The sequence below is a fragment of the Anser cygnoides genome, chromosome 3, assembly GCF_040182565.1.
Source record: "Anser cygnoides isolate HZ-2024a breed goose chromosome 3, Taihu_goose_T2T_genome, whole genome shotgun sequence".
Classification (NCBI taxonomy): domain Eukaryota; kingdom Metazoa; phylum Chordata; class Aves; order Anseriformes; family Anatidae; genus Anser; species Anser cygnoides.
This window is the reverse complement of record NC_089875.1, coordinates 46263618-46334252: the sequence shown is the minus strand read 5'-3', so window position 1 is coordinate 46334252 and position 70635 is coordinate 46263618. Positions and strand designations below refer to the sequence as shown.

At 42.3% G+C, this 70635-nt stretch overlaps 4 protein-coding genes across 4 annotated transcripts in view; 2 read left to right on the top strand and 2 right to left on the bottom strand.

The window, feature by feature from the left end:
* DACT2 (dishevelled binding antagonist of beta catenin 2) overlaps positions 1–7372 on the bottom strand; it is a 13361-nt gene extending 5989 nt beyond the window's left edge. Inside the window, exons 1-3 of the mRNA XM_048045905.2 lie at positions 6990–7372; positions 1897–2029; positions 23–310 (exon numbers count right to left, since the gene is read on the bottom strand). Of these exons, the coding sequence (XP_047901862.2) occupies positions 23–310; positions 1897–2029; positions 6990–7238 (670 nt within the window). The 5' untranslated portion in view covers positions 7239–7372. The remainder of the gene's footprint in view (positions 1–22; positions 311–1896; positions 2030–6989) is intronic.
* Positions 7373–18738: 11366 nt separating this feature from the next.
* Positions 18739–50236, top strand: LOC106044595 (sulfotransferase 6B1-like). The gene is made up of 10 exons (XM_013194697.3): positions 18739–19005; positions 32142–32681; positions 36754–36924; positions 43936–44179; positions 45594–45730; positions 46400–46489; positions 47135–47261; positions 48088–48182; positions 48711–48867; positions 49808–50236. The coding sequence occupies exons 4-10, from the start codon at positions 43978–43980 to the stop codon at positions 49936–49938; spliced, it is 939 nt and encodes a 312-aa protein (XP_013050151.3). The 5' UTR covers positions 18739–19005; positions 32142–32681; positions 36754–36924; positions 43936–43977; the 3' UTR covers positions 49939–50236.
* A 3021-nt stretch (positions 50237–53257) lies between these two features.
* Positions 53258–58769, top strand: LOC106044594 (sulfotransferase 6B1-like). The gene is made up of 7 exons (XM_013194696.3): positions 53258–53544; positions 54634–54779; positions 55231–55320; positions 56022–56148; positions 56578–56672; positions 57062–57218; positions 58443–58769. Exons 1-7 carry the CDS (start codon positions 53343–53345, stop codon positions 58571–58573), a joined length of 948 nt encoding a protein of 315 aa, XP_013050150.3. The 5' UTR covers positions 53258–53342; the 3' UTR covers positions 58574–58769.
* A 3140-nt stretch (positions 58770–61909) lies between these two features.
* On the bottom strand, positions 61910–67786 carry LOC106044592 (ankyrin repeat domain-containing protein 26-like). Its single transcript, XM_013194694.3, has 5 exons — positions 67445–67786; positions 64863–65015; positions 63417–63626; positions 62695–62919; positions 61910–62047 (listed from the first exon to the last, which is right to left on the bottom strand). The coding sequence occupies exons 1-4, from the start codon at positions 67763–67765 to the stop codon at positions 62722–62724; spliced, it is 882 nt and encodes a 293-aa protein (XP_013050148.2). The 5' UTR covers positions 67766–67786; the 3' UTR covers positions 61910–62047; positions 62695–62721.
* Positions 67787–70635: the final 2849 nt, after the last annotated feature.

Sequence of the window (70635 nt, the reverse complement as noted above, 5' to 3'; positions counted from 1 at the left end):
ACCCAGCTCTGCAATCAATTACCTGTGGAAACTGGCCTCGGTCTGGACCTGGCAGGAGTCCCAGAAACATCTGTGCTCGTTGTAGTCCGACATCCATCGCTGACATAGGTGCCCTGCTGTTGGAAGCTGGTGGTATGCACAGTAGTTTCATCTGCAGACTTGGGTCGGTAATCAAACACACTGAGCCTTGCCTTAGGGTGTTGAGAGCTGGGCAAGAGACTGGTGTGGGAGGAGGAGATGGACTCACTGTACACAGAGGTACAAGAATTGGAGAGCGAGCAAGAACCACCATCACTCAGGTCGTAGAAGCCTGCCGAGTTGAAATAAATAGGAAGATATTTCCAATTTACAGTTACTAAATATGCTCTGTAGAAGAAACATGCAGAGAATAAGATAAATCTCCATTTGCTATTTGCCCTAGGTCTAAATTTGTCACTATTTTCGGGGGCAACTTTTGCAAAGGCATACTCTGATTCAACTACCTTTTATTGGGCTTCTGTATATTTCCTTAGGCCCTAAGCCAGCTCAGCACAGACACATGCACTTAGTTCTGAGCATGAGGTGGGGAGAAGTGCAGCACCATCATACTCAGTTCTTTATTGAAGAACATCTTTGGGGACTATTATGCAACTGGTGTAAAACAGCCATCATATGCTGTTGTAACTTGTGCTAGGTGCATACAAGCACAGCTCATTTGGGACAGTAGAGCAAAACTAGCCTGTGATCAGAGCTGCCAAGTCTATGATAGCTGGAATATCTGAGGGCTCAGAGTGGAGGTTATCTTCTCTCTCCAGGTCCTGTGATCATCGCTAATTAATTATGGAACTATTAAATAAGGCTCTGTGTAAGTTCAAGATGGGAATTTTTATAATTCTTCTCTATATAAGGCAAATTGAAAAGGATGCTGTTTCCTTTTGAACTGTGTGTGCCTAAGTGAATAACTCCTGAACTTAAACACTCATGCAAACTTGAACTTTTATACACACTGTAAGTATCATCCTGCAAATTCATATGTATATCCACATAAACTGCACGTGGAACAAAACTGTTGGAAGAAGTAGTTGGTGGAAAGATGCTTTATTCCTGCTCAGCTATTTGTAATGCTTCAGGAAATTACTACTATTCAATGTATAGATATAGATAAGACATAAGAAGATTTTCTCATATCGTACAAGTTTTCAAGATTCAAAGAAAAAAAAAAATCTTTCCTTGTATCAAGGAAGACTTAAGGCTTTTCAGAATTGTGTTTAAAAAGAGGTGTTGCCATTGTCCCAGACTAGATAACAGAAACCGGTTTTAACAGACATCCCAGTTATAAAAGACTTCAGTTCAGCTCTCCCTGTGAATCACAACAGAAACCTGAAACTGTCTGTCTCTTGTCTATGAGAATGTTACTCAGCAGACTGCTGTGGTGTTGTTTTTCAGTGTCTTTTAATAGAGCTGTTTCATTTTTATATAAATGATCAAACATTCATTAGGTCAGAGCACTGCAGTGGTTGTGATCTTTAAGGCTTTACACTTTGCAGATTTAAGATATCGGTCTCCTCTGCTTCTAGTAAGTACTTTAGACACTTTGCCAATGGCCATTTTGCACTGAACATGGTAATTAATTAATAAATTTGTCTTCTCCTTCTGTTAGTGGCTAAAATGTCTATTTTTTAACCAAAAATTTCCAGAAAAAATACTGTTGAGTGAAACAGCATTTTCCAATTAAATCCACTTTGCAGGAGAATTCTCACCAGCTCTGCGTGCGCTCAATGCCACATCACTACTCTCCACCTCAGCCCTGGGGCACTCTTTCTGACCAAACATCACACGGGGTTTTGCTCAGTGGTTGACATCCTTCAGCGCTACTGGCACCACACCCCTGGGAATAAATGACCGCGTGCCCGTTACCTGAGCTGGGGCGGCTGTCGCTGTCCAGGTATTCACTGGAGGTCTTGCTGACATCCAGTTTCAGCTCGCTTATTCGCTGGTCAAGCTGGTCCAGGTGGCTTTTCAAACCGACATCCTGTCTCCTCAAACGAGACTGATTCACAAGTCAAGGAAAGAAGGGGAAAATAAAGAATAATTGCGGTTAGAATCTCAGCAGCAACATGTGAATTCAGGCCATCTGTGCCAGACAGATTCTGCACTCGTGAAATGTTTTGCTTAGCTAGGGACTGTTGCAAATGGATCTCTGTAATGAGCCTGACATAACGGGCAAGTACAAAACATTTTGTTTCTCAGCATATATTGCCTTCTGCCCAGCTGAATGTTTTCTCAGAACTTCTCATACTGAATATGCTACTTCAACTTCCCTTGTTTTGTTACACCTATGGCAGGGGCTGTCTCACTAAAGAGGACGGCAATCTTCTGACTAATTATCACACTAATATATGTACTGCATTTTGCCATACACTGCCTCTGGGCAGAGGATGAGAGAAACATTATGGATTGCCTGAATGAACCTGAAGATACTTTCTGGTGAAAGGGAACGTTTGTGCGTAGAAGTATCTTATCACTACACGAAGAACAGGTAGCATACTGCATTCTGCAAAGCCCTTAGCTCTGATAGCATCTCTTCACAGTAGAAAGGGTACGCTACATGAAATGTGCCTTCTCTGCTGCTGAAAATTTCCCCTTCATGTCTCATGGATAGCTATTTCCACACATTATATGTAAGAAGAATGCGGCACTTGAATTCTCCTGTGAAAATGTCTGTATTTAAAATAAACGGTGTCTTCAGGCTTGCAAATAATCCCTCAGAAGCCAGCAACAAGGGCCTTTGCCCACTGCAATCACTGACCAGGCTGATCTGCGGTAACAGCTCCTGCAGTTGCTCTGCCAGTACTTACATGGCCAGTTTAGGGGGACAGATGGCCAGGAATTAGGGTACCAGCCAAAGAACCACGGTTGGTTTCTGTCACCAACTTCTCACGTGGCACTTGGCAAATTATCTAAGCCCAGCCGCTATTTAGGCAGCTTCTAATTATATCACGCCTAACCATGCATCCTGCAGTACTCCACAGAAAGGTATTCTCTTCAAGCTGGTTGTAAAGTTGTGCTCACAGCCCTTGTGAGGCCGGGTTTCTGTTCAGTAACGGCGAGAAAGGCATTCTTCTTAAAAAAGGCTCTTTGTGCCTACATTTCACGTATAAAAGTGCAGCTCTAGCAGCATTTCCAACCTCAAATAAATAATATTTAGGACCCCTGAACTAATTAAAGTATATACAATATTAAGCAACATGTACAAAATTAAAATCAGTATGTATGTATTTTCAGCTTCACTTTCCTTGTGCTATCATTATTCCGCTTTTAAGATCTGCATTTTTAGGTTTCTCCGCAGCTACAAATACAAAATGCAAGGAAAGCTAAGATCCTGAGCTAATCAGTAAGTGATTAGAAAGTGAAAATCAAAGAAAAGAGAAAAGGCAGATGTCCTGAGTCTCACAAGGCAACTGTTATGGTGGTTGATGCTGTTGGGAAGACTAAAGTGTATTTCTAGCACACTGTTTTACGGAACCGGAGGGACATATAACACACAAGAAGTAAAACCCCATTTTATTAGTGTCTCGCGTCTAGAAATGTTTAAGCTCAACAAGCTCATTACTGCTCCCTAGGAATATAGGTGGTGATTTTCACTCTTCCAGTTTCACATAAACAAAAGGAAGACCTGGATAATAAAGGAGATTTTCTATCCCATCTGAATGACGAATGCATGACCTCCTCAGCACTTCTTTATTTCCTTTATGGTGGAAAAGCAAAAACATGCCATGCTTCCTTCAATCTCACCTACTCAGGAAATCACAAAGTTTTGTTTTCACGGCTGGAATTAATTGCTTAATGATTAATGTTTTGCCAGCCAATCCCTCAGTCTGTGGTTTCTGATTAATGACAGAGAGGCCACAAGGCTCTCAGGTATTCAAAGATTATTTATTATACCTCCAGGTTCTGTCTGCGCTTTCACAGCATTTTAACCAACACACATGATTTACATCATCATTTTAACCCTTTTATGGTGCCTCACACCACTGGGTTTTCATGTTTCTGGCAGACTTCATAGCTTTGATCTTTCAGTTAACTCCTTCTGCTCTCCAAGACAACAAGCACGTCTCACGCTGGTTGGATAAGGATGGCTTTTCCAGCGTGCTGCTTGAGGTTGTTATTGTTCCAATAACCACACCGAGCGGCACCCAGAACAACAAACCCCAAACGCGCTCTTTCTCAATTCACTACATGAATTTTACATGAGACAAAACCTTGCAGGTGAAGCCATCTGTTTGCTTTGGGCAATGCAGCTGTGAAGACTTCTGCACAACGCAAAGTAGGACCAGACTTTCCAAATCAACTCGTGCTATTGATGGACGACGATTTCTGGGAGCCAAATCGGTGATATTGTCATACCACCCATTTTTCAGAAGAACATTCTCCGAAAAGAAGGTTCCTTTGAATCTACACAAACTGGCACCCCAAACCAAGGTACCAAAAAGCACCGGTCATGTTTAACTACTCTGCTCTGCTATTAATCAGCTCCCTTCAGCTAAAGGGGGTTTTGATGTTTCTTGCTGTGGTTGTAGATTGGCACCTGATAATTTTATTAATCCAACTGCATTTTGGAATGGACAAAAGATAGCACTAATCTTACCTAGGTCTGTACATCTAAAATCCATTCACTCTTGGGTCTTTTTGTAACTGATTCTGCAAAGCAGCCAGTTTCAGAGGAAGGTCAATTTCACCTCTCAGACCCTTATTCTGGTGTGAGATGAATCCCTTCTGGAAGCACGTTTTTCTCAGCTGAGAAAAAAAGTAGCTCAGAAAAATTTTAAGTTATTTTAATAATTAAAAAAAAATCCAGGATGTAAAAGATGTTTTATTCTTTATAAAAATATTTAAAGGGGAAAAAAAATCTACACAAAATGTAGGGTACCAATTGCTTTTTTTTTCGTCTTCAGTATAATTTCTGTCCCTTCTCCACATTTTTACAACATTGTAAGCCACCCGAAAGATTGCAGAATAAGATCACTGGACTCAAATCAGTGAGGTTTTATAAATATGTTCCCTGAGAAAAGATGAGCAATGATGTATGCTGCTGCCTTAGATATCTACCCACTTAGTGAAAGTGTCATAGATTACTTCCTTTGCCTTAGCCTGAATTTGCATCTCTTCTTTCTCCTCTAGGTCACCACAAAGAAGTTTGGCCAAGAGACCTGTTTAGCACCTTTGGGATCACTGAGGGTAGATAGCATCACTTAGCTCCGCTTTTCTTCCCAGTCTCTGCTACAGGCTTGCTGCCTGTGCCGTGGCAACTTGCAGCTCTGACAGAAGAGCCCCTGGACACCAAAAAGAGCCACTGACTAAGAACAAAAAAGGACATGACTGCTAGGGGCATCAGAAAGCCTGTGGCCTTGCTGCCTACAGCAGGAAGGTCAGCTGCTGGCTGTTGCTAGCACCCACTGCTGGGGAAGAGATTGGGAGGCTGAAGTGGCATCTGCAAGTGGTCCCTAAAAGATTTGATGGCTCTGCTCCATCCATTCCTGCTAGTGGCATTTGACACCTCAGGAAGCCTCCGTGCTTGTTTCTCACCCTCCCAGCACAGGAGAAGCCTGGTGTGACACTTATCTATCTTGCTTCCACTGCTGAGAAGCCTCGAGCCAGCTCTGGCTGATACAATTTCCCCGTTTTATGTGACAAGGACCAAACATTTTATGAATGCAGCTATGACCACACAAAAGCCCAGGGCTATAGCCCTACGTGAAACTTGGATCAAGACGCACTCCAAGGCAAAGCCACGTTTACATTGTTAATGAGTTTCTCCATCTGAAAGCTGTGATCACAGACTCTACCGTCCCTGGGCCAAGAACAACACTGGTGAAGACATAACACTCCCCGAGCAACGCCATGCTTTGCATTCTCTATTGCTTTTAGCTTTAACTTAACTTCCTGTGATCGTGAACAAAATTTTCAAGGGGTTTGACTGCAATACGCTGTCCACAAGGCACCAGGAAACTTTTTTTCAGCCTGTGGTCTCCGAGTTCCTAGGACGTGTGGACTCCTTTGCAAAGCCTCCTTTCTCTCGGGTTTATTTTAGTCTTATGCAAAGCCGAGGTCTGCACCTCTGGTTAAATACACGTCTGCAATTTGCAGGGAAGAGAACAACAGTAGGAAGCTACCAGGTATGCCACGCTGGAAGGCTTCCAGCAGCCGCAGGTCAGTCGGAAGCGCTTTGTACCGCAGCTCCAGGCGCTCGCACAACCGCAGCGTGGCTGAGCAGCCCGACCCTTGGTTTTACACACTGCGGGGCCGTCCCTCGCAAGCTGCCGGCACGCTTCCCTCCCAGGCACCCCCAGACGATGCTTCCCAAACCTGCACTGGCACCTACTGGTGAAACCTGTCCCTCTCCGGTGCGGAGCTGAGTTACTGTCGCCCTCCCAGCTCCCGCACGTCCAGGGGAATAAATTTAATCCCGGCCCCTTCCATTTTATCCGCTGGTTTCTCCCGTGTCCTTGAAAGCCTTCCGAGGTGCCAGCGAAGTCCTAACGAGATAATCTTCTATTTTCAGGTCTTATTTGAGATGTATATAAACAAATCGGCAACCAAAGCACGCCAGCTGACATGAAGAAGAAATGGATAGCCGCTGCGGCCAGAGGTCACTGGGTGCTGCTGTTAACCCAGTGGCCCCGGACAGGCAATGAGCGCTTTCAGTTCTTTTTTTCTTTTCTTATGTATACACGAAGTGGAGCCATTAGCTAAAATTATTACTGACAGGCAACCAAGCGGCCGGCAGTCCGCTCGCCAGCATCTTTTATGTGTGACTTTAATCGCGCCATGCCCGCCGCTGCGTTTTCGCACCTGGTGGCTGGGCTTCCCGCAGGTTGCCGGCACTTTCTGTCGGGGATGCCGCCCGGCCAAGCCCCGCAGGGACCGAGGAGCCCTGCTCTCCCCCACCTGGGCGCTAAGGCTCCCCTCCGCACCCCGGGGGGCCACCAGGACCCCGTCCCGTCCCTTACCAGCTGCTCCTTGAGGGCGCTGAGGGTGGCCTCCAGCCGGCGCTCCTTGCTGCGGGCGCACAGGGGCTGCTCGCCGCCGGCGGCCGGGCCCCGCTGCGGCATAGCCAGGGCGGCCCGCACCAGGTCCCGCTGCTGCTCCCGCAGCACCTGGAGCTCCCGCAGGCCGGCCAGGGCCGCCTGCAGCCTCTCGCCCACCCGGCCGCGATCCCAGCCGCCGCCCCCTCCCGGCCGCGGGGCGCCCAGCAGCATCCTCAGCGCTGGGCCGCGGGCCCGGCCATGGCAGTGAGGCGGCGGGGAGGCGGCGGGGCTGCGGCCGGCCCCGGGCGGCGCGGAGACTGGAGCCGGGCCGCGGCGGCTCCGGAGGTTTTGGAGGAGAGGTGGGGAGCGGGGAGGGAGCAGGAGGAGGAGGAGGAGAGGAGGAGGGAGGAGGGCTGCGGCTCCGGGCAGCGCCGGGGCCACCTCTCGGGGCGGTGCGCTGCCTCCTCCCCGCGAGGGGGAGGCTCCTGCCTGCCCCTACCCCTGTCCCTGCCCCATGGGGGTGCTTTCTGCCCGGAGCATCTCTGAAAACGCTGTTGGTTTCCGACTCTCTTCAGGCTGCTCAGATCCCTGCGGGCTAAAGACGGATCTGATCTACCCCTCTGCGATACCCAAAGAGTGCCCGAGCCCGTCATCGTGCTGAAGCCTCATGCATATGAAGATATTGCGAGGATATCGGTGCAGTGAGCGCGCTCAGGTAGAACATTTCCCTCACAAAAAATGCGGTACTCGTAACGCAGTCCCTTCCCCTGTTTGCTAGTGTTTCATGTCAGAAATACACACAGGGCTGGCACTCTTCACCTTACCCTCTGGAAACCAACCCAAGTGTGTTATCTAATCATAGCCATTCACTTTCTAGTACTAAATTGTTTGTTGTTGTTTTAAAAGCATGGCGGAGAGTCATTTTGTGAGATCGAGGTGTGTCTCAGCCTCCCAAAGTCACTTGAAGGGCTTAGGATTTATTTTAAATGGGCTCTGGAAATGGTTGGTCACAGAAATCCAAGGTCATGTTGCTGTTGCTACCCAGAAAATGCCATTTAAAGCTTCCAAAACAGCTTCTTAGGAGGTACTCAGCAGGCAGAAAAGCAAAGTGAATACTACTAATATGTGAAAGTAAATATCCTAATATAATAAATACACTAATAAAGTGTATACTACTAATATGTAGTCTATAGTGATGCAGAGAGTGAGAAGCCCTGATACCAAGACTCTGGTGAACACAGTGGAGACCATACAACACAAAACTAATATTCTGCTGCCTACACTGAAATAGGAAGCATTTGAATCCCACAGATCCTCAGATCACTTTGTCACATTCAAGGAGATTCTAATAGTTTCAGGAGTGTGTATGATTCTCTGCGAGGCAATGTACACAATGCATATAGCCCATCTGTCTGTGGTCACCTCCTTTTGCCCGTTTGGCATATCCTTAAAAGCTAGCATACCTCAATTTGAATGCCACTTGACTTTGTGCTGGAATACACAAGTTGGGTGAGTGGGAACAAGTTGCTCTGTCATCTGTTCACCAAGTGCCTTCTTTCAACACCATGTGTGGGTGGCTGTTTCTGCCTCCAAGCTTGCAGCCAGCCTAGTTTTCCCGGCTGCAGCCCCTGTAGGAGTACCAGAAGCACTAGTGTAATGTCAAAAACAGCTCCTGCTGGGAGGCCAAGTTATTCATGTCCACCATGTCCACCAAGTTATTCATGTACACCACGTCCGGTACAACACATTATTTAAGAGTAGGACCAAGCCTTACTTTCACCATGTCACTTTTCACAGACTTCATGTAGTTTAATGGTTTCAGAACTGTATTTACTCTGAAAAAAAATGAACTACATCAGAAGGGGTCTAGAGAGGTCCTGTTCTGGTAAGTTGTATGCAAATATTCACGGTTCTAATATTCACATATAAGATGGAACTGCAGGAACAGTATGACTGATGATCACAGTGCTTGGTTAAGGTGTGTAAGGGGTACAGTATGACCAATATTATCTAAGGCTTTTTTTTTTTTTTATGAATATACTTCTGCTGTTGCTTTCCCCATCCATCCCACTAAAATTCCCTGTGCAGAGCAATGCCTCAGAGCCAAGATGACTGGACTCATCTACGAAGTGGAAAGAAAAACTGCCTTCAAAACTAAGATGCTCCTGAAGGTGCTGACAAAAGACAGCATGAAATACTGTCACCTCTTGGGTGGAGTGCGGCAAACAACCAGTAGTGTGCAGCATGTGGCAAGAATCTTGCAAAATGCCATGGCAGGTATGAGGAGCTGAAGCATTTTTGTAAATCACTTGTCTTGGCACTTGTTAAAACAGACAATACAACACTGCTCCTTATTTTATTCAAACCATGTTCTAACATGACCAAATACAAGTCACGGAAACAAATACCAGTTAGTATATACTTGCTAGGAGAATTAGTTAATCTAAGGTCATATATCTTTCTTTTCCTCCTTCTCTTGCAAGGAACAGTTATCCCTTGCACTTTGTTCTTCCTTTTCTTTCATCTTTTTATCTTTTTGTACATTAAATCCCAAATGGGCTATATCACAGCAGTATCTTTATTCTAATCAGCTTCCTGATTATCCCCTGTGTTGTACTGATTAGCTTCTTCCCCGGAACCCATGTGATGTCACTTAATCTTTTCAGATAACTCCACAAATAGCTTGTGCTATCTGATTTGTTGGGAAAGAGTAAAAGGTATGAATTGCCCCCAGTTTTAGAGCTATGGTATTATATAGGGGCAGTAGTAGTGATAAAGGTGAAAGATTCATAGTAGGAAATAATCAAACTTCCACAATTCTTGATGACTGACAGAGAAGAATGTTCAATGCTGATGCTCTGTGAAGTTTCACTAGACTTTTGGAATGACTTGAAAGAAAGGGAGAAGAGTACAGGTAACACCTCATTTTACTGCCTAGCTTTAGTACACTGAATCCAAATGCTGAAATGTAACTTGCACTTTTCAGGAGCCAAAGGTTTTGACTTTTCACTTATGTTGCTTAAATTCCACTGATTTCAAAGACATTATTCTCAATTTATGCAAGAGTCAAATTGACACTTCTGTTTTCCATCAATGGATTCTGAGGTCATACATAAATTACATTTGAAGAGAAACCTGTAGTAAGGGAATTATATGGTTGCAAAATCAGACAACAAAACAGTAAGAAATAACAATTATTCTACATAATATTACTTTGGGCCCTGTTTTTTAAGATATGATTGCACAATGTTGTTCCCCTGGTCTATTTCTCATTCAGTGTGAAAGATGTGTACAATGAAAGATGCGTACTCAATGGATGACTACTCTACACCCTCTTTCCTCATGCTCCAACCCCTTGCTTTATTTACTGCAGATTATTGAAGCTGTGCACTAATGACAGAATTTCTTTCTTTCTTTTTTTTTTTTTTTTTGTAATGGTACTTAGCATTCTAGCTTGTAAGTACCTTACAGTTGGAACTCATAATGTCTTTATGACGTCCCAAAAGCTGTAAAGTTGTTTTTGTTTTCTAGGAGGGGACTTGAGGCACTGAGTTTCATTTCAGAGATGCTCACTCATTTTAGGTGCCCATTGGAGATGCCTTTGGTTCAAATTTTCCAGAGTACTTAGTATCATATTGTCAATATATTTATGTATATATAAATTGCAGAGTTCCCTTTGACTTCAGCTGCAGTTCTGAGCACTCAGCACTTTAGTAAATTGAATACTGAGTATTTTAATTTGAATTTGAATCCCTAGAAAAGTGAGGAACAGAGTTAGTGCTCCTCATATGGAACCAGCTTGGGTGTGCCTTGCACCTGTGGTATAGAAATGCCCTCAGAGCCTCATAAAATACCAGAAAGGAGGCAGGTGTTATTTACCCTGTTTTGCAGATGGAGATATACAAAGAGGTTAACCCTTTAACCGGGGATCAAACAGGAAATCTGTGGTAGGACTTGAAAGTGAAGCTGCATCGTTAATTTGACCACAAAAATGACTTCACTCCTTGTTTTGTGGATGCATATTAGCCAGTTTGTGTGGGACTAATGTTAATGGTAAGACAATTTGTATTGACCTCCAGATGTGTTTAAAAGTAAAATAGTTGAATATTTACTTTGGATGAAGTCCAGAGTACACAAAATACAGTGGTAATAACAGGCAGCTTCAAGAGTGAAACTACAGTTTGTTTCCCACGTTTGCTTATGTTTTGTTGGGAAAAATCATTCAGCATCTTTTTGGCAATATTACCATGTGAAGAGACAGAATCTCTCTGTATAAGGTTCAGCCTGTGTATATTTTAACTGTGGCTTTAGCTTGAGTTGGCACTAGCATGTGTAGCATTAGTTGAGGAAGAAATTCATCCAATGCTGTTTAGGACTATCTCTTGGCATGATGGAAACTCAGTGGGTGCACCAGCACACTCACATTGCCAGCCTACCTTTCTGTTCCCTTTTCTGTCCTGTTGTTCCTAGATGCTCTGCAGACCTCTTGCCATTGATCCAGCCAAAGGTCTAATGGAGAGATACTGCCTAAAGGAATCTTCTGAGCTGTTAACATCTGGCAGATATTGAAGAGGTTATTTGGAGGATGCAGAGCAGTCAGACATGGATTGAGCCAAACCTAACAGAAGCCATTATCCTACTCATGATATGTGGAAGTGTAATTCTTGTACCTGTCACCATTGCTCATTGCATGCCCAAGAAGGCGTGAGCTGAGCATATCCTTCAGTGGAGAAGGACTGAGGCACCACACAGAGGTATGGGGTTCAGCTGTGAAGTGGGATGGAGCCTTTTGCCATTTTTTGGAAATGTTAACTTCAGCATTAAGAGCATTCTGAAAGTTGATTAAGCCCTCATGTTGCCCGCACTGGGCAGTGTTAGTTCCATGCTAGCACTGCTTGCCAGAGAATGCATAGTATTGTGTGTCCCTCTATGAGGTGACTGTAAGTAAATTGCATTCATCCGGGCATTTTGCCTAATTAGCAGAGCAGCTGCTTTTGAAAACATTCTTCTTAAAGGCTGATGTCTCAAGGATTACTTTATTTAATTAGAAAGAAACAAATCACTGGTGAGATGGTCTCTTTCTAGAGAGTTCAGAGAATTTGATTTGAATTGAAAAAATGACTTTTTGAACTATAGCTTACAGAGTAATGGATGGGAAAGAGGAAGCAAGAGTGCAGCTGACATACAGCTCCTGCTACGAAAACAGATTTGAGTTGATGGTGGTCTTTAGAGAGAGGAATCTTCTGAAAACATGAGTAAAATCCTGCCTTCAGCTACTGGGGATTAGGAGATGTCCATCTGTTTTTGTGATTATTTCTGTTTATTTTTTGTGAGGCTGCAGATTGAGTCTCTCTTGTGATGCTCCCAGCACGATAGTGGGGGTTGTAGGGATGGGTGGAGGTTTCCCTCAGGAAACCATGAAAGCATTCAGTCTTGCCTCTTTCCAGTTTATGCCTTCCAACTTCAATATTCATGTCTAAAAGGCCTTGTTTTGGACCATGTGAAAATGTTTGTTTGTTCATAAATTTGTGGACAGATGGGCAAACTAGGGGAAAACATGAGCAACTGTTGCGTAGATGCAGACTCAGGAAGCACAGAGCATGCAGGAGAATGGAGAAAATGGTGGGGACCAGAAATCCAGGAGTGACACAGAGTAGCTAGGATGAGTCTGGGGCCAGATGCTTGAGAGTAAAGCCAGAAAACAGTTAAGGGCATCAGTATTCAGAAAGAATGGGAGGTATAGGAGTGTAATAGAGAATGGAAACCAGGAAAAAAGTGATACGATTTTTGTGTGGCTATAATGGTTTCTTGGCAGGGATCTTGAAAGCATTGCCATCGTTTAACTGAGAAGAAGCTGAAGCACAAGGAAATCGTTTGAACTGCCAAGGTTTAAGTTTATAACAGATTGTAACCAGAGGTGCCCGGGGGCATGTGGTGAGTACAGTTGGCCTGGAGCCAGCGCTCAGTCACTGCACCTCCACCTACCTGCTCATGGGACTGGGCACAAAATGGGTATTAAGGCTCTTTGGAAGTAAGTAAAGATTTTAATCTGGCCTCTTTAAGAATGAGATACTAAAAGTAGATGCTGAGTGCTTCTGCTGTGGGCTGGAGAGCTGGGTCAGAAGGCTGTCCCACAGAGCTGGGGTAGGGCAGTTCTTGAAGAGGGGCTATCAGTAAGTTGCTGCTGAGAGGGGCAGTGACCCTTCCCCATCACTTCAAAACCTCATCTGTGGTCTGGTGTAAGGGGTCAGGCTAGCTGAGGAGAATAATGATTATTTCTCCACATCTTTTGGTGTGGAGAAATTTATAGCTTTTACTTTTTTTCCCAGCAGAACCTCATTTTCTTCCTGTCCTCCTGATTTCTGTAGGCCCTACAGCATTTTTTTTTCTGCCCTCTTTAGCATTCATAATGCTTAGCAATTTCATATCAACTGGAGATTTCGTTAAAATATTGTTAAAATCTCTTTTCCTGATCATTAATATTAAATGAGAATTCCATTCATTTGCTCTTCATTTTTACTTTCCCTTTACTTCATTTCCCTTCAACGGTTTTTCAATATAGGTGACCATGTTTGTATATCCAAGCTGCCATCTTTTCTGTTTGTATGCCTGGTTATTCCAAGTTACACGTGATTCATCATTTGAGGGTCTGCTCTCATTCTTATAAGCTTAATTTATTCTTAAGTATGGGTCTTTCTGCTAATATTTGAAGTACTTCTGGATTGCAAAGCTGCCTTCTAAAAATATTTTGAATCTATGCTGTTATGTTGATTTAATCATTTGTCATTCTCATTTTCTTCTAGTCCGAGGGATCCCAGTTTTCTCCTTTCACTTGTCCAGCATTCAGAATAAATGGAACCATCAAAGCCTTTAAAGTTACACCAACACAAGATTTGTGTTCCATTGCTTCGTATTTCACACTGGACATATCACATCAGACTTTTACGTAGCATTTGCATATGGATTTATCTTTTCACCATTTGGTTTGTGTGTGTGTGTGATCTATGATCTTGCTGTTTTCAAAGTTCCATACTTTTCTGAAAAACAAAGCAAAACCAGCTGTGTGCAAGGCCTTAGCCTACTTCTTAGTCTACTTCTCTGAAAAGGAATATATCTCCAACAGGAAAAACTAAACATCAATGTGCAGTTCTGCAGTGTAAATATTCCTTCTGCCCTACTGAAGAATTCTATTCTGAAGTCCTATAAATGAAGGGCACTACCTTTTCTTCAGGGCAGATGAAAATTTAAAGTTTGTTTTTTGCAAAAAATAATTTTTTTTTTTTTTTTCACCAGCATGAATAAAGCTCAATGCCGGGGGGGGAAAAAAAAGGAAAAAAAATATCTGGGTCCTTTCACAGTAATGTATTGACAAGCATACTTAAGGATGGCAAAAATTTTCAAGACGTATGGTTAGAAAACCCCAAGGCACTGATTCAGCAGGATGCTTAAACACTCATCTACCTCAAAATAGGTGAGTTGTCCCACTGAAGTCAATAGTGCTACTTCTGTGCTTAAAGTCAGGCACACACTTTAATATCTTGCTAAACTGAAGCCTAAGACTCACTACATTTAATCTTGCCAAATGCTTCTGCACATTCTGGATCACAGCATTCAGAATGAAATGGCTTTTGTTAAAAATAGATCCGCTACCTTAAAGATATCCAGGAGGAACAAAGAAAGAAAGAAAGAAAGAAAAAGGAATTCATCTTAGAGTTTTACAGCATGCTGATATAGCTGATGTTTCTATTTATTTGCATTGGAGATCTGTGCAGGTAATGGGGGTTAGACTGCAATGCAGAAGATGGCATGGTAATGTACTTTTATTGACTAACAGGAATTGAATGCATTCAGATAATGCACTCTTAGCTTGCTGGATGCTAAAAGGTCTGCTCCTTTTGGATTCTTTCAATAATAAAAAAATACAATAAAACAACAACAACGAAAAAAGCCAACAACCTGCTGACTTTTGAGGGCTGCAAATTTCATTGGGCATCCTTTGAAATGCCTTCTCTTTTCTAGTAAAGAGCAAATTGGACAGATCCAGTTTGCTTCACTGACATGCATAGTTAGTGGGAATATGTTTGTGAGTTTTGTGAGCTAACGAGATTTATATGGTGGTGTGTAAGAGTCATACCGAGCATTGTGGCAACTGGGAAATGTTTTCATCTAAATGACTTCTATTAAAAATGCAGCTCCGTATATCCCCATAGAAGCAAGTCAATGAGATGGGAGAAAAAGCCTTATCAAATTCCTTGCTTCATTCCAATAATGTTAAATCCTAATTCCACTAGGATGGAACTGTATGGAAACCCACATACTGAATCCTGTGTTTCAGCCATTACTTGGCCTCTGTTTATAAGAAGGAGACCCACTGTGCAAAACATGCCTTGGGGAGCGTGCTTTCCTGCTGAGTCTACCCCGAAAGAATCATTCACAGAGCTCCAATTGCATCTCCATTTTCTGGTAGGTAGGTCAGTGATAAAACCACAGCAGAAATTGCTTGAGCATTGTAAATGGGCAAAAGTTACTGGTGTACATCACATCACTGCAGTATTGCTGAATGCATCTGGGGAGCAATATTACGGAAACTTTTTTCATCAACAAAGCTTCACTTTTCATGACTAAATAGAGCAGTGGCAAACTAAAAAATTATATTTATGGTTCATTCACATTTTTATTTCCTATAAAGGTTAACTAAACCTAGCTACTGAATAAAATTGAGTTATTTTACAGACAATGGTTCTTTGCTCATAGGATATTTCAGCTCCTGTCATTTGAAGAAGAGGTGTGCTGGCAGGAAGATGGTGCTTATTGTGTGTAACTATTTTTTCAGCATACCGTGCAACACCAGCAGGTTTGTGAAACTCTGGTCGCATACCAGTACTGACATCGTCTCTCATGCTTTGCCGTTTGCATGTGGGGTCTGCTAAATTCATCATTTGCAGCAGCGTGGTGATCAGGGGCAGTTATAAGTCATTAGTGAACTGTGAAAAACAAATGGAAAACTTACAAGCATGCTGAGATAGCGGCTGTGTGCTCAGCAATGGGATGGGCTAAAGCACATATTGCACATTCCAGGACAGAAAAGAAGAATGGGAGACACATAGCTGATCTCTAATTCCTCTGCTACTGAGGCTGTGGCGTTTGTGCTTTGTTTAACATTGCTGTTCACAAATTTTTCTGTGAACAGGATGTGAAAAAGCACACACATGCACATGTGTTGTCTACGCCCTCTGACTTTGCCATGTCATCCTCACTTCAACTTACTGCTCTTCAGCAAATTTGTATTTATTGTCAGGTGCCCAAGAAGATTCCTTGTTTATGTTCTTAATTGCATTTTTCTTAGACTAGTTTGATTGCAAAGTACTTTGCCATATGTACACCTGGGAAAGACAGAAGACAGGAATTTGTAACCAGAGCATTTTATAAAATACTAGGTTCTTAAAATCACTCAAAGTAGCACATGTCAATATCAGCAATCCATGTCCAAGTAGCCCTTAATCGAATCATTTGCTTACAAAGAGACAAATAACACAGTACCGGTTAATTGTGCGTGAGATGATCTGACGTGTGAAATACATACTACAGTACATGACTTGTTCTCCCTTACCACAGCAGACTCATATGACCTTTCCACATACCTTTCTGATGTAAGAACATGAGCTTACAAGGCATCTCTTGCTTGCCTTACTGTCCTTTTGGCTGCAGTGGTACAAGGTATTCCGTCTGCCCACCTGTGCCAGGCTAGGAAATAAGCACCTTGAGTCTCACCTCCTGCTGAATGTTCTTATACTCAGCTTCAGAGGTGTTGTGCAGGACTTGCTTGAGTGGACAGGTGTTGAGAAGCTTACAAAACTGAGGAGGGATTATGTGAAGTGAATGCCAATTTAAATCTGCATCAAAACTGAGAAAGCAGAGAAGTTCTCCTAAAGGATGCCCCTCTCTAAATCCTGGAGAAGCACAAATAACACTAGAGTGCATTTCCAGTCATGGCACTGCTGGAAAATTTTGTGTGGTAGTGACTCAATACTTCCTACATATTAGTTATCTTGTCTATTAAAGCTTCAAGCCAGGTTCACTTTGAGTACACCTGAATCCAGCTTGAAAAATGTCCAGGCAAATAAGTTTGGTCTGAGCTTGACCTATTACCTGTAAAACAGTCTCCTCTGACTGGTAACAGGTTTTCTGGACATCAGACATGGTTCCATTAGGAGCGGGAGCAGCCCAGTTGCAGTTCCAACTGCTCTTCTTCCCCTGACCAAGTAATTGTGCTTTGGTGCAATGGGCACATTTCTGGTCTTACTGACCGTGGGATTACTGTGCCATTTTGGAGAGGTGGAATGAGCTGCTACGTCAGTGCCATAACACGTGCAGAGATGCTCCTTCAGGTTCTGGCAGGACTGTGTGAGTGTCATCGGGATGGTGTCCCTGAGCCTGTTTGTGCCGCAGCACCATTCTAGCCCAGCCACGTTGTTTGGTATTGTGGTGCTAGCTCATGGCCCTGCACCATAGCCTGGGCATCCCCTGAGTTCATGGTGCAAGCCTGCCTGAGGGACGCTCTAGCTTTCTTACCTCTATACATTCTGCAGCAGCTTTAGATTAAAGTGTAATCAAGAGGCACAGACTCTTTTCATCACTTTTGCTGCGCTGAAATTATCCATCTGGTTGTTTCCATTCCTGCTTCTCAGATTCCTCTTCCCTGCAGCACTGACAAATTTCCTCTCTTTTCTGTATAGAGCCATTTTTAAAAGCTCTTTCTCAGCAAAGCAGATGTATGGTCTCAATGCAGAAATCCTTATCCAGATTTTACCTTGCAAAGCTGGAGAAGTTAGTGTCCAGCCCCACAGCATGGTAGATTTATTTTTCCCTATTTCTTTGACCTTAAGTGGGACACTAGTGCTTTTTTATTTATTTATTTATTTTCTAAACCTCATTAAGTATGCCAGAAGACCTAAAATCAGCCCTCTGTCCAAGCATCAGCGTGGATCAAGTTTTCTTTGCTCTCTCTTGCAAAACAGAGGCAGCTGCTATCCTCATTGTTACGATGAAGAACATCTGCCATCTCTTATCAGGAGCCTGAAACCTTAGCTAGCAGCTACCCTGCTGGATGTTTTTAATACCTGTAAAACAACACTGATCTACCAGCTGCAGTACAGATTAAGGACAAACACAGAAACATTTGCAAAAAAGCAAAGTGTCTCCACATGTGTGGGCACCCAAAGAAATATTTCATCACAGAACAGGATGTTTTAAATTAGATGCTCAAATCTCCTTTCCTGCAAGCAAATTCTTGTGTAAATCCTGTAAAGCTGTTCCTAGAGAAAATTTGGAAGACTAGATTTGCTTTGTGTACATTTTCTGTTTGCTAATGAGCGTATTCCATTGCAAATCCATCCTGGCGAGCAGACAGTAATCCACCCCTCCCAGGAAATCGAATTAAGGTAGCAACAGGCAGTTTTTGTCTTTATTGTCCTCTGGAAGCAATGTTGAAATGAATGGCATTGTCTGCTCTCCCCACCGTGTAAGGTGACGTGCAGAGATGGCAGGTGTTATTTTGTGGTGCCATAACAGAGACTGGGATCAAGTTCTGGTTGTTCCTTGGATTAATGTGGGAAACTGAGGAAATATGAGACTAATGAGGATGTTATGGAGGAGGAGATGCTCACTTCCCTTTCTAACGGTGCTGAAGAGAGGGAAAGTGGGAGAAAAACACATTTGCTCTCTTGCAGGCTAAGAAGACGGATGTTTCAGACAAACTCTTCAAGGACACCAGCTGAATCATACAGCAGGTTTTCTGGAGAACAGCAGTGGTGCAACTTCAGCCATCCTTTTTGCATCATGTAAAGCAGCAGCTTGCCCCTTGTAATGGTGAAGGTGGTGGTGACGGTCAGAAGCTGAAGAGTATTGGTATCCCACCAGAAAATGGGCCACCTCAGTTTGAAATGCAACAGCTTTACTCGTACCCCAAAGACCACTTATCACGTGATGCTGGTCTCAGGTCAGTATTTACGCACCAGACTAGGCTTGGAACACGTCAGTAATTTTCTCAGCTCTGCTGCATCCTTGGTGTTTGTGTTCAGGTTTGTCACTTCATCTTTCTCAGATGTATTGGGAGCCCCCCAAAACAACCATGTAGTGTGACCCCCAGGAGCTTGCTCTCTGCATACATATCTCTAGAAGAGAGATAAAGAGTTGCTTTCCTGGTTTCTGGGCTAAGTTCTCCAATGAAGGCTTTCATTTCTGTTCTGTGAGCTCTCAACCTGACAGTGCTATGCTTCTCCCTTACTTACACACAGGGCTCATGCCCAGAAACCCCTTTCTTTTGGCTTTTCACCTGTGTGTGTAGTGTGGTTTCTTAGAAGGTTAAATGCTGCTGCTATCAGAAAGCAGAATGTTTAATATTTTTTTATAATTCTCTGTTTCATTTCATTTTCAATTAATCCATCCCATCTTGCTGAGATATAACAAATAGTCTGCCTAAAAACATAAAAATATGATTAGATTACAAGGTACTTAAAAGATGCCCCACCTTGAGCTGTTTGTGAACTGCTTAGAATGAGTGGAAGTATGTGGCAATGGGCAGAAGTCTTATCCCAAGCAGGACTTCTCCCTTTGGCTGAAATTCCAGGATGGACTACAAACGCCACAGCAGTCTGTGTGAGCAGAAAACCTGGGGACTGTTTGAATTTGTCCTGTTTTGACATGGCAGCTCTGCATAAAATGTCGTGGTGCCCTAGACCACAGGGCTGGGAACATAATAAAAGCTGTAAGGGCACTAAGACTCTGATCATGCTGCCACAAGAAGTCAATGCGTGTGGGGAGGGTTCCTCTGGATTTCAGCATCAGCAGAATCCACCCCACTGATGTGGGAGTGCTTTACCTTGCCGCTGTTATCTCTCCTCCAAGATCAAAGTTACCATAACTCCCCACTTCCCCTGGGGGAGTAGCAACAAACTGATGAACTGCTTTGCTGGTAACAACTCAGTCAAGATAAAACAGCAAACAAACAAACCAAAAAGACTAAAGGAAGATGAACTCATGAGAAGCGATACAAGAATAAAGCAGTTAATCAGTTGGCTTCAGATCCAGTCTGCCAAACATCCCATTTGCTGGATTATTTGCTCTAGGCTCAGACACCATGCTTGGCATTGCCCTTCGGCCCTCCAAGAGGCATCCCACGGCGGTGTTTTCTCATGGTTCTCTATCCCTGTGTGATTGAAAACTCTGGCCCTTAGAAATTGTTGCTTTCTGAAATGAAAGGAGCATAGGATCAAGTTTGTGCTAGGTGAGGCCTAACTGGCTTTCCAGTATGTGCTGTTGTGTCAGCACAGCCAGTAGCCACAGGGGAACGTGAAGGTGGAGGTGAAGGTATATGTACTGGAGAGGGTTCATGGATAAGGTGCAGCCTTAGAAGACGTATTTCCTATTTTGAAACTGTTTATTTCTGCTGATGATGCTAGTTCATGTACTTGGTCTTTTACATGGTCCAGAGTGACATCTAATGGCAAAGCAGCAGACAGCACCACATCTAACGAGAGGTAAGTGGGCAAAAAGCCGTAGTTGCCGGTCATTTATGTAGTGACAAGGGCAAGGTAAATTTAGTCAGGGGTGAAAAAAAACATAGACTATATTAAACTAAACTGTAATGCTCTGTTTGTAGCCATACTTCAATATTTATTACCTGAATAAAGCTGGTAAGTTAAGTAATCTAAAGTTAGGAAGGAACAAAATTAAGTTGCCTGTAAAAATCTATTTCACATATGTTATCTTAATGAACTATCTGTGAGTTTACACATATGTTATCTTAATGAACTATCAGTGAGTTTAAACAATATGAAAGGACTAAGTCAGGGCAATATTCCAGAAATGAGTCAATCCAAATATTCTATTTTGAGTAAACCTTATATGTATATATAACTGCTTTTATTAAAATTGCCAAGGTCCTACAAAACAGTTTGTTTTGAAGAAAACAGCATATTATAATAAAAGGTATTATATTTTCAACCATTCAATGCTGTGTTGTGGCATCACTGTTTTGAACTATGAAAATTGTAAATCTGGCCAGTTGTACCAACATAAAAATACATTTGCATATGCTGTATAAATTCAATTTTAGGCACCAGTAAAGGCACCTTTGCATCATTAATTAACGTTGCAAGAACACTTTATGTGCTGTGTTCAAGTGTAGGAGGCTGGCATTTAAAATGCATAGTCATAGATAAGGGATAACAATAGCAAGAAAAACTTTGGAATTGTTAGAGCTGACTTTTTAGGGAAATAGCAGTTTACCTGTTTACCTTGAAATATATGATTTTTATTTGCTGTAATGGGTATTGAATTATATTGTGTTTAGGATAGTTTCAGAACTACAAAAATAAAAGGAAAAATCTAGTATTATATCTATGTGCATATATGGCTATCTGATATATATGTGTATATTGATATATAAAGCAGAGTTAGTAGGCTGTACATAGTACACTTAAAGAGTGTCAGTGCCTAAGAGGCATTAGAGCACACACTGTTTTAAGGTAAGTTTTCAAGTCTGGCCTGAATCTGTAAAACAAAACTGCACCTACAAACACTTCAGGCATGTGCATAGTAATTCACTTTGGTTCCATCCTTAAGAAGGCTGAGCAGCATATAGTGAAACCAGGGACAAGGTGGCTTTGGTGTGTTTTGCATCTCTTTAATCTTGATGTGCTGGTAGCATGTTTTTCCTGTTATCCTTTAGCTTTCTGAATTCATGATAAAGGAATGAAATTTTGCCTTTTTAAAATAGATTTGTAAAAGGCATATATATTATTTTCAAATGATTATTTTCTTTATGGGTTTTTACATTAGAAAGTTGAGTTGCTAGCTACCCTTCTGCCTAGAAGTCTTTATAAGGTGATTAAAATATTATCATGCTTGTGGTAGTGAAGAAGCAGTATAAAAAATCCTTTTTGTACAATACAAAATTGAATTTAGGATCTCATTGCTACAGGATGCTGTGGAGACTGAAGTTCAAATAGTTAGGCAAAAGAGAATTAGAAAAAATCATGAAAGATTTGTCCACTGGTGGCTGTTAAATGTAGCTGGAGTGCATCCATCATCTCAGGAAGCCAGAGCTGCTGATGGCTGAGGAATGAGAGTATAAACTGGGGAAAGCATTACTCTCTGATTGCGCCATTCCATATGTTTTTTCACTTAGCATCCAGTATTAGTTACAGTCAGAAATCTATTTCAGCTAGTTGCACTTTTGCTCTCTCCCCTATGGCAGTTATGATAGGTTTTTTTTTTTCCTTCCCAAAAAGCTTTTTTTTTAAAGTATTGAGTATTAAGTATACTAATTCAGATTGGAAAAGCACTTGTTTATCATTATCAAAGTACAAGTGGGCTGCAGTTTTAAAGGTAAATGAGTTACCATTATGCCTGCATCACTTTAACTTAATATCCACTGTCCTTGATGATTATTAAGCAAGCAAATCTGGAAATGTAGTGTTTTTGTTAATCTCAAGCTTCCTGTCACTGTGTATTGATTGTGCTCAGAAGGGGCTTTCAGCTGAACATCTCTACCCTTCAGGCAAGGAGCCTTTCTTTAACAAAGCATTTGGTATCCAGCAGCTGGAGGCCTACAGTTTTAGACACTGGTCCTTTCTTCAGCTCTAAGGAAGGTGTTTAATTATATATCATTTCACATCCAGGAAGTAGCCTGGGAATGCACTGACTACTTTGTAGGGTCTCTTTGTGGAAAAACAAAGAATGTTATTTTTTCATTGTGTTTGCTTCCTTAAAGACCTCTTTCCATCTCAGAGAAAAACAGTGTGCTATTTGGGGACAGAAGTCATTAGCAACAAGGCATACTTTTTGGAAGCTGGGATAATTAAGCATTAGAACATTTTAAAACCAAAGAGAGTTGACTTATTGAAGGGCTGAAAATAGTTCAGGGAAATTCTGAATAGTCTGTAACCCACTGAGGTCAGTCTGACTGTGATAATGGCACCTTCCATCAGCTGTAGGAAAAAGTGGGGTTCTGAGCTGACTGTTACCTCTCAGGAATGAGGTCATGCAATTATAATCGACATTTCCATAAAAACATCTAAGAAGCAGCAAGCAAAAAAAAATGAGTTGGATGCTAAGATCTGTGGAAGACAGTAGATGGCGCAAAGATGTAAGAAAACATCTCGGGTTTTCTTTCAGATGAGGGGTAAGACTCCAAAGAATTTTAGGGTGAGTATGATAAGGGCAAAAAAGTCTTAGCTTTATTGCTCAAAATCCAGCAGGGATCGTGTGTGGGAAGAAATGAAGGAAATGCAATTTATACTGATGCTGCACATAGCAACTCTGAAGTGAAGTTTGCATATTGCTATCCACTAAAGCGTTTTGATTACAGTGTTTTACAAATATTCTGCTCCCACTTAGACCTTTGTAACTTTTTTCAGTGTGATTTTTGTAGCTGTTGTGTCCTTCAAGTTTGGACTTTTCTCACTCTACCCTGAGATGAAACAAAGCCTTCAGAGCCTTCCAGAAAGCAATAAATTACCATGCCATTATTACCTGTCACCCAAGCTATAAGAGAGGCTATGTGTAACTCTTTTGTGTCTGATTTCCTATGTCCTTTTTTCAGGCTCTATACCTTGGATGTCCTAATCATTAGCCTGTTCAAGATGGGCAGGTCTCTTTGTGTCTTTCCTGTTTAAATGTTTAATTCTGGAGCTGAGAAACTTTCCCTAACAAAAATTATGTGTGAATGTTTTGTTGCAGCAAGTGAATCTTTGTGAAAATTGATGGTGATCCAGCATTTCCCAACAAAACCTCTCCTGGCAGGTTTCAGGGCAGTGTGGCATTCCTCTGTTTTTGTGGGATGCCAAAGTTGGCATTCCAGCCTGCCTCCAGCTCCTGGCACTACCATTGTAGAGCTGTGGGTAAAATAGCCCAAATGGAAAGTAATAGATTTTTTTTTTTCTTTTCTGGAGGTCAAAACATTTTAGAAATTTTCTTCTGTAGATCTCTCCAGATTGATCCTATCACTTGGGAATGTGGAGGAAAGGCCAGATGTGGTGGTGAGTGGTGGGGTGGTGTAAATCATGGACAAAGTTCTGCCTCTGTGCCTGGCTAACTTAGTGGGGCCAGGAGGAGAGAAAAGGTTTGGGACATTGCTGAATATGTAAAGCAAACTTTTGCTTTAGTAAAGCAAACTTTTTTGCTTACTTTAGTAAGCAAAGTAGGCCATGCCTCAGGGATAGATAGAAATTCTTTCAGAAAAGGTACCTGCAGAAGACTGTGGAGTGCTCAGCATTGAGACAAGGTAGGCAACAGGCAGGAATATAGCTTGAAAGAGCTGGAAAGACAGCTTACCTACAGAGGAAGGTATGATCTTGGCAGAAAATACTAGTTGTGGAAGGATAACTAGGCATGCTAAGATGTTGCACACTGAATAGTGGACACCTTTTAAAAGGAGAGAGCCAAGGAGAGGACAGGTGTAAAGAGTACTAGTGCCTGTGCATCAGGAACTAGCTGGGAATGAGCAAACAAGCTTCAAGGATCTTGGATGCACTGGGATGTGGACAGGCATGGAAAGGAGAGGAGCTTCAAGAAGCAGGAGCCTTCCAGGTGCATTGAGAGAAGAGCTGGGTAACTGCTGGAAGCAATTAGATATTTTATTTGAAAACGAATTACTTTTGCAGTGGAAACATTTTCTAATAATGTGGTGGCTTCAACAAACGTCTAGTAAAATGCTTCCAAGGTTCTCAGCTCCTTCTCATCGTATCACCGATAAGCCATTGCTTGATTCGAGCCTCATTTACACTGAGTAATGTAGCTCTGTGGAAAGACACTAAAGCTATCATTAACCCAAGCTAGTGCATCCACCTGATACACTGTGATGATGCACAGAGACAACAGGTTGCCAAAATCATTGGTGCAGGATCATATCTGAGGTAATAAATCCACACGTTGGCTTTCATGCTTACACAGCTGACCAGGGAATCACTGTGGCCTCCTTCATTGTGTGAGGTGGATCTCTTGCTCAGTGTTTGCTGACAGCTGTTTGCATGGCTTCAGTACAACCATCCAACCAGCACCAGGATAGGAGTTGTATCATTGCCCGTACTCTGGCTACAGGGGTCAAAATCATTTGAATTTATTGCAAGTCGTTAGAATTATCAATAATTTATTTATAAACATACAAGACAATTTTTTTACTTATTGAGAAACAGCCAGCCTATGTGCCCCTTTACGTCACTGCTAGCACAGGCTCACACAGCCATATAGAAAAAAGAGCTCTGGGTTGAAAGAGGTGTGAAGGGTATGGCCACTGAGGAGAACATTAGTGTGGGCTGTGAGTGTAGGGTACTGAGATATCACCTTGAGACAGTTGTTTCCCCATGGTTTGTGTCAGAGATCCTCACGGTTTAATCCAGCAACAAATCTTGCAAAGTGCATCTTGGTGAAATGAAATTAGAGAACTAGGTGACCACTGCCAGAAGTCCAGTCCACAGCAAGTTATTGGTCTTAACACAAGAAACCAGGTAAAATTCCCCAGTCTGTATAGGTGATCAGACCAGATAGTGAATTGTTCCTTTTGGACTTAAGAGAAATGCATGAGTTTTATATACTACTGAGACTAGATTCATTGTGTAGAAAGGGATCTGGGGGTCTTGGTTGACAGCAAGTTGAATATAAATCAACAGTGTACCTGGCAGCCAGGAGGACCAACCATATTCTGGGGTGCATCAGGCACGGCATTGCTAAGCTGGTCGAGGGAAGGGATTGTCCCACTCTGCTCTGTGCTGGTGTGGCCTCACCTCCAGCACTGTGTGCAGTTTTGGGCACAACACTATAAAAATGACATAAAGCTATTAGAGAGTGTCCAAAGGAGGGTTACAAAGATGGTGAAGGGTCTAGAGGGGACAATGCCTGAGGAGCCACTGAAGTCATTTGGTTTGTTCACCCCCGAGCAGAGCAGGCCGAGGGGAGGCCTCATGGCGGCCTGCAGCTCCCTCACGAGGGGAGCGGAGGGGCAGGCGCTGAGCTCTGCTCTCTGGGGACAGCGACAGGACCCGAGGGAACGGCATGGGGCTGGGACAGGGGAGGGTCAGGCTGGGTGTCAGGGAAAGGTTCTGCACCCAGAGGGGGGTCGGGCACTGGGACAGGCTCCCCAGGGCAGTGGTCATGGCACCGAGCCTGAAGGAGTTCAAGAAGTGTCTAGACAATGCTCTCAGACATATGGGTTGATTTTTGGGCAGTCCTGTCAGGAGTTGGACTCGATGGTCCTTGTGGGTCCCTTCGTGCTCACGATATTCCAGTATTCTATGAACAGGAAGTCTCTGTAGAAATAAGTAGAGTCAGTAGAGACTAGGGGAAATAATGAGTACCTCCAGCAGTGGAAGGCCTGGGAGGAAATTAAGGGCTGTGGATGCCCCATCCCTGGAAGTGTTTGAGGCCAGGTTGGATGGGGCTTTGAGCAACCTTGTCTAGTGGGAGGTGTCCCTGCCCGTGGCAGAGGGGTTGCAACTAGATGATCTTTAAGGTTTTAAGGTCTATAATTTAATGATAATGCTTCTTTAAAATGAATATAAAAAACTAATTTGCACAGATTGTTCAGCACAGCACAAACATTAATGGTCTTCTTCCTTGCTGGGAAAAACAAAAACAAAACAAAACAAAACAAACAAACAAACAAAACCCCACAAAGATGCCAGGTATTCACAAAGGTAAAAATATATATTATTCAGTGTAACATAAAACTGGAAAGACAAAGGGTTTTAAAACAAAATACAGAGAAAGCCATGTAGCCAATCAGATATGTCTCTCTCTATTTCTTTCTCCTCCCCACCCCTGCCAAATAATAAAAAAAAAATCCAAAACTTTAGTAGTATAATGCTGCAATTACAAATTTGTACAACCAAAGGAGTTACGAAAGGAATAGGTGAGTCCAATAATAAAAATAATTCTCTTTATACAACATGTGCATAAATGGGTAAGTGTATGTAGTTCACAGAAGGGTAGATACATGTTTCACACATTTTTTCAGAAGTTTTTTACTGTATTTCCTTGGGGTTTTCAAATTTTTTAAAATAATATAATAATAATATATTATTATTATTATTATTTTCCTCTGAGATTCTTCCTTTAATAGCTTCAGTTGTCCACAAGAAGAACAGGAAATCATTTTTGGGTCTCATGGCATGCCTCTTGGCATGATAACTAAGTGTCTTCCAAAACGAGCAATGAATGAGGTAACTAACAGCAGTTGTTTTAGGGTTTTTCCCATTACCATCTGGAGAGGAAATGTTGGGTGTGTGCTGATTATAAAGAAAATCAGTATGCTTAAAGCACAATGCACATCTGAACATCAAAATAACAGCCCCTAGATATTTGGCTGGTGTCCGTATGTGAAGTTGAAATATAGCTTTGTATTCCAAGCTTAAAGATAATGAGAGCTTTGAGACATAAAGGACAGGAGTTGGGGGTTGATGCAATTGTAACAGTCTGTCTTAGAGCTCTGAGTGACATTTTGTGATTGTCAGCTTATACCATAATACCCATGTCAAGAACATGGAACATATGAACACGTCACTTTGGAAATCTTATTTATTGTATCAATTTTGGGATTTATTTTTTTTAAAATAATTCTTCCTACATATGAAGGACTTGTCAAGAGGGGGAACGACCAGAAACAGCTCTCCATTGGGGGCAGCAGCAGATACAGAAATGTGATGTTAACCAGGGCACTCTGTCATGGTATAGCCAGAAATTCAGAAGAATGAGATGGGAAATACTAACGTAGATATAACAAAAAAAAATGTAACTTTAATGTACATCATTGTCTTCTAAGACATTCTGTATCTGAGAAAACAGCTGGCTTATCATTGAAAAGATCTGCAGAATTATGTTCTCCTCTATCATATAGAAACATCAATGTTAACAGTACAATATTCGGTCTCCCTGTGTGTTCGGTACAGTATGAAAACTTCACTGATAGAAACTAGGATTGATTAATACAGGAAAAGAGGAAGTGTTCTACCAGGTACTAACACGTGTCTGTCCTCTACAGCAGGAAGAAACTTTCTTTCAGCAGTCACAAGTATTACCATAGATTATATAGCCAATCTGTACGCTTCAGCATGATTGAATCCATTGCAAAAGCTCAAAATTTATTCCATTGTAAATTATATGACCTGTAAGAAGTTTTGAACAAGGAAAGCTGAGAATATTATTTAAAGTTATAATGCAATATTCAATGTTATTTAAATATAGTTTATAAATAATCCTAAAATATAGAATAATAAAGTTTAAAACAAATTTGGTTTCAAAACTGAGTTTACTTGCAGGAAAATTGTAACATTAAAATTTCTTGCCTCTTTTGCTTTAAATTATGTCAACTATTTTTATAGCAGATCTTCCTCACAGTGCTTCCCTCCCTCAAACATCTACAAGATGAACGTAGGAAAAGCTATTCATCTTGAGATAGATGAGTCTTCAGGAACTTCTCTGACTTCATTTTATATTCATAGACGAAGAAGGAGGACAATATTGATTGCTGCTAGACAAAGAGGTTGTACTGAAGTAAAGATGCATTTACATTGAAACACAATTTATTTCTTACGTCAATGGATGGCCCATCAGGTGACCTTGACTGGGTTTCAGGATTGTGCTTGTAATGTATGCTGGCCTACTTTTACCAGCTAGACTAGGTGGCACTGGTAACATCACATTGGTCACACCAGACTATAATGGAGTCCTTAGAAAATTAACATATAGAACTGTGGCTATGCTATAACTCTTCATAATGACATCTGCTGAAATTAATCTTTGTGCCTGCATCTTAAAGCTGGTATAAATAGAAACTTTATTATACAAAGAAAGCCTTAAGTTTAACTCACTGTGGAGGGAAAACATACACGTGTGTCAGTTCTGGCCTATCAAAAGGTTTCATAGCTTGAAGAAAATACAGTCATTTACTCATAGAGTGTCAGATACAGCAGTAGTAACTGATCAGATACACTTTTTTTCCTTTCCTTCAGTCATATAAGATTTTTACTATAGTCATGCAAATGAATGTAACAAATATAGAAACACATAGAGAAAAAGTATTATGGCCATCAATTAGGAAGCGCTGAAAAATGTTAGGCTAGCGCTCCGTAAGAGATGCTTTGTCTTTTATTACAAATGATTTGTTTTCTAAATTTTTCCTAATTATCTTCTTTCGATTAATGTCAAAGTGACAAAGAAAAATACTAGTGACCAGAAGAGCTTTGAGTAACTACAGGGCAATTTCTAAAAAGATGGATGTCTTTGTCATGGAGAGTTATGTGCTAAAGAACCATTTATGCTTTTGGAGGAAAAAAAAAGTCCATCCCCTCCCTCCACTCTATTTGAAATCAGATTGCCGCACAATTCCTGTGGTGAGGAACTGCTTGTTCCTGCTGAAGGACGTGTGTGGCATATGGGATTTTTAACAGATACACTGAAACATAAGATAGAGGTCAGGGCACAAGAACTACCAGGTGGAATTCTGTGGCTGATCTTAAGCAGGGTATCAGATGTGGTGATCTCAACCTTTAGTCCTTTCTACCACTGACTATTTGATGATTAGAAAGGCAGAATGATAGAATCACAGAATGGTTCAGGTTAGAAGAGACCTTAAAAATCATCTAATTCCAACCCCGCTACCATGGGCAGGGACACCTCCACCAGACCAGGTTGCTCAAAGCCCCATCCAACCTGGCCTTGAACACTTCCAGGGATGGGGCATCCACAGCTTCTCTGGGTAAAGAGAAGAACTAACATTTAGGATGTTTTTTGCTTGCTTTTCCTTGCCTTGCCTACTCAACCCAAAGTCTGACTCAGTAATGTAAATTGATTATGGTTGTCCAAACTGGCCAAAGGCACACAATGGTTTAGCTGTCTTGTGTTATCCAGGTGACAAAGCTGTAAGTGACTTTCTTGTTGCGAGTAGTCCCAGCTGTAGGTGAAGATTGTTTATATGCACGAAGTAAAGGAGTAGTTAAAATTAACAATTATAAATTGATAGTTAGTTAGGAGTAGTTAAAATTACCAATTATAAATTGGTAGTTAGTTCCAGGCTCCCGACTTTCTGTCTGAACTCTGAGCTACTAGTCTTTGTTGAGACAGGAGATGGATGTGTCCTACAGATCCATATAACCAATTCTGATGATAACAAAATATTTATTAAGAGGTTGCTTCACTGACCCAGTTCCATTTCTTCCTTCCTGTAGTCACCACCCTAGGCATCTGCACTGTGGCCGGACACCAATACCTGTGTTTTCTCAGAATCCTCATGAAAACTCATCATCTCTGTCTCTCTAGCATCAGCTATTCTCTTCCTTCCCTTGGGCCTTGAGTTCAGTTTCACAGATACAGTTAATCTCCTCAGCCTCTTAAATCTGAGACCAACACAGGTCTTGCAGAGAGGTTCCTATGTCACACATCTAACACAGATGATACCAAGAAAGACGAAAAAGGGGGAAGGCTTCATTTACTTACTGGAAGAAGGAAGAAACCAAGGTTTCTCTGGACATCAAGTGTGTATTTTTCTTCTGGTCTTTCTCTGCTGATGGAAAACCTTGGTTTGTTTCTGAAGAGGGTGGAGTAAGATGTGATAAGCTTTGAAAATTCCTGAATGGCTCAATGGCTCCTATAGTCAAAAAAAAAAAAAAAAAAAAAAAAAGATGAAAAGGATAGTGGACAAGCAACTAGTTAGAAGGGACTTTATATGATGTAAAGACAGTGTTGATCTTGCCAAAATCCTGTCATTCATGAGACATTTGTGAGAAGTGTACTGGCTCTCTGTGATTTCCAGAAAAGCAAACACTCTGTGTGCTCAGCATTTCTGAGCTCCAGTCTGGTTAATATCTTGGAGCTTCTGTTTTCACAGTGAAAACAGGGATATGAAATGAGAACATTCAAACTACTTTAAAATGTTTTGGAAAGTATACTTGAATTTCCCATAACTCTGTTAAAGATATTTCTGGCATCAGACTGGTCCAAATACCAAGGGAAAAAAAAATATGTTAAATGCCAACAACTTTCAGTGTATCACCTGTTACTTTTTAGAAACAGATTCTGGGGGTCAAAAATAATTGATTATTCAGGGTGTTCTTAATAAAAAGGAAATATATTCAGACTATTGCTGAAAATAATAACTTCTGGACTAGGAAAAAAATGTTGAGAAAAGCCAGAGAGAGTATAAATATACTCTCTTCTGCAGATGCAAATTCCCAAAGATACAACTGGCAATACATACCGGTGAACTGTGTTCTTGAGCATGTGATATTAACCGTGAAGATGTTAATAAAATTAAAGTTTTTGGGACGGGATTTATTTCAAGGATGTGGAACTTTGAAAACGCTAGTAGTAGTCTTGTTATTATGGTGTTCTATATAAATGAAGACGAAGAATATTTGTAAGAAGAAAAGTCTTGTTATTATGGTGTTCTATATAAATGAAGATGAAGAATATTTGTAAGAAGAAAGGTGATCTTTTATTGGATATCCTTATGATGTTGGATAAACTTTTGGCCAGAGGGCAAAAATGATGAAAACTAAGAAAGAAAAGAAACTAAAATCCTTTTTTTTTTTTTTTTTTTTTAGTTAATGATGGATCAGTTTTATGTTTCATAAATATTTTGTTTTCATTGTTCCTCAGTATTGGCTTCAGGGCAATAATGAGGTCAAACAAAATCATTCAGCTGAATTAGTTTCCAGAATGCAGCACAGTCAGTGAAAGGTCTTTTAGCCTACTTACATCAGCAAGGTCTAATAAAATTATTCACTTTCTATAAAGATGCATTCATCAGCATTTTGTCTTTGGGTCCAGGCAGTATTTTCAACCTTATTCCAGTTTACTTTTTAAAGTCAAAGTGCCTGAAACTTTCTTCAACCTCGTAGTCTTCACTATGAAGGACAGGAGCAGGTATGGAGCAGGTATGGAGCAGGTAGATTTGCTCTTTCAGAATAAAAGATTCACATGTGATCCATAATCTGTTTTTCCCTTTGCTTTCCTTTCAGTTCTGTTCTGTTCTGTTATTAGAAGTACAGCTGATGAAATTTTTTCAAGTAAGCTGGGTTTTCATAAAGATTCATACATAGTTTCTTTTTTTTTTTTCTTTTTTTTTTTTCCCACTCTTAGGTGGTCCGACACTGGAACAGAGAGATTGTGGAGTCTCCCTCCTTGGAGATATTCAAAACCCAACTGGACATGGTCCTCGGCAACCTCCTCTAGGTGACTGCTTTAAGCAATGGAGTTGGACCAGATGTTCTTCAGAGGTTTCCCCAGACCTCAGCTGTGCTGTGTTTCTGTGATAGAGAGTGGACAAGGCTGGCTAAAGAAAATCTTCTCTGTTGAATGAGTTTAAATATCTACCTTAACAAAAACACTGTGTCAGCGCTCCCTTATTGCTTCTAGCTGTTTTTTCCTGCAGCTTAACATTGAAATAAGGACTCATTTTCCTTAAGAACTAAGTGTGAGATGAGAAATTTTACATCTGATTGTATTGTAACTGTGCCCAGCATTGCCAGGAGGCAGTGCTCAGCAATTCTTCTCTTGGCTGCTCCCATGCCCTGCAGTGCTCTGTGCTTTCATGCTGTGCTCTATGTCTGATGGCAAATAATGAGGTCAAGTTTCTACTCCTTACTCCAGTAATGTACTTCAGCTCAGCTACCTATGCAGGTAAGGCAACAATGATTTATACTATGCCTGTTAAAGCCCTAACTAGGGCAAGGCTTGAGTCATGACTACAGTACTGAATATCTAATCATAATGGCCATATTAAGGAGGAAAGAAACTATTTTCCTAACCATTTTTCTCATACTCGAAGTGGCAAGATCATTTTCACTCAAATTCTCGTAAAAATATAGCCTTTGGCAACAAGTCAAATTCTTATCCTGTAAGTCTTTGGGATGATTGACAGTATTGACACGATTCATTCTACGTAAAATATGAAATATGAAACCATACTCACAGACCCTATAAGTACATACATCAGTATGTATGGCTAAAATCCTCTGTTTTTAAGTATAATTGTCAGCTAAGCAAACAGAACCGTGAAATAGAAACTGAAAATTGATCCTTTCACCAACTGCAACCTGAGAAAGAGCTTAACTGTGCACTTTAAACAAACATTGCATAACATAACGTATATTGAAGCTGAAGACATATTTTAGATTAGATATTTTATTTGTCCATTACATGATAAATATTGATTCTGGCCAGCCTCCAGTGAGGAGAGTCCAAGTTAAAATGAAGTCTTTAAAGAATATGAGACCCTAGCGTCCCATCCTAGAACAGGCCAAAGGCGCATTTAACTATGTCCTATGTACACAAGTGGCTGAGAGAATATAACGAGAATAATAAGGGAATATTCAGCTTATAATGATAATTCCTTGAAATAGTACCCCAGTCTCCAATAATCTGTGACCTAAGGACATCTTGAATCTGGAAGAACTTGTATTTAACAGTGCCCTGAGAATTTCTCTTCCATGAGCTTGATGAAAAGCTTCTCAGCTTTCAGCACCACAGCATCCTGCAGAAGGGATTTGCTTAAGCTTAAAGCTTAAGTTTAAGCTTAAGCTGTGTAGATATTTTCAAGATGAATCAAAATCTATCGCTACTAAACTTCTAGCATGGAAATTCTTCATTTGTGTAACAGCCAGAATGATAAAATTGTGGCACTGCAATGTATGTTCAGACCATCTGCCATCAAATGAGGATGCTGTCAGATTGACCAGTTCTGAGGACCTTCTGCAGTTCATCTGGCTCAGCTGAGCATTGAAGGCATACCTTTGTGAAAACTCAGGAGTCAGTAAGGGAGTCTTCACTACTCCATAGCTCTTGGTTATTAAAGGTTATCCGACCATTATTTCCAATTGTGAAAGTAATACTGGCATTTAATAATAGCATGTTTAAGGATAAGAGAGTAGTGATAATAAAAACTCAACTAAACTGTAAATATCTGTATGTCTAACTCTATTTTTTGTTAATATGCGATATTTATTTTGAAAAGAAATTATCCAGTGGATGAAATGTACATGGGTATTTTGTAGTAAAATGGCCAAGGCTAATCATTTCAGATGCACTTCCTGGGTAGTGAGGAGACAATTTCTAAAGCCTTTTCTTGTGGAACAAGGGCATGGTTTTACTTGGACAGGAGTTCCTTCTGTAGTTTTCATGTGGGTTCTAGATTGGAAACCATGTACTCGGTCTTTACTAATATTTCATTGTGCAATTATGTGCTTTGTTTTCATCCAGTGCTGTGGGGGTGCAATTTCCACTGTGTCTCTGAATGAAACATGCATGCTTTTGTCACTGTTTCTGTAAATAAGCTCTGCTCATTATTATAGGACTTTAAATATACAGAGCCTGATTTGAGTAATTAGTTGAATTAGTCCTGGGAACAGCTGTGTTCATCACTTTGTCATCAATGTGGTGCAAGAAGAGACACCCTGGGAAGGCTATGAGGAGGAAATGCTGTGTTTAATTGGATAATATCTACTATGCTACTTTTTTTCCCAACTGAAATACATATTTAAGAGTGATATATATAAATATATATTTGATTCCCTTTGAATGAAAAAGACATTCATGCTGTTGTACCGGGGAGCAGCTTCCAATCTATGAAGATCTCTAAGTGGCATTTGGTAATGTTCTCTTGCATACAGGTGAATTTTCTAGCCTTTCTGAAAACACTATTATCAACATTCCTATCAAATAAAAGAACAGAGAAATTTAATTTTCATAAATATTAACTGACTATTCACAATGTACAATGATGAAGAATCCAATAGATTTCCTAACTTGAAGAGTTATTTCATGACTGTCTTATAACTGGTTTAGCACACAGTTTTTTGGACACCTTTACTCTTTTGAACCAGTATGCATCAGACTCACCTAATTCTGCTGACCTGAGATGGGAAGAGCCAGGGAGCTGGTGATATGGTAATGACTTCTTTCCTCCTCTGAGGGTAAAAGAATATGAGATCTTATCCCCCTGCCGCAACAGCAGATATTAGATGGCAGCATGACAGAGGCTGTCCAGCTATTAAGACCATTGAGTCCTTCTTCAAAGGCGGCATTTGCTTTTCTTTTGAAAAAGATATGGGAGCTTTTTGAGGGCCAATTGGTTGTCTGGAAAGTTTCTTTTCTGGCCATGAGTATCGGTAAGCCTTATTTTCCAGATTGTCAGTGCCATCTAATACTGGAGTAACCCTACAGTTACAGCCTTCATGTCAGGAATAAATAAGCAGCTGGTGAAGAGTTTGTGAAGTGCAACTGCTGTCCACCTGGTGTATTAAGGTGGACAAAAATCAGACCAGTTAACTTTATGTCACCTGTGTCGCAGCCCAGGAGTTAGTCTGTGGCTATTTACTCATCTGTGTCCCAAGACTGGGACCATCTATTGCCTAAGTGAAGCAGAGAGCTGTTGACAACCACCCCACCCAGTGGATGCCTGCAGACTGGCAGAACTGCTCAGGTTTAAAAAGGAATCAAATTAATAATAATTTAAAAGAGCAAGGAAAAACACCTTCCTTATCATGTAGAAGGATTTAAATGATGCTTCCTGAGAGAATAAATACATTGAATAGTAAAGCATGTGCATTACATCTTGTAGTGTCAATACTGATTCTTTGTACATGGTGCTAGTGACTGGAAGAATCTTTTTGAGGAAAAGCGCGGTTGGTAAATCGACAAAACGTACAAGAGAGTTTACAAAAACCAGTTTCAGAACAAGGTTAAAATATGATGTGTATTGCAAAGTCTGAGAGATAAACAGAGCTATTAAAGCAATCAGTTTCTGAACTCTGATCAGGAGTGCAGTTGCATTATATACAGGAGAAAAATCAATGTTGCAGATAAGTGTTATAATATTCAGACTACAACTGTCTTTACAGTGATTGCAGATTTTAATTTTACAGTGATATATCAGATTTTAATGTTAAACATAAGTCCTTCAGCATACTAACATTTCATTTACTTCAATAAGTAAATTTACTTCAATAAGTAAATTTCATTTACTTCAATAAGTTCAATAAGTTTACTTCAATATGTTCATTTACTGGGTGGTATTTTAATTAATCTCATACAGGGTAATCTAAGGGCCCTGCTTCACAAGATGCTGTCTTAAAGAAATATTCTATTTCCCCTTTTATTTTCAAATTCTCTTGGGTCTCTCTAGAAGGCTAAAGGGGTATTTGACACACAGAGACTGTATCAATTCAGGCCACTTCTTAGGAGAATGATTACTGCATATTTAATCTCTCATCCAACTAAGATTCAAATTAATGGATTTTTTTCATTGACTTCATTGGAAATTAAATTAAATCTGTATTAAGCACTGATCAGGAAAAAAAAGCAAAAAACAATCAACAAGAACAAAGACAAAAAACCAACCCCTCAACACATCAGACGCAAATTTGTTTAAAATGTTCTTATCTTTTTATAGCCAGTATATCAGACTCGCTCTCCACAGCTTTGGGTAATTTTAATGCATAGCTACTGCCAATGTTTGCTCAGTAAATTCTGTGCCAGACGTTGTGCTTTTTTTTTATTTTTTTATCAGAAGAAATCTGAACCTTGTTAACACATAACATGCCAGCTTGAGCCTCCTGTTTTCTTTTTTTTTTTTTTAGCCTGATAAAAATGGTTGTAATAAACCAAACAGCTCATGTTTATATGCATTATTGTTATTGGTTTAGTCACAATACAGTAAAGCTACAGTTTACAACTGCCTTTGATTTTTTTACAGAACTTCACAGGTTGCTCACACCTCCAACACCTGCCTTGCTGTGAAGTCCTGTTCTGATTTGGGAGAAGGCACAACAGGCTGTGAGGAAAACAGTTGGAGAAGCAGGAGGTGAACCTTTAGCCACAGATTTGCTGGTTACATCACTGAGTGGTGTCCTTGAGTTACCTACAGGTAACGAGTTTCTTGATAATGTCAGGAATATTTGCAATCAATGAGGATTGCTTTACACATTAACCCACTACTGTAAGGAACTGAGTTGGAAAAGATGTTTACCTGACTAACCTTAGTGTGAAAAAGTGATGGTTGGAAGTTCCTGCCCTGTTTTTGGGTTTTAGCTACTTTTTGTCTCACACAGGTCTTCTCTGAAGATAAAAGTCAACCTCTATTCTCAAATTTGGAGACTTTCACTTGAGGGCTCCTGGAAATTCAAGTCACCTTGCTATTCCATGTCTGTGGTAGACATAACTTTTGTTGGAGGGATGTACCTTTGCTCTGGCTGTGGAAGTCTGCTGAGTTCTGATCAGGGTATTAGCCTCTGGAGACTTTCAGAAAAGCTCAGAAGAAACTTCCCAGCTAAACTTCAGTTACTCTTCCAGAAACACACCTTGCCTGAACACAGGCTGTTTGCTAAGAGTCAGTACAGCATGAACCACGGAGCCAGCCTGGGTCCCCTGCTGCACCCAGAGCACTAGGAAATGCAACACAAACGTCTGGAGAAGCTCTGCATGCAGACATCTCACATTTTTTCAGGGCTTGTTAGGTATGACACTGTCAAAACGATTTATGCTGCTAAGCTTACCCTGGAAGCAGCAGAACAGTATTTATCGCACAATAGTGTGTGTGCGCTTTTAACTCTTACTCTTGCACTAATGACCATTAATCTTAATCTGGTTAAAATGACCATAGATAATTGTGAACTGAGTATTTCTAGGGACGAGATACCCAAGTGATTGTTTCCCTCCCTCTCCCTCTTCCCTTACATCGACTCCTCTCTCCTATACCCTCATCTCCATACCCTATGATGGTAGGAGGGTATGGATGCAAGTTCTATATCTTCCTCCATGTCCCAACCTTTCTTCCAGCAGTTCACCACAGCCCTTGTCCTCCTCCAGAACACACAATGTGGAGTGCATTCAGCTCACTCCTTTGGAGGGCAAGAAGAGGAAAAAGAAAGTGGTATCGCATGGGCTAAGAGTAAATAGGATGAGCTATTGGTGGTGCCCAAGTTGGCCTGGTAGCAAGCTATTCAGCATCTGAATTAGCATACAGACTGGCAGTTCATGTTTAAACTTTCTGAAAGATTAATTTACAGTGTCAAAGATGTCTGAAGGATTAATTTAAAGTGTCATGACTGGGACCAAAATCCATGGAGAAATATGTTCTGAACAAATCAGAGAAAAACACTCCATGGTTCATTTTGCATGACTTTCCAATTCTAATGCTATAATATTTGAATAAAACTAAATGTCTTTGATAAGTTACATGAAACAAAACAAAACAAAACAAAACAAACAGTTCAAATATGATCTTCAGACAAAGAATTTTTATCTCAGTCAAAATACACAATTTTGACTGCATGCTTAAGACAGGAATTGCTCCCTTAGGGATGTATCCACTTACATCTCATATGTTCTAGTGAGCAATTTATGTTTAATTTAATATCCTGATTTGTATATTACAGTTCATAAACTGAAAATTAAAACTGTGATTTCTTTTTAAGGACTGTTTTTGTGTGCATCTGAATAACCTGTTTCAATATACATCTTTAATCAGCTTTATTTCACATCTGTTATATCTGCATTATATATTTGGCCTCATTTGTATTGCCACATTACACTTTGTATGACATAATTCCTTCTGTACTAAAATCTCCAGAAATTTGACTGCTTCATAGGCATAGACCATACATAGTGGGATTAATAAAAGGTTTGCAGGAAATAGGATATTTAGTGTACTACCCAAAATAAGAAAGTCCTCCAAAACATCAGGTAATGTTCTGTAAGTCTTTGACATTCTTCTTTATCCCCGCCTGCCCACTTCTTCCCCTTGTTCTCTTACTTTTAATGTCAAGTTGTATGGATAGACAATGATGTAACAAGTTACTTTTTTTTTTTTTTTTTTTTTTTTTTTTTTTTGTGTGTGTGAATCAGGTCATTGACTTGACTCTCCCTTCTACACATTTATTTGGTAACAGAACTGTAGTCAAAGTTCTCCTACTTTTCATTGTTTACTTACGTATTTTAAGTTAATTTCACCAATATCAATGGGAAAGATCAGACAAAATAGACAGAGTAAACCTCTTCTGGTGATGGTTTGTGGACTCTGTTAACGTACACCTTTTATATTTAGATTAGTGTAAAAAGGTGATTTCTCCAGAATTGTGTGTCCTGAGATGTTCTTTCTTCTTACTGGCATGTTCTTTCTTCTTACCTAGTGGAGTATTAACAGGATGGAGGGAGCAGTTAACCTTTGCATCTGTACTTTGGCAACTAGCCCATGCATTAATAAAGATGATGAAAGCTGTGGAAAATTGCTTATTTCCTACCTTGTTCCAGAGAAGGGATTAGAGAGTGGAAACTCTCCAGAGACAGCAAATCTGAGGCTGAAAAAAAGCTGTGAGAGGAAAGCTTAAAAGAGACACATGGGAAAGTTTGGGTAGAGGAAAGATAGGGTTAGGTATACTTTTGTAGACTAGGGACTGTTGTCTAACCTAGTGGTGAGACCAGCTTTGCTCTGTTGAGGAAAGGTAACTGTCACGAAGAAGACTGCAATTCAGGAAGAAAACAAAAGATGAAGGCAGATCCTAGATAATTTTACAGAGGATAACACCCCAGCTCAAAGAGCTTTGTAGAGTACTGAAGAAAACAAACCTGGATCCTGTACTGAGGATTAATTCTTTTTCATCTCTGTTTCAGTATTTTCCTGTATTTTTAAGTAAATAACGATAGTGTCATGCATTCTGGTAAATAGCCTGTTTTGTGTCTGTTTGTTCACATCTGTCTTGTATTCCTGAGGAGTGATACAGTTACCCAAAATATCCATCTGGTTCATGTTTTGGGAGAATATAGGTGTAAACTGTTGATAAGATTAAGAATTCAGCAATATACATAACATTGACCCATAATTCCTGGATTTTAAAAGAGAGGGTATGGCGAACATGCATCTGGAGATGAAGAATATTTTTGGGTTCCTGTAAAACTGTAAGGCATAATAATCTTTTTAATCACCAGAACTGATAAAAATTGAGATAAGGAGATCTATAAAAAAATCATAAGCAAATTTTTATGTAATTCTAAACCTAACACATAGAAGATTATTAGGGGATTAACAGAATAGCACATGTATATAGCACAAGAACAGCAAAAATATCATGCAGTTGCTAGAGTAAAATGTTCACACCCAGGTAAAAATGCCTTTGGGGACCCTGCTTTGCTGCTTCTGGATTTGAGTCGGGATGTAGAGTTGTGCATTTTTCTTCATGGTAGTTCACCAAACCTTCCACTTACAGACCTTCAAGGCACACTGACTAATATGCACTTTCAGCCAGGATTGTATGTCTGGAGTTTCTGCATCTAGAAGTGCAGTTGAGTAAGGACATCTGATTTTAGCAAGAAATGTTATCTGTTTTACTGAATGAGTAAACAGTGGTTTATTCTTCTTGTAATCTCAACAATCAGCTTATCGGAAGGCACACAGCACTCTGCAATCTCACTTTTAGAGGCACACCTGCCTCGAGGTGATTTAACTGGCACATCCGTCTTGGCCTTTGCTAGCTTTCACACCCACGCTCATGCACCCACACTTGCTCCAGGTGCATAAAGGCTCTGAGCCCTGGTCCCACCTCAGGGACTGGCACTTGGTGCCACTTGGGTCTCCCCAGTTGCTGGCACCCATGCACATGGGCGCTCTGGCTCGTGGTCCCAGCCCACTTAATTCAGATGCACTCAATCCAGATGCTGGCGCTCAGACACAGATGACCTCCCACACAGGGTCTGACCCCTACTGCTGGCACTCAGACTGCCCTACACACACGTACACATTTAATAGAGTCCCTTGCCCAGGCAAAAAGATGGAAAGGAAATTAATGAGAAAATAGGACAGTCTGTGATGATCGGGCGCAGAGCAAAGCAAACAAGCATTCCGACCAGCCAACAATTTATATGTAGCTGGTCCTTTTTTATCCCTTATCCCTCTATTTTCCCTCACTGTTCCTCCCCAAATTGCCTAAATCCCTCCCTTTCCATATCTTTGGTCCTTCTCATAAACATCCCCTGATGAATCCTGTCCAATGATGAAACCTTCCCTCACAATACTTAACGTGCCTATGTCCCCGGACAGCAGCCCACCCAGCACCAGCTGAGCCCTGGACTTGGACTGCCTTTGTGTGCTTCTCTGTGCTTGTGGTGGTGATGAGCTGATGGCTGCTGTCACGGCCCTGGGAGTAGCTGGGCAGGGCATTATTTGGGCTCCCCACCCCTGCCCGCCATTGTCTCTGTGCTCCTTTGTGGGCATGCAGACAAGCTTTTACCACATAACCTAACACATCCTACCACCCCAGTTGCTGTTTGAAGACTTTGACTGCCCTCAGATCTGGCACACACTGGATTATTCAAATGAAAAAAATGACACAAATGGTGTTTCCATTGTAAAGCTAATTCTACTTGGGGCCCAAATTTTCTTGGACTGATTTGTAGGATCCCAGGAAACATCCCCCTCTTGAGCCCTTGATTTTTTTTTTTTTTTTGTCACATCGATGGTCAGAAGGAGTTTAGGGGGGTACCTTCATAAGTGGACCAAGAGCCATTTTAGTTCATTTTGGAAGGCTGATTTATTGAAGCCTTTTCCAGAGTCTGAGTGAGATACATGCAGACCACAGGAACAGTTATGGAAACCCACCTCTTCTCACCTACCAACTGAGAGCACAATCCCTTAAGTTTTGAGGGTATGTTTGGGGATTGTTTTGTTGCTTCATTTAACAGGGAATAGCTCTGCACAAGCAGATCAGTTCATTGGGTAATTGTCAGCTGGCAGAGTCCTGTAGCTGTCACAGCAAAGCTCACCAGACTCTTTCTGCAAAGCTCCACAATCAGGAAGGACCAAGTCTGATATCTATGGGAAGTCAGAAACCTTTAGAGGCACAGTGGTGGTTTGAACAACAAACACCATTAATCTGGAGATTACCAAATCCTTTAATCTGTTTTTAATCTCCGTGTTTTTAAAGCTGCTTTTTAGAAACTTTAAACCAACTAATGTTTTCCATCAGTCTCCTGTTTCAGCATTTGGCAGGATCAGAGTCTTTCTTATGCAACACGTACCATGTGAGGTTCATTCCCCCTCTCCCAGCTACGGTGTCGTGGCAGATGGCTGTATCAAAGGCTCACGTTACGAAATCTTGATCCTTTTTTTTTTTTTTTTTTCACCCAAGAAATTTAATTCCCCTCCAAATCCCTCCTTATGACTTATGTCTTCTTGTCTTCTAATTGGTTTTTCTTCAGTAATACTGCCTTTTTTTTTTTTTTTGTATGTGTGTGTGTGTGTGTTCAGTTCCTAATCGTAATCATAATACATGCCTCCAATGAATGCAATGAATGCCCTGACTGCCTTTTCTGGCAAATATACATGAGAAATCCAATGGTTTTTCACTCTCAAAATTGCTCCGGACTATTCTGTGAAGATTGAAGTATGGGAACGAAGTATGTGCTTCTATTATGAAAACCCCAGCTAAAGGAAAAAAAAATAAGGCAAGCTGTTTTATGTTTTGCTAGAATAGCTGGTTACACGTTAAGAATCAGCAAAGATGCTATTTCATTGTACAGTAATTTCTAGCTAATGTAAGTGAAGCAATGCAGATGGTGCCAACTGGATGTGCATTGATGCGAGCTCTGATTCAGGAAATGGACTGAGCAGGAGTCACGAGGTGTCCACTTGGTTCAGCTGATGCCTGCTCACAGGTAGTTTTTATATACTGATAAAGTTTTATAGAAAATAAGAGATGAAGGTAAAAGCAAAAGATTTCCATAGACTGAACAATATTTGCATCAAAATGCAAGAGCTGTAGGGCCAGGTGATCCTGTGAGTGCTGCAGGGTGCCTCAATGCCAGGTTGTGAATTCCCCAGGGCAAGCAACTGACAGAAGCATACAGGTGTGCCATTGGTGGCCCTCCTGCTACAGCAGCCCAACAGGCAGCATTCAAAGATAGGAAAGAATGGTATTTAGACACTTGGCACAATTTTTATTTTTTTAATTTTTTAATTTTTTATTTTTTTTTGGGGGGGGGCAGGGAGGGAGGATCTATTTTCTGCTTCCTCTCTGCCTTGTGATCCATCCTCTTGTCAAAGATGTTAATGTTAAACTTGGGCATTACTTTAATTTTTGTACTGAGATTGGTGCAGTCTGAAGTTCATCAATTAAAGTCCATTATAAATAATAATCATTATAACTGAGGCTACATTTTTACTAAGTCAGTGATCATTGATCAGTTATTAAAAAATGATTGAGCTCATTAAGGAAAGAACATGTAAAAGTAGTCATTTTCATGTAACCACCAGAAAGCCAGACCTCTCTATTGCAATCCAAACGGAGAAGAACAATGGTCAAAGAGTGTGTTGGTCCTTCTGCCCTCCTGTGCACCAGCTGGAGGGAGCAGTTGGCCACCATCACAGGACAGTCGCTAATGCAGCAAACACTCTCCCAATCCCAGTGCATTTTATCTCACTTTTGTGGGGAAAAAAAAAAAAAAGAGTTATATAAGAAAATATCCCAGCAGAATGAATGCTGAAAAGAGCAGAACGGCCACAAGGAATGTGCTTATGCCAGTCAAACCCTAGCCTGTAATTCATGTCCTTCTTCTATCTCGATGTACTTTGTTTATAAACTCTGCTGTAATTATTTGCATATTTTTGGCATATGATGTTTTTTGAGTTAGATAAAACCTTTAACCCAGGATGCAATTACATTTGCTTGTTTTTCTTGTTCTGTTACATCTATGTTCTGTTGATATCAAAGGGTTCAAGTGACTTAAGGTCTTTGTCTGCGGTTAAGTTTTTTTTTTTTTTTTCCAGTTTCAAAAAGAGTAGTTAATTATTGCTTACAAGGTCCACCCCCCCACACCCTCTCCTTGCCAAAACCCCCCAAATTAAAGCCCTGTTAAAAGGCACACTCTGGTTCTCTTTCCATTGTAGCATTTCTCACTGTGACGGAGCCTGTGTGTGAGGCAGAGAAGAATGGAAAAGCCCAGGAAGAAATTTATTGATGTGGTACATAAGGCAATGGCTGCTGCTAACACAATGAATCGTGATGAACTGCTTTTTTCTTACAAGGGGATTCTCTACCCTGTTACTGTTTGCAGTCTTGAAGTGTTTAAAGCTATGGAGTCCCTTGAAGCCAGAAGTGATGATGTCATTTTGGCAGGATACCCTAAATCTGGTGAATATAGTTTGCTTTCTTTGTAAATGATTTTATGTGATATCAAATAAGTAGGTTCTATTTACAATTTTTAGAGGAAAAAAAAAAGTAGAACTTTTTTTTTTTAAAAAAAAACACAACAAAGCTAATTATGAGGACATTATATAGGAATTTTGCAAATGACTGAGAAAGACATCTGATTTTTCTTAGCTATAAAAGCTAAAAAGCATGTAAAGCTTTTGTTATCTTTAATTTTTGTAGTTATGAATTTGTATGCACAAACTGAAAAGAATAAAAATGTAATTCTCAAACTGGAGGCAATTAGATTTCCTAGTATTGCAGGATCTGCTCTTGCAGTTATGTTTGTAAAGATAGTAGCTTTGTGTTTCTACATAGAATGAACCCATTGGTGCCTTCACATGCAGTGCTGCATATTCTTTTTTTTTTTCTCATAAATTTCTAGAATATCTAAAATCCATGACTACCAAAAATGATTTTGCAACGCTTGACAGTGGTCACATGGATTTTTATTGGGAGATCAAGAGGAGTTCTTTTCTGGGGTTGCTAGTTTACCCTACATCTTTGCTGCTTCTCCCTGAAAACACTCTACGCTGGCTTTTGGATGTGTTACATATCCATTTTAATATAGCTATTTTTCTCCTTCGGCAATAGGATTCACAGTGCCTTACAGCAGATAGCCACAGTTGGCAGGTTTATAAAGTTTTTGCTATTTTTTTAGCATGTTTTCTGTTTGAAGAAATGTTATACGCTAAAATGCAGTTCTTAAACTCTAATGACAAAGATGTAGGAACCCAGTGTCCACAGGTCAGGAAATGGTAAACTAAACACAAGACTTCTCTACAGGTTCTCTTTACATTGCGAAAAAATATATCACACATATATATATATGAAATATTTCAGACATTTTTTTAGATACTACATTACATATTGGTAAAAAAACGAGCATACACAGCACAATTTTGGGGTCTAGTACTGCAACTATGCTAAAGTTCTGTGACCTGTCCTTCCACCCAAGATAATCCTGTGCAGCACATCAGAAAACATATGTAATATACTAGGTTTTGAGCTACAGGTTTACCACCCCTATTCCCACTTGTAACAATTAAAAATTATTACATTAGTGCATGTTTGCATATTTGAATCAGTGGTTCTTCTCCCTTATTAGTTATTTTACAATTTACAAGTTAATTTATGATGCATTTAGCCATCTAAGTTGGAGAAGTGTAACCTTCAGGGGGGCAAAGGTAGGGCCCTGAGAGGTGATTATCCAGACAGTCAGCTGTGATACTGTATCACATGAAAGAAGACCAGGCAACTCACCTGGTAGTACTGCCTACCTCCTGTCTGCTGGCAGATCCACTTCTGCTTTTTTTCTCCAGGCTTTACAAGCAATTCTGTATTTTTCCCCTTTCAGGTACAAACTGGGTAGGTCAGATCTTAAGTGATCTGGTAGCCACATTTGAAAAGAAAACGCAGGATGAAGAAAGTGTTAATGATGAAGACCTAGAAGAATTCCCCTACCTTGAAGTTGGAGATACTGGGAAATACGAGGTGGGCACAGAATACTTATTAAAGTTGTAAAAATTTGGTGCTTAAAACACTGAATATATGCCATGTGAAATACTCCACTCTTTGATAAGAACTCTTCCATGTCTCTGTAGGCTGCATCTGGCCAGGTTGAAACTCATTTACGTTGCCAAATGCTGAGGGATAAAGGGACACTCTACAGGGCTTGGGAGGAGCACATACTCATTAGAAATACAAGCACTACGGAAATTCGGTGTAGCATTTTCTGTATTTATGAAGAGTTTCATGAAAAGTTAAATATTGAAAGAATGACTTTTGTCTTTTCTACCACCTCTTCTTTATCCCCCCTTCTCTCTTGGGATCATTCAGCTTTCCCATGCTCCCAGTTAGATTCTGGATATTACCTTTCAGTTTCATACCTTGTCTAGCAGAACATATTAAATTCATTATCACTAAAGAGAATTAGTAATGGCTAATCCTCCTTCCAAATGTTCATTCTCAGGGCCTTTTGAAGATTATTGCTACTCAGGGCAGTCTGCTAAGATCCCAGGATAACACTCATAAAGCATAAGTGCGTCTGATCAGCCAAAAACTGTTGATAAATTTAGCGAAGTAATATTTTATCACAGGAGAATGGAACAATACTTGTAGTAATTGAAATGTCTACTTTCCTCCTTCCAATTCTTAATAAAGCGAATGAACAAGTTACCTTCTCGAAGAGTTATATTTACTCATCTCCTTCCTGACAATCTTCCAAGGTCTATCTTCAAAAATAAAGCCAAGGTGAGTGATGATTTGAATGTTTTGTAAGCAAACACTCCTACAAATGCTTTTGAAAGCCAATCTAGTGCTTTTAGGCCAAATTTCAAAATCATTCTTATACTTACATAGTGTTTAGCTTGGCCATTTTTACTTGACTAATAGCTACCATTTATCTCAGTAAGTCTCAGTTCATCTTTACTGACACATTTGTTTCAGTATCCACAAGGCAGATGTGGGGGAAAACAAACCCTCCAGCAGTAAAAAAATGTATTTGTACACAACTTCCTATGGAAGGCTTTCCACAATGTTGTCACAAATGTGTTAAGTTCTGGAGAGAATTTGTGTTTGTGTGATTTTTTCCTCACTATCTAAATGATGAATAATACTCGCATTGAGCAAATCATACTTAAATTCTGCATAATTAATTTGATTAATCTGGAAAAGATATTTTGATAACTATAGGCAATCATATTCACAAGGTACTGAAGTGAAGCAAAATGCTTCACTTACTGGATTTAGGAAAAAAATGTTACTACTGCAAATAGTGTATGACATACTAGAAATTCCCCAGACTGTAATTCTAAAGAAGACTATTGTTTTTTTTTTTTTCTTCATACTATGGTTTGTTATTTTTCACTGCAGAAATAAAATACTTTTATTTTGTAGATATTGCTGTTGATTCGCAATCCAAAAGATGTGGCTACATCTTTTTATCATTTTTCCAATGGCATGTCTGTTCTTCCCTCCTATGAGACCTGGGACGATTTCTTCATAGCTTTCATGACAGAGAAAAGTACTGTATACTCTTTTATGTTAATTATTCAATGTTTTGACTTTGTCTAAAAACCTTGCATTTTGTAAATCAGATTCACTTGCATTTTTTTAGTTTACAGCAAACAGAGCAGGGATTAAGGAAAGAAAGTGAGAAATCTGAAGTGAATTTTACAGTATTTGTCTTACTGACTGAAGACAGATATTCATCAGAACTGCACTTACACAAACTGCTTTAACTTGCACAAACTGTCATTTTTGCTGGAAGAAGCAGTTCCTCCTTATCTCGCTCTTGGATACCCTTCACCTCTCCCTTCCACTGTCCATTATCTTGTGCTCACACAGACATCTGAACACCAACTTGCCAAACTGGACAAAGAAAAAAAAGGAAAAAAAAAAAAAAAGAATCCCACTAGTTTAAAACTGCATAAATTCTCCAGTTTTTGTGTTGCACAGAAATGCACAGAATGCACAGAAATTTTGTTGCACAGAAATGGAAAGAAGCAGACAAGGTAGGATTTGCTTAAAAGCAGCCACACTAGAGAGGAGCTTTTCTGTGGAGGTGTTTGCAGAGGTTCTGAGCCAGACCCCTGGCTCCCTTGCTGGCCCTGGTGTGAAGGCAGATCCTTCAGAGCCACACTGGACTAGCTTTGGTCCAGAGACTATGACAGGGATTGGAACAGTCTGGAGCAAAACCCCATAAATACCCCAGAAGGGGGTAAACTCTGGCATAGACATAATGGCCATGGCGGAGGGATCAACCTAAGGACAAAAAAATGTTTAATATCATAAGGAACTTGTCTAATATTATTTTATTATTCATCTTAGGATTATTTTGTTTTATTTAGTGCCCTGGGGATCCTACTTTAATTATCTTTCTGAATGGAACAAGTATGCTGATGATGAAAACGTTATGACAATAACTTATGAAGAACTAAAAGAGGTGAGGTTACCAATGGTAACAAGTATTTTATACTTCAAAGAACAATTGTTCCTAACCAATAAACCCTTATATTCATATAGAGTATTCAAACTGCATGATACGGTATGAGACAGATTCTTGTTTTAGGAGAGGGCAAGATGAAATTCCAGCTTAAAAACTTTTTAATATATATTTGTCTGCGTGTGCGAACATGATTCTTGTTTTCTCTTTAGCTGCAATATAAGCCCAAATCATTGTAAATCAAAATCCCCAGTAATTCTTTTTTGGAGTTTTATAGCTCCAAACAGTGCAAATTTGGCTCAACTGTAAATCATATACAACCTTCTGTAATCTATAGGAATACAGCTCGTATCTTATCTGAAACAATAACGGAGAATAGAAACACTAGACACCATTCCAGTCTTGATGAACTCTGAATACTCTATATATGCAGCCAACAGAGGTATGCAGGGCCTTGAAAACACCTTGAAATACAAAGCAATATAAGTTGTTTGAATGTCATGTGGTATGTTGCCTTCCTCTTTTCAGAATCGGGCCCTGGGAGTGAAAAACATCGCTGCTTTCTTTGGGATTTCTCTGACTGAGGAAGAGCTTCAGGGTGTGGTAGAGAGGAGCAGCTTCCAGTCCATGAAGGAGAACTCGCTGAAGACCCATGGGGCGCTGGGCAGTGTTCTCTTTCGCAAAGGTAGGGAGCTCCAAGAGGCCCAGAGGCAGAAACATCACAGTGTGAAGAACTAGTCAAGGAGTGTTTGTGAGGAAGAAACTGCAGCCATTGTGGGAGAAGCAACAACACAAAGCAAATTTTAGAGGTTCAGAGATGACTGGCAGGAAGGAGTAGTCTTGTGTCTGAACTACTTTCCTTCTATGGGCCAAGCGTCTTCACCAAGTCTTCTTCAGCCACCAGCCACCAGATGCCTACCTGGGAAGGGGAGGCTTTTTAAGAGAAAGAAAAACTGGGCCAAACTCAGCCTGAGTTTTTGGGAGAGTGTAAGTGCCCTGAAAGGGTCACTGTCAATGCCTTGTTCATGATAACAAGTTAGAGAAAAGACAAGGATCCAAGAATCAGTAATACAGAGAAGCAAAATAGCAGAAAACTACTTTTGTAGTGCAGTGTAGGTGACGCAGATACGAGAGGGCTAACCTGGCTGTCAGAATCTATCTCTACATTTTACATTAAAGGAGTCACTGGATAAAACCAGAAGCTGACAAGGGAGCAGAAACCCAGTTCTGCCTCCAGACAGATGATTCTTAATCAGTCCTTCCTGATCTTCCATCTTGTCAGTCATAATTGACTCTGGAGTAAATAGCTGCAGAAAAATAGGACCTTATGCTGTTTTTTTTTTGTGTGTGTGTGTGTGTGTGTGTGTGTGTGTGTGTGTGTGTACCAGACACTTAAAGAGGAGAAGGTATTTTGCTCCTTTTTTCTGTTCTTTTCCATTGTAGCAGTTTCACAGACCTGTATCTCCAGTGACTTCACAAAGCTACAGTGGTGCAGAAAGGAATGAAGTTTTATTTTGAAAATATGGATCAACTCCATTTAATGAATAAGGGAATAACAGTTGTATACAACAACTACAATATATATATATATTTTTCCCTCCAATAATTTCTTTGCTTCTTTGAAGGTGGTGTAAGTGACTGGAAGAGTCTTTTCAATGAAGATCAGAATGAGAAAATGGACAAAGCATTTGAAGAACATATAGCAGGAACTAAACTGGGGATGAAGTTAAAGTATGATGTGTACTGCAAAGCCTGAAGAGTGATTAAATGTGGTTAGAGGAAGAGCTTTCCACTGCACTTTCAGATCATCTGGATAGTATATATTGGAAATCTAGAATGATCCAAGAATCTTGGAATGATTGTAATAATCACATTAATCACACTGCAGCAGCCTTTACAGCGACAGTGATGAATAGTTTGTTGTTGTTGTTGTTATTTTTGTTTGTTTTTGTTTTAACGTGAGATCTTTGGCTTGCTTTGGTTACATTCATTTGCTGAAGATGATAACTAACTATATTCAAATAAATCTGACAGCCCTGTTTCAGTAGCTATCACCTGGAAGGAAATGGTCCTTTTCTGTTTCCAGCTGAACTCAGTCACTCTAGACTATTTAGAAATTATTTAGTATATGGAGATTTTTTTTTTCAAAAATTCCTCAGGTTAGGCAACATCTTCACAATTAAGATCACTAGCAAAATATGGATCTGACGCCACCTTAAGTAATGACAAATGATATCTTTCCTGTGACTTCAGGACAAACTGGATGAAAGCTAGAGGAAATAGAATGAAGAGGCATGGAGATCAGCATTTTTAAGGATTTTAATGTCTCTGAATGCAGAATTTCAGTCTGGAATTCAGATTACAGACTGGTATTAACAGCCATGATCCAATCATAGGCACTGCTTTCACATATGACCACAAATAATTATCTCTGTGGAACATAAAAAAAATTCCATTTTTTTTCTAATATATAAATTTGCACTTGCTTCACTGAAACCAATGTTTCTACCTCTATAAAGGTTAGTAAAAAAGCAAAATTGTGATGTTAATATTTGTGTAATTCTGGCATCAGACAGGTTCTGAAATTATACAGCAAAAGAGAAGCAACCTAGATCAACAGATTTATAGCTTTGTATGTAGAGATAGCAACTTAAATGGGTTATATAATGTAATTAAAGTACTGAGAGTAGATTTGAGTCCCTAGAAATCCATACGACAGTCATAAAATGCATCTAGAAGCAGGGTCACGAGCAGCAACACTTGCAGGAATTTCCACTTGTTTACATGGCTGTTATGAAATTAATTGCAATAGTTTGCTCAAGGTACAACTTCATAAACTGGATCAGTGCAAAACTGGGAGGACAATTAAAGCAATATCATTTAGTGGAGAGGCCTGGATGTATTCAACATTATTTTAACACTCTTGTGAACAAACTAGTATATGTATAGTATATGAATTTAAGTTATTTGACATTTAAGTCTGGGGACCAGAACAGAAATCAGACAGTACTGGGGAAAATGGGGAAACAATTCAAAAGATCACGACAAATTAAGAAGAAGGTTGGAAAACATGAAGTTCAGTAAAGGTAAGTGTAAAAATACAAACAAACCAAAGGCTGAGGTACTTAATGGGGAGCAAGCCAGTAAGACAGCGATTTGTAAGAAAAGACTTGAAGAATCACCCTCAGCAAGGATTAATTTGGTGAAAGTGCTGGAAAAAAAAAAAGTCATATCTTATTCTGGTTTACAGTAATAGGAGGTTCTTACATAACACACAGGCAGTAATTATTAAAGCCGCTGGTTGCAGGTCATTCTAAACTTGAGAATGCTGCTTAGGGAGGCCATGAAAAATTTTAAGCAATCATCTAATGGGGAGAAGACTGGCAGACTCAATGAATCAGATATGCAGGTGGAGGACTAGAAAGTCAGATCAAGTCCCTTCCACATCTATGCTTCTAGGTATTTTGGTATACAGCAGATTAGCTTTTCATGTTCTTACTGATGCCCTGCACAAAAGCATCCAGGACCTTGTTTGTGTTAATTATTCTTGCATTAATGAAATCAGCACTGAACACTACAGTTCATGGAGCAGGCAAAACTCTATCAAGTCTGGCTTCCTTTTGTGACTTTTTTTTTCCCCAGCTGTACCCACACCAGAGTTTAGAGTTACATTCTCACTGGCTGAATGCTACTGTAGTTTAATGGCAGCTTTTGGGTTTTTGGACAGATACTGCACAAGAGCCTTGACTTGCAGTGAGGCTTTCCAAGCACACTGGGATTTGAGAAGTAAATGTGAGTAAGTATCACATTTACTTAGGAAGGGGAAGTGGTCGAGCTTCAAAACCTATTACCCTTGCAGCATTATTGGATGAGAGATTATGTATGTAGTTGTTATTGAGACTCATGGGCTCTGGGAACAATCTCTGCAAAGACTGGGTGCTACAGTGCTCACAAGGGAAGCTGTATAGCTACTACTCTGTTAAACTAATAAGATTAGAACTACTTTGAAAGCACCTGGTCTGAAATAAATTGTAGACATGCCCTTGCTTATCTGATGGAAAACCAGCCAATGACCTGTTTCTGTAGATTATCCCCTCCTGTGTTACCCCAGGGTTGGGGTTCAATTACTGTCTGCCCTTAAAATCTCACCCTATCTATTTTATAGCAGTAACACTTCAGGTGCTTTTGCTTCATTAGAGATGCTCTGTGGGCCTGTGCATTCAACAAGGTAAGGATATGTGTGAGGGGAGGACAGAAAAGGCAAGCACCCGTGTTGGGCAATGAATGTGGACAATGGGACTTTTTGCAATGATGTAACTTGTGGAGATACAGATTTCTCCATCTTAGTACTACTTATCTTTTGAAAAGGCATCAGCCAGAATACCAATAACTGCCCCACCAAGAACATTTTCACCCAAAGATTAAATTATGGCCAGGTATAGAAACAAATAGAACTAATGTGATACAGGTGAACTTGATTCATGTTAATGCAGAACCTAAGTATTAGAGTTTCACATGAAATCAATGCTCCTGGAGGATATGGTGAAGTAGAAGGTCTTGAATGTGAGTATTTAGTCATGAGAAGCATGGCTTAGATGGTACTTGTCCTTAGTTATGAATATATTGCCTGAAGTGATAATCTTACGATAATGGACTGAAGATAGCACTGGCACCTGGAACAAAGTTGGACCCTTGGATATACATCCATTAGTGAAGTCAATACCAAAGTAGGCTGAGATCTACTGCCCTCATGGTTATGCTGGTTATCTAGTTTGCAAATTGGACTATGTAGCTCAGCAGTTAAAAATATTTAAAGTAGTATTTTACAAAACTTATAGGTCTCTCCCTGATTTCATGCAATATTTTGAATGCTAGCAGTATTAACTGGAATTGCTGCCCCAACAGCAATGCTTTGCAGAGAACAGACTACTGTTGCTGGTATCAGGCATAGCAGAGAGACTCCATGTCACTACTGTGAGTCTCCTGTCCTGTAGTTTTGAAAGGAGATAACAGAGTACAAATGGAGTTAATCAGTGACATGTATCTTAGTTTCTGAGTGAATGCCCTTTCTGATTTCCTAACACACTGTATAAAGTTCTTCTGCATTGTGGAAAGACAGTCTGTATCTCTGCTTGAAAAGAATTCCACAGGCATACAAGCATGAGCAGAAATAGAGAAAGAGTCATTGAAGCAGTGGAAAGTTGCTTTTCAGAGAATGAAAAGACTTCCCCAGAAGATATGCTGTTTTCTTACAGAGGTATTTTGTACCCTACTGCATTTAGCAGCCCAGAAACTTTGGAAGCTCTGAAATCCCTTGAAATCAGGAGCAACGATGTGATTCTAGCAGGCTATCCTAAAACAGGTGAGTGTTCGCTGGGTAAATAGTCAAATATGCCACGCTACAATCCAGAAGCGTGTGCCTTCATTTAACAAAGCAATAATACCTGAGAAAAGCTTTTGGTGACACCATTCTCCATAGGATCATGAAATTAAGTTGTAAGGCATCTCTGGAGGTCTTCTAATCCAACCTCCTCCTCCTCCTCTGTGCCTTTTATTTTTTTTTCCCCAGCCTGAGCAACCCAAGCCTTTCCATGTGTTTCATTTGCTCCAGCTCGCAGTGATTTCGGGGGCTTTCAGCATGACCCTCATCAGATTCTCAGAATTTCTTGTGCTTCAGTGCATGAACTGCATGCTGTGTGCAAGTGGTGAAATCACCAGTGTTGGATAAAGCACAATAATCATATCCCTTGACTTTCCACATACAGTCTTGATAGTACAGGAAAATATGTTGTTACTCTACTTGCTGCTAGGATAATACAGGGACTATTTCCTACTAACAAGGGCAGAATAACAGGTGATTCCACAGAGCTACTGAATTGCAGAACGTAAAATTCCCATGCATCTAATTGCAGGGAAAGGCACAAATTCTACCAGGACTCTTAAGTTGTTCCCTCTCCCTTTCACATGGACATTTTGGATTCCTTCACATTTGTCTCTAATCGCTTTGGAGAGATACATTAACAGGTCGTATACAGAAAGAGGAGTTGGTGATTCTTATTACATTGACTTTGAGTGTAACCTGTAGAGCTGTGCATGGGCAGAAATGGTTTAGAGGTGTGAGGGTCCACCTACACATCCCAGAAGAGGTTATATGAAAAGTGAGAGTTGGCTCTTTGAGCTCAGTGCCTCACATACCAGCTGTGGCAGGTCACAGAAGCCAAGACAGCTGAGCCTAGTGCAAAGATGCCGTCAGAGCTTGACAGTCTTTTGGTTTGGTTGAAGAACCCTTCTTCAGTCAGTTATGGAAGCCTAGCTGGGGGCTGGGTATGAGACCAAACTCTGCTGACCAGGAAGAGGCTGAAAACTGAAGCTCCTCTCAGCCAGGCTGACAGGAAAAGGTGGAGATGTGCAGCCCAGGATGGACATTCCAGTGGTGTCTTTATCATTTCAGGAACCAACTGGCTTGAAGAAATGGTGAGGGAGCTGGAATCAGCAGATGCTAAATATACGGAAGAAGAAATGAAAGAGAGAATAGATGCTGAAAAGGAGCTACAGATGTTTCCACGTCTAGAGTTTGGAGATCCTGGAATATATGAGGTGGGCAGGGTTTGAAAATATTGGCAATACTCTTGTTACAGGTAGTAACAGTTGAAAGACAATGTCTAATCTCAGGAGCAACAGACAACTTTAGAGTAGTAACAAGTGTTAGGGTCAGTACAAACAGCATGTCCTATTACCCCTGGTGTCCAAGTGCAAGGGTCTCAGAACACCAGTAAGTGCTGGAGGCCTGGGGGCTCCAGGCCTGGAGCCAATTGGTTGGATCAGTAAGACCTTTCTCGTGGGTGTCCTGTCCTCAGACCCGTCTCGTGTGAAATGGTGTTCTGTGGCAGAGGCTAGCAGAAGCCTATGCCGCCAGTGCCTGGGATTTCCTAAGGGATAAGAGATACCTCTTGTCTGGTCTCACATTTTCCTATTACCCATGACTCCTGAAAAGGCTCACTTCACTGAATAAGCTACTTCTGTCCTATTTCTCCCACCTTCCTTAAAGAGGATGAAGAAACTGCCTTCCCGAAGAATCATTTCAACCCATCTGCATCCTCATCTCCTGCCCTTCTCCATCCTCCAAGGAAAGGCTAAGGTGAGTCTTCTCTTTGTGTCACACTGCAAAAGCATTTCCACCTCAAGCTAGCTTTCCTCTGCCTGTGTGAGATGTCTTTTTGCACTTTCACCTGTGCTGTTCAATGCATAGGCACATTTCCAAGGGTGACGAGGCAGAGTGCTGTGTGCTGAGGTTGTGAATAAACATCCTCTCCCAGCAGCAGCAGCTCTGCTGACTCAAATAGTTTCTCTCGGTGGGCTTGTAGCCCCTAAGATCTTAAGAAAGATGCTTCCAGATTTTTGTGTCAGAAAACTGAGCATGGCAAGCAGTTATCCTGTTTGGATAAGCTTAGAGGCTTGGACTTGCCTCTAAGACCAGGGTACCTGTCAAAAGCCCAGTAGGGCCTCGGGATAAGATGTTCATCAATGAGAACTGCTTCAGAGAAAAGCATGGGTGCACCCACGGCCCGTTTGTGGATCTCCTGGGCTGTAGCCCTTGAACTCATTTTGGATTGGTGCTAGTTCACAGCCGTGTCCCAAGGGCATCACTGAAAAGGTATTTCTTTTCACCTTGAAGCTGCCAGCAAGTGGTCTGCCAGGGCTCCGATTTCTTACTAAATAAAAGGAATTAGACTGGCATATCATTGTCTGGCGGGTGTTTGTGGACTTGTGATATGTTGAGAAGATGGTGTCTTGGTCAGTCACTAAATCACAACCAAACCACGCATATTCCTCCTCCAGGTCCTTGTGCTACTTCGGAACCCCAAAGACACGGCCATCTCCTATTACCACTTCTATAACAACATGCCAGTGCTGCCATCCTTTGCCTCCTGGGATGAGTACTTTGCAGCTTTCATGAATGGGAAATGTACTTTGCCCTGTGTTTTCTGGAATTTCTTTCCACCCAGGGGGCATATACAGGATTCTGGGCTTCGGAATCCTGCCCCAACGTATCTTCCCAAGGCACTCCTGGGACAAGCAGACAGGCCCATGTTATGGCTGAATAGGGGAGTAACAGAGAATTCGAGTTACTTTTGTCTCTAACTCAGAATGGAGAGATTGTGACAAAGCTTGAATCTTTTTATTCCCGTAATAGAGCTGGTGGTTCAGTGCAACCTAGTGCCAAGAACTGGGGGATCCTTCATTGACCTCAGCCAAAAGAACAGACGTTACCCAGTCCCCACTTCACCATTCTGGTGCCATGTTTAGATAGCTGTCTGGGCTGACTCCTCTGATTTGGTAGAGGCCTGTTTTCATAGATATCCTGCACAGCTATGGCTCTTTTCTTTGTCTGCAGTGGCCTGGGGATCCTACTTTGACCAGTTAGTGGAATGGAACCAATACATTGACCATGAGAAGATCATGATGATAAGCTATGAGGAACTGAAAGAGGTGTGGTACCTCAGCCAGTTCTTCCTTGATGGGTGCACTGTGCAACTGTCCTGATATGTGTGGGGGCTATGGGGAAGTAGAAACTGTTGGGTCAAGCCTGTCTGTCCCTTTAGAAGAGCATGCTTTCCTGAGCTACTCTCTTTTGCTCCTGGGTTTGCCCATGGGCGCTTAGGAGGAGGGTAGGCTTGTATATTTGTGGAGGGAGTCTCATCTCACTCAGTTGCTTCTGGGGAGAAGAAAAGGCCTTGAACCTGAGGCTGCCATGTATAGGTTCCCCCTCTGTGAGAGACCTTAGAATTCCTTGGTGACATCACTGGGTGCTGGCTTTGTAACCTAGCCATGGTGCCAAGTCTTTTGACTTCACCTCTGTGCTATGTTCCTTTGGCCAGAACCCAGTACTGCGAATGAAAAAGATTGCTGCCTTCTTTGGGTTCTCCCTGGATGAGGAAGATTTTCACAGAATTGCCAAGAAGACCAGTTTCCAAGCCATGAAAGAGAAATCCAAGGAAACCCATGGTAAATTTGGGGACATCCTCTTCCGTAAGGGTAAGTCTTTGCAAATGAAAAATCTGCCTTCTGAAGTTGTCTTCTGAGTGGCCCTTGTCACTTAGCCATGAGCTTGCTGGGCTTGTTGTGAAGGGCAGGTGTGGGTGAGGTGTCTCCTGTAGCATCCTGTAAAAAAAGCTTCTGCCATTGGCAAGATTTTGGGGCTGTTCGTGAGTAGCATACTGGAGTGCCTCAGCTATCCATGGTCCTCAGCCGTTGCTTCCATGTTGCTCTCTTTCCTTGTGGCAACACTGGTCAATTATGCAAGTGAGGTGTAGAGGTGGAGGCTAACAATTACGTAGGTTATACCAACAACTATGCACTAAATCTGCTTGGGCTGGACGGTTTGTCTTTATGGATGGCTGCTGGTGTGACCTTTGCCCAGGAGTTGTGCGATGAGGCTGATGGTTGATCTGGAGGGGAAGAACAGTGGGTTGGTGTGACGTGGAGAAAGGTCCACCTGACTGTTTCTGTCTTTGGAGTTGAATTTCAAGTAAGCTTTTTGACTTTTCTGACTGCACATGTCACTTCATACAAATTCTCTTTTGGAGAAGGTGTGCTAATGGGACAAGGGTCTCAGGAACATCATACTCAGTGCTCTGTTGGCCTCCTGGGCATCACATTATTATGTCCTCACTGAGAGATGAGAAATAGTCTCAACATGGTCTCTCTCAACAGGCGTGCCAATAGTGGTCCCAGGGATTATCACTTACAGACCTGGGGCCAGGGCCCGGGCTCTTGTAGCCCAGTTGCTCCCCAGTGCTCAGGAGTCTCTGATTTCTGACTGCTGTGGGTGTGGGCTTGCTTTAGCCCCTTGCCATTCCAACCCCTTGGAGGAAGAAGGATTTAACTGATCTCCTCTCCACCACCCACACCATTTCCCCATATAACTTGCCTTTTCAGAAGGAGGCATTCACAAATGAATATTCCTTTGTGACAAAAACAGGTTCATCTCTTTTCAGTGTAAACTCTGCATGAAACTACCTTGGAAATGCCCTCTTGGGAGGGAAGGCATGCAGGCAGTCCAGCACCAATCCTCTCTGTGGCCTGGCTCCAGACTTTATTTCTTATCATTGCTACCTTGCCTCTCCTAGACAATTAGACCTCTTAGGGGCATAAATCAGATGTTTCTTTCCTCAGTGTGCAGTGAGTCTGCATCACTGTTGTGTCATCCTCTCTCAGGAATAGTCACCTTCAGTCCTTGTTACTTCTTGTTGTACACAGGCATTGTTGGGAGCTGGAGAGACCTCTTCTCTAAAGCTCAGAATGAAGAAATGGACCGAAAATTTGAAGACTCCATAGGGAGAACAAAGCTGGCAGCAAAGATTAAATATGACGTGTACTGCAAGGCCTGAAAATGAGCAGAAGAGCAGCAAGTTCTTCCCCAAAGGTGATTCTCCAACGGTGGCTGGTCACCATGAGTAAAGAGAGGAAACCCTCAGAGATCGGCCTGGCACCTCTAAACATTTGGGCTGTAATTCTTAGGCTTGTGCTGTGCCTGCGGCCTGGCTGTTGCTTAATGCAAACAAATAAAATGAGTGCATTCCTTCAGTGAGTGCCTGACATCCTTCCAGGAGAGAGATGGTGCATGGGTGCCATAGCACCAGTCTGGTGGTGTCGTTGTGGCTGCCTCACGGCCTGAGACTGTGAGGGAGACTTCTGCAGTGCTCAGTGGTAAGGGAGAGGGGCCTCCACAGGGACCTTCCTCCTGGGAGACAGTGGGCTTGACATGCATTTGTGGTGTGGGTCTGAACCCACAAATGTCTGTGTAGATAGAGAGCGCATGGTGCTACTGGAAGTGTGTCTATGTTGAGAGTTGTATGCAGGAAGACAGTCCAACGCCATCAGGTCGTCGCAGAGGCCCAAGAGGTGATCCTGTGTGGTACAGGCTCTACGCCTTCTTGGGTCTTGAATGCCACAAGCTCTCTCATACACCTTGGCTGGCTTCATGCTGAAGTTCCTGGGAGGACCGAAATCCTTTGCTGATCAGCAACATCCCTGCCCTTGCTGCTCAGCATGTCAGGAGTTACCTACTTTTTCTCACTCAGACTTCCCTTACAGACAGGGGCTGATCCTGGAAATCCATTTCTTTCTTATCCCTTACCATCCCTTCATCACATAACCCTGCCTGACAGACCTCTCTGGGCAATGTAAATCCTTTGACATGGAGGTTCCACAAAACTATGACATCCCCTTTAGTTCACTGAGGCTGACTGCGTTAGGTTATGAATGGTGAACAGACTGAAGTTGTTTGATGTGGAGTTAGGAAGGAAGCAGGTGCCTAAGGGAAGCTTTGAAAAGAAGGGAGAGCTGCAGCCCTGAATGGTAACTCTATATTTGCATTCCTGGTACAGCAAAGCGATTACTTTGAAGAAACATTTGCAACTGATGTAGGAGGGACAGCATAACAGGGCATAAGCAATCCATGAGGCTCCTGGAATGCACTGATAATAACTTCTTCATCCAAGTGATACAGGAGACAAGGAGAAGGGCTCCACTGAGCCTCTTTCTCAGGAACGAGGAAGGGCTTATTGGGAATGTGAAGGTCAAAAGCTGGCTTGCCTGCAGCGACCAAAAAATGGTGAACTTAAAGATCCTTAGGGCTGTGAGGAGGGGAAAAACACTGAGGTAAACAATTTTCACAAACTGTCATGAGTGCTTGTTTCAGTTTAAAAATTTTTATTCAAAGCATTGTGGTATAACTGTGCTGTGTTGAAAGGGGCAGCAGCGGCCTCCCCCACGTGTCCAAAGGCAGCCCCTGAGGAGCGTGAGCAGCCAGGAACAGCGACCGGGTGCGGTGTGGCAGTTTGGTGGAAGGAGGGAGGGAGGGAGGAAGACTCATGGAGCCACTTCCTGCCTGCCCTGAGACAGGCCCTGCAGGCAGACAGGACGCATGGTTGGAGGACTCCATATTGTCCCTGGAGGCATAAAGGAAGGTGTGTGGACACCCACACCGTGTCTCTCTGAGGTTACTGGACACTCAGAGTGTGATTTGGGATGCTCATGAACCTTTCTGTTGCCAGCAGGCCAAAAGAGGTGAACTTTCTCTTCTAGGCAGCACTGGGCAGGCCGCACTTGGAGCGCAGTGTCCAGTTCTGGGCCCCCCAGCACAAGAGAGACACAGAGACTGAAGGAGTCCAAGGCAGAGACACCAAGATGCTGAAGGAGCACCTCTCTTGCCCAGAGAGGCTGTGAGAGCTGGGACTGTTCAGCCTGGAGAAGAGGAAGCTCAGGAGGGATGCTGTGGAGTTGCCCAAGCCCTCTGAGCAGGGCAGGCCCCCAGCCAGGCCTGTATCCATTGAAAACGTTCCAACCCTTCCACCCGAGGCTGGGGCCAAGACCCCTCTGCAGGGTGCAGCAGCCTGGGCAGGGCCACGCTGCCCTAGTGCCAGGGAGAGCCCCCAGAGACCCTCCCCAAGGGCCGGGCCTGGGCTTTCTACAGATCTGCCCCCAGCCTGGCAGCAGGTGGCGGGGTGAGGGCCTGGCCCATGGCACTGTGTGGGTGAGGAGAGTCCCCATGGGCCTGTCAGCATTCCCAGAGCTGCGATGGCTGCAAGAGCCCACAGCACCTAGGTTTGAGAAGCCCTGAGAAGGAAGCCCTGGGAGAACAGCCTTGCGGAGGCCCATGGCAATGGGGCTAAGCCTGACAGCTGCTGCACACTAGGGAACTGCACAGGAACATCCAGAGCAGTGCACGGGGCCGAGCAGGGCTGTGGGGAGCAGCCTGTGACCATGTGGCCACAAAACCTTCTCGTTTTGCAATCTCACCCATAAGCAAGGGCACTGCAGCCGGCTCTGAACAGCTGGAGCCAGCTGCCTTGATGGCACCTCTGCAGCCAAGTTGGAGGCAAGGAGCGGCGCTGCCAGGTGAGTCCCAGGAGCCTTCACAGCCCCCCAGGGCCCTGGCAGTCAATGTCCAGCCTCCCAACACAGCGTGTTGCCCCAGCCACCAGATGGACCTATCGTCCCTGCAGCATGGACCAGCCTCAGCTGCCAGGAAGTTGGTGTGCCACTGAGCACAATGTGTCGGGGGAACGTTCAGAGCAGTGAAAAATGTCCCCGCGTCCTCAGCAATTCGTCCTGGAGCTTTCTCAGGCAGAAGGTGTTGCACAGCTTCCAGCAAGTCTCCTTTTACCCACACCAGGCCCCTCGCAGGCTCAGCATGGCCTGGAACTCTCTCAGGATTTTGGGGGATATTGCGTCTTCATCTGCCTCTCTGCACTGGTGCTGGACGCAAATGACACTAGCATCAGTCATGGTCTCCTGGTCCTCCAGGAGTGTGCACTGGTGCTGGACGCAAATGACACTAGCATCAGTCATGGTCTCCTGGTCCTCCAGGAGTGTGCCCCACACCCCTTGAAGGGACATCTCACCAACCAGAGGGGATTCAGAGGGACCTGGCTCAGGAGAGATGGGAAGTGCCCTGAGCCCTCAAAAGCAGGCGGGAACCCTGCATCCCATAGGGTGTCTTGTCCTTCTGACAACTATGTGGAACCTCAGAGCTCTCCTATCTGTATCCAGCCCTCAGTGTGGAGGAAGAGGACAGGAGCTTTCCAAGGCCTTAGCTTTCCCCAGCCACTAAACCTTGAAGAGACATACACTGCTGTTGCTCAGGAAGGCACAGGAATGGGAAAACAGGGCAGGCTGGGTTAAAAAAAAAAATCACAAACAGTCATGAGAGCTTTTTCAGTTTAAAATGGTTTTGTTCAAATCATTGGGGTATAAGTCTGTTGTGTTGAAAGGGGCAACCTGGACTTGGTTTACTTTTAAAGATCTGCCAGGAGTTATCTGAGAAGTCCCAGCAGATCCGAGTTCATTCTCACTGGTGACTGGAAGAGAAAAAATGGGATCTGATGTTAGTTCTACAGCAGAGCAAGTCTAAGAAATCAGTGGAAAACTATGTAGTGTGACAGGAGAGTGCAAAGATCTGAAGAGATGTGAAGCCAACTAAAGGGAAACAAAGGAAACAAATTTCCCAGAAGGCAGTAAAAACTCAGTGCTATTTCCCTCCTCCTAGGGAAAACTCAACCTGAAGATGCACTGTGAAAGTGGAAGCTAAGGGGATTATTTCTGCCTCACGGGCTCATGTTCTATTTTCTGGGCCTTCTCAAGTATCTATGTCTATAGTTTGAGGATACAAACATCAGAAATGAAACTCTTCTTTTCTTCTAGAGGTGTGGGAAGAGGAGAAGATTACAGTTCTTAAATGAAATCTAACTAATTTTTGAGTTACTCCAGAAATGCGTGATTCTTTCTCTAACTTCAAAGTCAGTACAGGGAAATGAAAACAGTCCTCAATAGTGGGAGGGATCAAAGGGTATTCTTGTGAGAGGCATTCTGTCCTGGACGTGCATCCACCATACGGACTGGATCCAAAACAGGGATGTTGGATGGAATAGCGGTGAAGAAAGGAGAAGTACCGTATAGTTTAAGATTGAAACAAAAATGAACAAACAAACAAAATTTTTGTACTCACCTATTTAAATTATTTGTGAGGCATCTTCTAATATCCTTCCCCACCAAATACTGTGTTTGACCTGTCTATTTCTGCTTGTGCATATGCTAGTTGCAGCGCGGTCTCCTGCTGCAAGCTTTGTATTCTCTCCAATTCTGATTCCAGAGCTGCAGTTTGCTGTTCCTGATACTTTCTAACAGCCATGTCTTGGCTGCTGATTTGCTCTAATTTGGCTTGAGAGGCTGCCTGCATGTGAAACAGATAAAGCAACTTCAAGAACCAGGAAGAGAACGACATTGCCACCCCGACACGTCCACGCCACACAGCCAGTTCACATACCCAACGGAAACAAGACAGCTCCACTCAGTGAAGGAACCATGCCTCCTCCTGACCAACAACAGTCAAGTCAGAAACAACTAAACATTTTTCCTTTATTTTTACTTCAGAAAAAAACCTGCTCTTCCTCCTATTTTTACATGAAAACTAGTAAGAACAGACTTTCCCAGCTCTGTATGGAAGGGAGTGAGGAAAAGGCTGCATATTTCTCATGCACACAGATCACGCGACACACCCAGAGGCACTTTCATACACCTATTTTCAGCTCTCCAGCTTCCCTATAGGGAAGCCAAAGTTACTGCATTACCAATGACAACTAGCCACCTAAAATAAAATACCTAACAGCAATGACCCCAACAACAAATGAATGCAATGTTGATACAGATCCAAACAGTACATAAATTTACCTGACAAAGGAGATCGAGTTCTTGCTTCTGTCTCATTTCTTGTCGGATTCTTTCTTCACTCTGTCTGTGAGACTGTGTTCTATTATCCACCCTACACGCCTCTAAGCGAAGCTTGAGGGAAGCCACCAGCTCTTGCAGCTTCTGTTTTTCCATTTCAAGCTGCAGCAACTGTTCGTGTTCCACTTCCAGCTGCGCAGAAAGATCACGCCCCTGTATGCAGTAGAAAAACAATCTTCCTTAATCAGAGGGCTCTAAAATCTCTACATTATGGGAAACTCGGACAGATGTATTAATGGCAGTCAGAGCTGAAATCCACCCAGGTTGTATTTCAGCCAAGGAAAAGACATCTAAAGTAAGCACAACTTTCAAACCCTTGTTGACAAGAGTGCTCCAGTCTCCATCCTTACTTTCTTTCTAGAAAGGCCTCATGGAAAAGGCACTCAATTCCTTCTACATCATTATACAACTTCCATGCCTGTGAAACACAATGATCTCACCACAAATGTCCCTGGAGATGCCTAGAGGGAAAGGCAGGTGACAGGTTGTGTCCTAACCACAGCGCAAGTGGTTTGTATGTTATCCATCTCTTGAGTTAAAATTGTTTCTAGGAGAGGAAGACAGCAGGAGCTGCTATTTTCCTCCTGAATTACAGTGGCACCAACGGGCAGCTGACAAAAGGAGTGTTCTCTGACAGTGCTTTCATTGCATCCTTGTTCTGCCCCTATCATTTTCACCCACACACGCCTGTGCTAATGTCCTTCCAGTGTGGGGAGAAAACACAAGAGGCTCAAGGCCTTGTGTCATCCTTACCTAAAGGGATGGCAACCCATGCCTTACCAGGCTACAGGACACAAAAGGTGACTTCTGTTTCTCAAGAACACCACTAACAGAGAACAAGACCTCATCTTTGTGCCGAGATTGAGAGGAGAAATAACTTGCAAATAAAGCAAGCCCAGAGACGTTGTGGAGAGCGTGCCTTGCAATATCACAGAACAGCCAGCGGGTGAGATCATTGGAACAACAGCGAGTCTTGAAGGAGCACAAGCTGCTTTGTTCTTACTCCTCCAGATGCTCCTCCTGACCCACAGCCTTGTCCCTAAGCCTCAGAATGAGTTCCCTGAAAAGCCATGTGTTTTGCAAGGCAAAAGGGGAAGAGGCAAGAAGAGAAAGGAGATCACTGCAACACTACTCTAGGGCCTGAGTAAGTGCTTCCACTCTGCTGTGGAAGCACAATACGCCTCCTACTTGTGACTGAAACCAGTTGGCTTTGTTGATGTTTCAGATAAAAGCTTGCTGTAGTGGAAAACAAGTATTAATGACAATGGAACTTTTAACATCTTCAGACAAATCTGTCCTGTATTTATTCTCAGATTATTTCTTCTCTTGCAGTATTTGGAAGAAAAGAACAGCTTCATCTCTAATAACCTGTTCACAGATGGTGTATACCTTAGCATTAGCCTTGTCCAAGTCCTCTTGCAATTTCGAATTTTCTTCCTTCAGGTAACGGCATATGTTTGCAGAAACGTGCACCGACGTTTCTGCCTCCCAATGCTTTTTGCAAGCATCATCAAGTTTTTCTTGCAGCTGTCTGACTGCTCTCTAGAGAAACAATGTTAGAAGAGTGTGAAGAAAAATGTAAGAAGCTAAAGGCTGTATTTTGCTTTTACTTACTAGTTCCTATACCTAGTTCAGTTTTCTAAGTGAATTACAAAGTGAAATAAAACTGTAGAGGAGAATCACCTGATCCTCATCCTCACCGAGGCGACTGGCGACCAGGACAGCCAAACAGGGTGTGGCACGTCAGTCAGGGCAGGGCACGCTCAGACAGGGCTGAGCAGAGCAACCCTCCCCACTCGGGAGAATAGCTTGTCTACCAGCTGTCTACCTATAGCTAAACCAGCCATGGTCTGCACTAGGCAGAAAGCTCTTTCTAGAAAGTCTGTGGTGACCCAGATTGAGTGCCTGCTCAAAAATGCGGCAGTTCAGGTCTCTGGATGCACGGAGTACCTGAGCCTGTTGCTGCCATCCGAGGGTGGCTGAGACACCGTGTGTGTGAGGTGGGAGGAGGTGGATGGCCTGGTCAGCCTGGTGGCAGAGCTCGAGGAGGTGGAGAGGTTAAGGGCTATCAGGGAGTGTGAGCGGGAGATAGACTGGTGGAGCAACTCCCTGCAAGGCCTTAAGGAAAGGTACCGGGGTGAGACACCCCAAAGAGTGGTGGACCCCCTGCCCTGTTGCTGTCGGGCAGAGGGAGGGGACCTAGGAGATGAAGAGGAATGGAAACAGGTCCCTGCTCGGCATTGCAGGCAACCTCCCTCCCTACTGGCCCTGCCTTCCCAGGTGCCCTTACACAACAGGTTTGAGGCCTTGGAGCTTGAGAGACTGGTGGGTGAGGATGTGGTTGGATGAAAGTCCACCCAAGACGTTGCCTAGGGTGAGGAAGTCGACTCCACACCTCAAGACTGCCTCTTTCTTAAGAAAGGAGGGTAATCATTGTAGGTAACTCCCTTCTCAGGGGAACAGAGGGCCCTATATGTCGTCCTGACCCTACCCGTAGGGAAGTCTGCTGCCTCCCTGGGGCATTGCCAGAAAGCTTCCTAACCTGGTTCACCCCTCTGACTACTATCCTCTTTTGATAGTCCAGGCTGGCAGCGATGAAATTGCTGAGAGAAGCCTGAAGGCTATCAAACGGACTTTAGGGGACTGGGACGATTAGTAGATGGAGCGGGAGTACAGGTGGTGTTTTCCTCCATCCCTACAGTGGCAGGGAGGGGTACAGAGAGGACCCGTAAAGCCCACCTGATAAAGACATGGCTCAGAGGTTGGTGCCAACACATTTTTTTTTTTTTTTTTTTTGGACCACGGGGCACTTTAGTCAGTATCCGGCCTGATAGCTGCAGATGGGTCCCACCTGCCTCTAAGGGAAAAATGGATCCTAGCCCAGGAGCTGGCAGGGCTCATTGAGAGGGCTTTAAACTAGGTAAGAAGGGGGACGGGGATGAAATGAGGCTCATTAGAGATGAGCCTGGGGGAACAATGTCAGGGTTGGGGGAGAAGGCAATGGCCCAACTGAAGTGCATCTGCACTAATGCACGCAGCATGGGCAACAAACAGGAGGAGCTGGAAGCCATCGTGCAGCAGGCAGGCTATGACTTGGTTGCCATCACTGAAATATGGTGGGACCACTCTCATGACTGGAGTGCTGCAATGTCTGGCTATAGGCTCTTCAGAAGGGACAGGCAGCACAGAAGGGGTGGTGGTGTGGCTCTCTATATTTGACAGTGTTTTGATGTCATGGAACTCAAGGCTGGGAATGATAAAGTTGAGTCCCTATGGGTTAGGATTGGTGGGAAGGCCAACAAGGCAAGCATCCTGGTGGGGGTCTGCTATAGACCGCCAAACCAGGATGAGGAGACAGATGAGGCGTTCTACAAGCAGCTGGCAGAAGTTGTGCAATTACCAGCACTTGTTCTCATGGGGGACTTTAACTTCCCAGACATATCCTGGAAATACAAAACAGCTCAGAAGAAGTAGTCTAGGAGGTTCCTGGAGAGCATGGAAGATGGCTTCCTGACATAGTTGTATATTAGGAAAAAGTTCTTAACCGAAAGGGTTGTTAGGCATTGGAATGGGCTGCCCAGGGAAGTGGTTGAGTCACCATCCCTGGAGGTATTTAAAAGATGTTTAGATGTAGAGCTTAGGGATATGGCTTAGTGGAGGACTTGGTAGTGTTAGGTCAGAGGTTGGACTAGGTGATCTTGGACTAGGTGATCTCTTCCAACCTAAATGATTCTGTGATTCTGTGAGTTTATAGCAAGGATATGCTGCTTGCCAAACCCTTCTGGAATAACAGCAGAAATGGAAGAATACAGAGCCAACCCAAGTGATGGCCTCCCACACAGGTAGCTTATACCTGCTAAATTCTCAAATATCAAATGACTTTGTGAGCTGCTCCCCTTTATGCTATTCTTTGTCCATGTTCACCTTTTTTTTCCTACTTTGTCAGTCTTGTATTTTAAGACATCACTCACCATTCTTTCTTGGATGGCCTCGTTCTGCATGTTTTCCAGCTGCTGACAGAGTGAAAGGTTTTTGCTTTGGAGCTGGGCCAGTTGTTCCTGCAGAACTTCCTTCTCTGCAGCCTCTTTTTTCACTTGAGCTTTCTGAGGGCATAGAGCATGACATTGCTTTGCTTGCTTCCTGACCTGATGTAATATTTGTTTTGTTGTTTTTAAAAACAATGTCATCTCCTGGAGCATTTCTTTCAATCGCTCAACTTCCTTTTCAAGCCTACTAGCTTTTCCTTCAGCTTTGCTCAGCTGCTGAGACAAGCTCTTGTTGCTTTCTTGCATCTCAGAGATGTCAAGATAGAGTTTTTCTTGCAAACGCAGCCATTGCTCACGTTCTCGCTGAAACATTTCCTCAGAAGCACTTTTGGATGTCTCATGAATTCCAAGGCTCGGGGAGAAAACGAGCAAGTCAGACTTTGGCTCCATTGTTCTTTTTGTGTCCTGTTCAAAGTCAAGGAATACACATTGATAAAACTTAAGCCAGTCAACTCAAAAGAGGATCTAATGGCAAGCATTTTATAAAACCAGAAGAAAACTGTCACCAGCTTGACTTCAGACTCTAAAGTAGTTTTCATCTACACAACTCTGAATTTGGCATTATTCACAGAAAAGTTTTATTTTACACTAGTGCATAATATACACCAAAAATTAAGATGCTAATTTAAAGCCCTTGTTTTCACATACCTTGCTCCCAGAGCTTTTGCTACTATGCTGGACAGCTTCTTCTTCGTTTGATGGCGACTTAGAGACGGCAGGCTCTGAGTGTACATCAGGCTCATCTAGGTTAAAACCACATATTTTTGGAAACAGTGTGAGTTAAAACAACTTCTCAATGCCTACAGTGCTTTCTGAATTGTCATGCTTTGAGCAAAAATCTTATCACAGACACGTCTCCAAACACATGGAATCCTAAAGACAGGACTATTTCAATACAGGCTCAAAATGCATCTGTCTTCCTGCTAGGAAGCTCTTTTCATCTGGTGCATACTTCTTTTTCATGCACCAGGGAGATCAGTCCAAGTGATCAGAAACAAGACAAAAGGGAACGACTGTCTAGAGAACTCTTCTGCTTTCCAGGGACAATGCCTAGCAGTTCATTTTTTCTGAATCCTACACCACAAGACCTAATAATTTCCAAATATCATGTCTCCACTGTGCTTTAGACTGCCCACAGAAAGTGTACAGTTCTACGGGTGTAGCTATTAGCATCAAAATAGACAAATAAATTTCCCCCTTTTGTTGTTGTTGTTGGTGGTGGTGGTGGTGGTGGTGGTGGTGGTTTGCTTTTTCTCCAAAGGGGAATCTGAGAGGCAGGCCACAACCCTCTGAGCGGACACTGAGCACAGAGAGGAGTACCCACACGGCCTCCCAAGCTATGTGTCTGGGTAGCAGCAAACAGGTGCCTTGTGCTGGCCCACTCAGCTCCTCCACTGAACACAAGCTTGAACACAGCAACCCACCACAAGGGCAGGTGACAGGCCTTTTCCCCATAGCCTCCTCCATGCTGGAGAGTCCTACCTGCTCTCTTCAGAGTGGGTGCACATTGTCTGGCTTCAGCAGCGCCTGCCCCATGGCCTGCGCTGGATGCTGGTGTCCCTTTCTCACTGCATGGAGCAGCTTCTCTCTCATTTTCCTGCTCTCTGCAGCCCACGGGTTGCACGCAAGGGCTGTGCCTAGAAAGAAAGAAGGCACGTTTGTTCAGTTGCACACGATGCCCGTTGACATTAATAATGGCCCTTCATTGGCCACCCTTTCCAGATTGACAGCAAACTGTGAAAGAGCAGCACACACTTCCTAGTAGATAATGAATTATCTTTCTCCTGTACACTATGGTTTACCAGCAAGCAGTTTCTTAAAGCAAGGCTGCTATGCAAGATGAGGCATTGACACCCCATTTCATCTTTGGCTGGAAGCCTGGCTTGTATTTTATTTATTGTACAGAACCCTCTAAGGATGCTTCACTCCCAGAGGTGCTGACAGCCCACAGTGGACCTAGGCACCCTTCTTCCTGGTTCCAGTGGATACTGGCAAACAGAGACAGGGGCTGCAGGGGAAAGAAATGACGTCCAGATCTGGCGCCCAGTTGTTCTGGGAAATGTCTGTGGGCAGGGCAGGGTGTGCAAGGAGGCATTATTAGCCTATGAGCCCAGCTGCCATTGCCAGGGCATGTGCTGATTTTCCCTGAGTTTTGCGTATTAAGCACGTGCAACTGCCCTTGAGATCAGATACCAACAGGCACAAAAATAAGCACAAGAGGTGGGAAACAGCTGAGGTATGTCCCAAAGAGTGCCTGCCCGCCCAGCAGTGCCCCGTTACCCGTTGTCCTTGTCCTGCTGGATGATGCCATGCTCCTTTGCCTGTGGCTGCACTAGGGCTGAGTCACCACAGGCGGCCGTGGGGTGCTGCAAGTCCATGTGCTGTGCCCAGAGCTCATTCATAGTATTGCTCCTCAGCCTCCGTAGCCACCGCTGGATCTTTTTCATGTTTCAGAAGAACAGGGCCCTGTACCACCTCGCCTTGCCACTGGGCTCGGCAGATGCTTGTGGGCGCAGGCGGCCAACAGAGGAACTAAGCCCCAGGGAGCAGTGGGGCCCAGGTCACTGCCACTGGCTGAACCTCCAGCAGCAGCAGAAATACCACCACCACCAGTAGCACCAGTACCAGCAGCACCAATGCCACCACCACCAGTGCCACCACCACCAGTGCCAACAGCAGCACCACTAGTACTAGCACCAGCACTGCCAGCACCAGCACCAGAAGGCACTATGCTTGTGGGGGCTATGCAAATGCCTTAAGTCCGCTGAGCTCTTTATGGCATCATCAGGGGCTTGGTGACATCTTGCTGACATCTTAAAGTGCCAGCAGGCGGGGCTGGTAGTGGCCATCTTCTCCTTGCAGACGGGCCTATGTGTTTGTAACACAACTCTCTGCATTCACACAGGCCACATGGCCAAAGGAAGAACCCCTTGTGCACCTCCAGGAGCATGGGATGCCCAAGGCCGCTGCTCCAAGACTCCCGGCACTCTGCATGCTCTGCAGACCCATCATCATCCCCTCCTCTCCCAGCATCTGTGCAGTGTAGATGGATGGTCTTAGTAGAGCAGGTGTGTGCTTGCAAGGCTACCTAGAGGCATAAAAGAAGGCACCTTGAC

What these genes read in the sequence shown, in the direction of transcription:
- LOC106044595 (XM_013194697.3), top strand. Translation starts at nt 43,978, where the DNA reads ATGGAAAAGCCCAGGAAGAAATTTATTGATGTGGTACATAAGGCAATG. An exon ending in GAGATACTGGGAAATACGAG is followed by an intron (nt 45,731 to 46,399) that starts GTGGGCACAGAA and finishes TTCTTAATAAAG; the next exon opens with CGAATGAACAAGTTACCTTC. An exon ending in AGCTTTCATGACAGAGAAAA is followed by an intron (nt 47,262 to 48,087) that starts GTACTGTATACT and finishes TGTTTTATTTAG; the next exon opens with TGCCCTGGGGATCCTACTTT.
- LOC106044594 (XM_013194696.3), top strand. Translation starts at nt 53,343, where the DNA reads ATGAGCAGAAATAGAGAAAGAGTCATTGAAGCAGTGGAAAGTTGCTTT. An exon ending in AGCAGGCTATCCTAAAACAG is followed by an intron (nt 53,545 to 54,633) that starts GTGAGTGTTCGC and finishes TTATCATTTCAG; the next exon opens with GAACCAACTGGCTTGAAGAA. An exon ending in TCCTCCAAGGAAAGGCTAAG is followed by an intron (nt 55,321 to 56,021) that starts GTGAGTCTTCTC and finishes TTCCTCCTCCAG; the next exon opens with GTCCTTGTGCTACTTCGGAA.
- LOC106044592 (XM_013194694.3), bottom strand. Translation starts at nt 67,765, where the DNA reads ATGCAAGAAAGCAACAAGAGCTTGTCTCAGCAGCTGAGCAAAGCTGAA. An exon ending in AGGCCATCCAAGAAAGAATG is followed by an intron (nt 65,016 to 67,444) that starts GTGAGTGATGTC and finishes TTGTTTCTCTAG; the next exon opens with AGAGCAGTCAGACAGCTGCA. An exon ending in TGGACAAGGCTAATGCTAAG is followed by an intron (nt 63,627 to 64,862) that starts GTATACACCATC and finishes TACTGCATACAG; the next exon opens with GGGCGTGATCTTTCTGCGCA.